The sequence below is a fragment of the Phaseolus vulgaris genome, chromosome 3, assembly GCF_000499845.2.
Source record: "Phaseolus vulgaris cultivar G19833 chromosome 3, P. vulgaris v2.0, whole genome shotgun sequence".
NCBI lineage: Eukaryota > Viridiplantae > Streptophyta > Magnoliopsida > Fabales > Fabaceae > Phaseolus > Phaseolus vulgaris.
Window position 1 is genome coordinate 2,408,434 of NC_023757.2, and position 60,948 is coordinate 2,469,381.

At 29.5% G+C, this 60,948-nt stretch overlaps 6 protein-coding genes and 1 pseudogene across 6 annotated transcripts in view; 3 read left to right on the top strand and 4 right to left on the bottom strand.

Annotated features, from left to right (window-relative positions):
- The window catches only part of LOC137806219 (phosphoenolpyruvate carboxylase 4), a 10,989-nt gene extending 10,704 nt beyond the window's left edge, over positions 1–285 (bottom strand). The window contains exon 1 of the mRNA XM_068606215.1: positions 1–285. This exon is cut by the window's left edge and continues 27 nt beyond it. Within this exon, the coding sequence (XP_068462316.1) occupies positions 1–129 (129 nt within the window). The 5' untranslated portion in view covers positions 130–285.
- Positions 286–2,181: 1,896 nt separating this feature from the next.
- LOC137806220 (nudix hydrolase 1) lies at positions 2,182–3,465 on the top strand. The gene is made up of 2 exons (XM_068606216.1): positions 2,182–2,372; positions 2,938–3,465. The coding sequence occupies exons 1-2, from the start codon at positions 2,219–2,221 to the stop codon at positions 3,237–3,239; spliced, it is 456 nt and encodes a 151-aa protein (XP_068462317.1). The 5' UTR covers positions 2,182–2,218; the 3' UTR covers positions 3,240–3,465.
- Positions 3,466–9,959: 6,494 nt separating this feature from the next.
- LOC137806221 (protein MIZU-KUSSEI 1) lies at positions 9,960–11,168 on the top strand. The gene has a single exon (XM_068606217.1). It carries the CDS (start codon positions 10,180–10,182, stop codon positions 10,975–10,977), a length of 798 nt encoding a protein of 265 aa, XP_068462318.1. The 5' UTR covers positions 9,960–10,179; the 3' UTR covers positions 10,978–11,168.
- An 18,398-nt stretch (positions 11,169–29,566) lies between these two features.
- Positions 29,567–31,655, top strand: LOC137806224 (large ribosomal subunit protein eL6-like). Its single transcript, XM_068606218.1, has 4 exons — positions 29,567–29,908; positions 30,536–30,642; positions 30,963–31,144; positions 31,233–31,655. Exons 1-4 carry the CDS (start codon positions 29,655–29,657, stop codon positions 31,386–31,388), a joined length of 699 nt encoding a protein of 232 aa, XP_068462319.1. The 5' UTR covers positions 29,567–29,654; the 3' UTR covers positions 31,389–31,655.
- A 310-nt stretch (positions 31,656–31,965) lies between these two features.
- Positions 31,966–34,571, bottom strand: LOC137806223 (FT-interacting protein 1-like; annotated as a pseudogene).
- A 5,753-nt stretch (positions 34,572–40,324) lies between these two features.
- Positions 40,325–42,951, bottom strand: LOC137806225 (piriformospora indica-insensitive protein 2). The gene is made up of 2 exons (XM_068606219.1): positions 42,171–42,951; positions 40,325–41,649 (listed from the first exon to the last, which is right to left on the bottom strand). Exons 1-2 carry the CDS (start codon positions 42,378–42,380, stop codon positions 40,441–40,443), a joined length of 1,419 nt encoding a protein of 472 aa, XP_068462320.1. The 5' UTR covers positions 42,381–42,951; the 3' UTR covers positions 40,325–40,440.
- Positions 42,952–48,017: 5,066 nt separating this feature from the next.
- Positions 48,018–57,204, bottom strand: LOC137806226 (nuclear matrix constituent protein 1). The gene is made up of 8 exons (XM_068606220.1): positions 56,703–57,204; positions 54,041–54,250; positions 53,193–53,446; positions 52,825–53,095; positions 52,628–52,711; positions 49,663–51,770; positions 48,578–48,791; positions 48,018–48,490 (listed from the first exon to the last, which is right to left on the bottom strand). The coding sequence occupies exons 1-8, from the start codon at positions 56,988–56,990 to the stop codon at positions 48,269–48,271; spliced, it is 3,651 nt and encodes a 1,216-aa protein (XP_068462321.1). The 5' UTR covers positions 56,991–57,204; the 3' UTR covers positions 48,018–48,268.
- Between the last annotated feature and the right edge of the window lie 3,744 nt (positions 57,205–60,948).

The window sequence follows — 60,948 nt, forward strand, 5'->3', positions numbered from 1 at the left end:
CTTGTCGACGAAGATTGGGCCAGCCTCTCTCTGCAAGATGTCGTTGAGAAGGCTTCCGAGCATATTGCAGTCATCGTCGAAGTCTTGGAAGGAGATTTCCTCCGCTATGTCGTCAGTGATGTCCGTCATTGGTGGCAGAGAAGCACCCAAACAGAGAAAAACGAAGAAGAAGAAGAAGAAAGTGTGTGAGAAGAGAGGGATGAGAGAGAAGAAATTGGCGCATAGTAATAAGGAGGCAAAGTGTAACAAACTGGCGTGAAGGAAGGAACGTTGTGAAGGAAGGGACGTTGTAAATTGTGACTCTTCTTCTCCCACTAATTGTAAGAACATTTTACGTGATCATTTCTTTTTTTCGTTTCTTTTCTCAGTCAAAAAAAACACTAACTAACTATTATTTTCTCCAATGTTTTCGGATACATTAAAGTAAATGAGACTCACACATTGTGATATGTATCAAACATAAAAATTTAGTATGATTTACGTAGGATATGTATTAGTGAACCCTTTAATTAAAAAAAATATTTATTAAATTTTTGAAAATTATAATATATTTCTAACACAATTTTAAAAAAATAAACACATTAACTTTCTAAAAATTTAAATTTATTATATAAAATTTTATTAGAATTATTATTTAAATTTATTATATAAAATTTTATTAGAATTATAAAAATAATAACAAATTTTTTTTAATTAGAGAAACATTTATCTGTCCTACTTAATGTATATCAATCTTTATTATCAATTTATATATAATTTATAATTATATAATATAATATCCTACACTTTAGATATTATACGTGTTATATAGTATTTTTTTTATACTATATAGATTAAGATTAATCATAATTTCCAAAAGACCAATAATTAAATAGGTTTATACTTTTTTATTTGAAAGGTGTTTGGATTTTTTTATTTTCAATAAAAATAATTTATCTTTGAAAAAAAAATGCATTTCATTTCAGTATGTGATAGAAAAATGTTAAAGAGTTAAGAGAGAAATTCAAAAAAGTTATCTTTAAGAAAAATATTTGATTAAATTATAATGGTAATCATTCGTTTTTAAGTAAAAAGCTTTTTTTTAGTCAGTTTACATATATAAATCGATGCCTTTTACGAAAATCAATACCCATTGGATAAGTCACTGTAATTAACTTTTTTTTATGTAATTACTAACATTCACCAAATAACATCAATAAATTCATTAATGATTTTAAAAAATAATTTAAAATAATTTTTAAATATTGTTTTGTTATTTATAATCATTATCACCATGATTTGTTCTATCAATGGATTCAAAAATGTACTGTTAAAACAAAAATAATGAAATAAGAATTTTTTTTCTCAAATTATAACCTTTCAAACAAAAATTACACAAACAGATAAGGGAACGTTATTCCCAAGAGTAGCACTTATTAAAAAAATACAGAGAATTTGGTTTTTCGAAAGTCGAATTTCCACTGTTATTATCATGTTTATAATCTCAACTTTCTCTCATCTTCATTAATAAATTATGTAATCTCATGATTAAAAACTATAATACAAAATTATTATTATGTTTCAGTAAGTATATTTATTATAAACAAAGCACAACTATATCATAAAATAACTTTTTTTGAGTATATGTTAGTGATTAATTACTTCCAAACATATAATACCATATTTAAATACAAAAAAAAGGATTTAGTTCATTTCTTGATTTTCAATATAGAATTTTTAGCATATTTCTGTAGAGAACAAAATAAATCCAAAATATCTTAAAAAATTTCGACTGTGATAATTTTTTTATATTATTTTTTAGATGGGTTAGTCTTTTGAAATCCTTACCTAGAAATGTTCATAGAAAAAATTGAAAAGAGAATACATATCTTTTGTTCAATTTCTTAGACAAAATTTATGACAGTTACTTTTTTTAATTTTTTTTTCTTACAATTTTTAAAAATAATAATAATCATAATAATAACAATAATAATAATAATAATAATAATAATAATAATAATATCAGAATATAGTAAGTCGGAATCAAATAGGCAAAAACCTTTTGAATTTTTGTATTAAAATAAAATGCTTGGAGACCAAGCAGGTCAGGTTCCGAGAAAAACCCAGTACGCCACGTGTCGTCTAACTATTGGAATAGTCCAGCAGAACTTGACGTTTCACTATATAGAGGAGCAACAGAGGAACACTGCAACACAGATTTCAATCAGAAGAGACCAAAATGGAAAACAACACCAACATTGGAGACCCGACGCCGGAGCCGCGGGTGGCGGTGGTCGTTTTTCTCTTGAAAGGCAGATCGGTCCTCCTCGGCCGCCGCCGCTCGGCGGTCGGAAACGCCACCTACGCCCTCCCCGGCGGCCACCTCGAATTCGGTCAGTCCCTTTCTCTCTTCTTTTTATTATTCTCTGTTTTTCCACTAAATATTTTAAAATAAAATATGAATGGAAAATGATAGTTTGAAATTTTTTTTAGTTTTATACAATCTTGTAGTAGATTTAAAATATATATATATATAATAAAAATAAATTTGTAATTAAATAATATAAAAAAATATTAAAATAATAAATTGTGAATTACAATATAGTTGTATAAAAAATTAGAATTATCAATATATAATTACCATATTACCTTTACCATGAATTATATTGAAGAGAACAGAGTATGTGAAAATGTTAAAGAATGTGTATTATTATGGTTTTAACTCAGAGTGTTGCTTTTGTTTTCTATAATATTGTTACTTTAAATATAGTTTTTAAAGTAGTTGTTATAAAATTAAAATCTAACCATCTACAATAAAATATAATTAAAACATACTAGGATTGGTCTTTTTGTCATTGTCATAAGTGAAAAATAATGGTTTATAACTAGAAGGAAGCATATAAAAAGTAGTGAGTTTGAATGTTATTCAACAAATGTGGGGCATTTGAAACTTTTCAGGGGAGAGTTTTGAAGAATGTGCAGCAAGAGAAGTGAAAGAGGAAACAGGATTGGAGATAGGGAAGAGTGAGTTTTTAACAGTAACAAACAATGTGATGTTGGAGCAACCAAAAAAGTGTCACTATGTGACCATTTTTATGAGATCAGTGATGGGTGTGGATGTGGAAGAAGAGCAAGTGCCACAGAATCTTGAGCCTAACAAGTGTGATGGTTGGGAGTGGTATGAGTGGGATCATTTGCCACACCCTTTGTTTGGGCCTCTTGAGAGAATGGTCAAAGGAGGTTTTAACCCATTTTCTTAATTGCTAATTATGTTTGTTAATCATTTTGTGTGAGGTTGCTTAGTTAACTATGTGTGTTGGGTTAGGTTTTATGTGTTTGTTGTTTTCATGGTTGGAGTGGATTTTGTAGTTCACTATGACATGCTTAGATTGGAGTAATTTTTGAAAAATATGATGTTTTGATAGATAAGTTTTGTAAGGACTTTCACTTTTATATAAAGAATGAGTATGTGATATCTATTAAAAAGTGTTTTTATTGGTTCCAAGTAAGTTTATTTTTTGTTCTCCTTTTCTAAATTTTCATTTTCTTCCTTTAAAATTGACATGCATGGTTAAAGTTTATGAGTTACGAAGGATATAAGCTCAGCGGAATTTGAGTTAAACTTTGCTACTAAAAATTGGCTTCATGAAGGCTTACACTGAATTCTTCTTGGTGTTGATCTTCCTCTCTTCAATCTTAACAAAGTTAGCTTTAGAGAGAGGTTAGCTTTAAAGAGGAAAGTTTAAATATAGCTTAGTCTATGAAGATATGTGTATGGCATTCTTTTTATCTTTGTTATGTTTTTGCTTCTTTTAAAAATATTGGACTTGAAAATGCTCATGCCTCCTTGTGAAATGTTTTCATGATGAAGATTGAAAATGAAAATGTTGTAGATGGGTTTAGGATGCTTTTACTTTCATTGTATAGTTGTTTGATTCCTTCAAGTAAAAGTAATTCATACAACCATCTTAAAATGAGTTTTGAAAAAAGTTTTAAGAACATTATTATCTATTATATTTTCGTTTATTCAATTACATTGTTTCTAATAGATTCAAAACAAGATAATCAATCATCTATTTCTGAATCGATTAAAGCAAAAAGTTGAAAAATCATGTCTTAGAGAATTGATTATCACACTTTTAACTCATTAAACCTGAGAATCTTTTTAACTAGTTTTCAAAATATATTTGATTAAAATTGAAAGATTCATTCATTTGGACACAAAAAAAACTCTTGAGAAGACTTATACAACTTTGAACTTTTCTTTCCAAGAAAGTAAAAATTCTAACTTTCTTTCTCAAAATTCTATAAAAAAAAAATCACTTTTGTTTTGTTTCACAACACAAAGCAATGACTAAAACAAATAGGAGAAAAATATCTTTTCAAAATAATGAGCCTTAATCTTACAAAAATAATAGAGAGCATTGTTTCTTCACATAGAAACTTTAGACACACTTTTCTTAGTTTTTTTTTAATAAATATTTTTTCTCCACTTATGTTTACTGCTTGTTGTAGATTGATATTTGACCATAAAAAAAATAATAAATCAACCAACAAATGTTGTTGTCCTTGAGTATCATTCAAATCTAAGGATAGATTATTCAAGAGGGAGGGTATGATGGAAATCATCTAGTAACAAATCATTGGCTAAAAGGATATAAGAAGATGAAACTTCAAGAAAGAAGGTTCTACATTTGAAGAGTATAATACTAGGATTTTCTTCTTTTTTCTTAGTATTGTACAAATTATACAAGTGTATTTTTCCTTGTATTTTTGTTTGATTTTGTAGAGGTACATGTGGACCGCCTAAGTAAGGCCTTGATTTGGGCTTGAAAAATTAGTCGAAGAACCTTGTGATATTTGGCCTAGTCATGGAGAGGCATGAATAAGAGAGCTTGGAAGCTTGAAGTCCCACATGTGAAAGATGCCACTTTTAGGCTTAATTGGGGCTCTCCATTCAGTCATGTATTGCGTCGAATATGCTTTGCTCTAGACTTGTTTGAGTTTCATTTTTAGTGCGTCAAATATGCTTTGCTCCTGACTTGTTTGAGTTTCATTTTTAGTCCTATATTCCTTGAGTCATGAAGTGCGAGGGGCTTATGCATCTATAAATAAGATTCACTGCCTTTTGTAGCACTCGCCTTTGAATGAAAATTGAATTATCATTTTTGCATTCTTCTTGTTCTTAAATTCATATAGGTGGGATGGTAATATTCTCCTAAGTTCTTTACCAATTATTCTTCCTTAGAGGAACAAAGTTTTGAGTTTCATTTGAAATTTGAAAAAAGTTTAAGAATTTTTTAAGTCTTCTACTATTCGGGAGAAGTTGTTTTCCATCATAAGTCTCATTAACAAAACCACACAACATCTACCATTACTCATTTATAAATTAACTTGAAATTTAGATAAGTTAACCTTTATTACCTTAAAATTTTACTACAAGAAAATCATTAAATAAAATCTAATTTTAGAAACAAAAAATAATTAATCACTATATTGATCAAATTATATATTATTTTATAAACTAGAAAAATATTGGTATATAAAGTAGTTTTTATTTAATTGGTAAATAATTGGTATCTAAAATCTTGGTAGTTAATTAGATATCAATTTAGAAGTTATTTATTAATAATACAAACTATTTTATATACCAATAATTTTTGTAGTCTCTAAAATAATATTTAATTTAGTTAATATAATGACTTTTTTTTTTTTGTCTCTACAATTGATTTCTTGTAGTGTTTGTGGTTCTTTAAAAAAATTATAAATTGAAAGAGTATGGCTGAAGAACGTAAATGAAAATCGCATATCACTTTAAAACATTAAACCCTATGAACTAAACATCCCAAAATAAGTTTAAATTCACAAAAAATTTCATTTCTCTACATCCCAACATACATGCATGGCTAGAAAGAAACAATAGAAAATGAAAAACTTAGCCAAAGTTACTTCTCACAATTGGTAATCTACTCTTGCTCAAGACTATCTTGTAAACAACAACTTTACAAAGGAGAAAAATAATTAAAAATTAAGAAAGGAAAGCAGACTAAATCTTGAAAGCATGTTAGAGAAGAACAAGAAAAAATATAAGGGATAAGAAGATGACGGTTTTTTTTAAGTAATACAAATTTAACTCTAATTTCTAAAAATAATCTCCCTCTATATTTTAATTTCACTTTCATTTATGTTCAAAATGGTTTTTCATTACACTTATATTCCTTGACTTTTATTCTCACTCCCTACCTCTTACTTAAAACAGCATTATACACATTTCATAACTAAATTAGATTTTAACAATAGTTTAAATTTAATGAACACAATTCCACTCACTTATTTTAATGCACCAAAATCACAAGTTCACACATAAAATAAACTTTTTTTTAATGGTAAAAATAGATTATACTAATAGGGTGATAATAATTTGAGGTGAAAAACATTATTCTTTGATGGAATATAGAGCATGACCATATATTTCCTTTCTCATGTGAGGTTCACTTAATTTCTCACTCAACCAAACATTCAAGATGAAGTAGGTTTCCATTAGAATAATGGGAAGTAAAGTAGAGACAGGTAAACGGTTTGCACTAAGCAACATATGAAACACTATTTCTAGTCCAAAACATGTTGGTTTTTTCTCAATACTAAATTATGTGTCTCACACATAGCACAAGGCATAGTAGTCCTAGGGTTGGTTTTGCATGAAGGTTAGGTGATCCGTGAGAATGGTGGGTCCCCACTCATGTGTTGCCACTTTTCCACACTGTCAACTGTGCTTTGACTTTTCACCACACTCTTTGATTTTCAACATTAGCACCATCCAACTTTAATAATAATAATATTTTCATCTTTCTTTTTGACAATGTTGGATGAAATCAAATGATTCACACTAACAAAATAATAATCGCCCAATATCCAAAACCCTATTCCCATTCATCTCTTCAAATATACCTTGCTTTATTGGCTCAATGCTTCTTTAGATATGATGATGGCATAAAGTTTCTGATTACATTGTTGCTTTTGGATTATAAGTAATAACATATTAGCTTTTATAACATTACCATAAAAATAATCTTTCAAAAAAGTATTATAACTAATTAGACAATGTGTTTTTGTGTTGAAATTTTGAAGATCTGTCTAACAATTTGTTAAGTCTTTAGACGGTATAATGAGACACTGTACAATTTATGTCAATATCTTTTATATAGTATACTATTTTATATAGTATATTTTTTTGAACATCTACAACTTTTATTTATGCTAGATTGTCTGATAAATTATTCATGATATATAAATAAATTGGACATCTAACATTTTTTTTATTAAAATAGTTATAATATATATATATATATATATATTAAAATTTAATATCCAAAAATGAAAAACAAAATTACATAATGACTATGTTCAACCATGCTTTTTTTTATATTTATGAACAAGTTTTAGTAGAATTTATTTTGTTAGTAACACGTCCATGTGTATTTCTCTTTTTTTTTTCAGGAATTTTCAAATTTAATTAGTAACAGGAAATCCAATACCTACGGATTTTGTCCTTTTCCTTTTGACTAGTTTTCCTAACATCTCGTATTAATTTCCCAACTTTTTCCACAGTGATAGTAGTAAAGTGCAGTGTAGAGAAAGAAAGAGAGCATAGTCAATAGAGCATTCCCAACAAAATTCAAACTTTTTAGACATTAACAAAAAGTTAATATTATTTTAATAATTTAATTATAGTACATATCTTGTACTTAAAGATAGTCAAATTTTAATAATTTTAATTATATTTAATATTATTAATAAATATATCCTAAAGTATTTTTAAAAAATATTTTTTTATCATATTAAAAGAACTTCAATAACTATTTTTAATTTGCGTAAGAATAGTTAGTTTTTTAAAATTTAAATAGAAGTAAATTAACTATTTCTACTCAGATTAAAATGGTATGTACCTTACAATAAAGATGTACTTTCTTTTAAACTGCTTTCCATTATATTTATTGATAATAATATTTAAGTTTTAAAAAGAATACTATTTTTTCTTTATTTTGGGTATCTTAGGAATCCAACAATGAATAGGTCTATATTACAATGAAAGAAAAATAATTTTTTATTGAAATATAGTATGAAGAGATAGATAAATTTTGAAAAGGGTTATGATATTTTGATATTTGCTCCGCACCTACAATAAATATTAATATTTATAATAAAAAAAATTAAAAAAAAATTCCTTAATAAAAATACAAACAAGATGTAAAATGTTTCAAAATTAAAAAATATATAAATTTTTATAAATAATTAAAATATTAATATTTATTGGGTGAAGCATGAGTATGAAATAAACATTTTTTTTTGAAAATTTGAAAATTGATGTTTTTAATAGTTGGTATAAGTAATATTTTAAAAAATATATAATATTAAATAGGGTTTAAGGAGGTAAAATTAATTTATATAATTGAGAGATTTATAACATATTTCATTTTCACATACGTGACAATCATATCATTTGAGATATTATTCATTTTAGAGATTGATGTTTCGTCGTAATTTTATTGTTTTATCTTTAAAAAATATCTCGATGAATTAAAAAAAAAATATATATATATATATATATAAACAGTTTTTAATCTCAATTTCATCATCACATACTATATTAAGTACTCTAAATAATAATATAGGAATGAAAACGTGTATAGAAAAAGAAGGAATAATTGGGTTATGAAAGATGTTTTGTTGGTTGGATGCAGCTGTGACAAAGTGTGAGGCTGATCCTAAAACTTAGGCAGTTTAGAGTGTGAAAGGGATGCACAGTAGACACAACACAGAACACAAAGGTGGCTGAAGGCATGCATATGGTGGTGGTCCTTGGTGGGTAGGGTAGGTGTCCCTTCACCTGCTCTTATCACTTTCCAATGCAAACTCACATTAAAATCTCTCTCAAACTCTCAACCCCACCCTATCTATCCTTTTTCAACCTTCTTTCACTACCCACCAAATTCAACTTTCTTTCAATTCACTTCCTATTTCAAAATCCTCTTTGTTTTTTTGGAACTTTTCTATTTTATGCATCATACTATAACAAAGAACAACCATATAATTTTATATTAGTTAAAGAAAAACATTTAAGAAGGTATATTCAAGGGTGCTTGTTGAAACTAACTTGTAATTATAGAAGACTTCTTTAATTTTATATAAATAAATCATAAGTTTCATATATAATTTTTTCTTCAATATGTAGTTGTATTTAGATGTTATGAACAAGTTATAATGGATGTTTTAGTTAAATGATTTGAAATTGTATGAACATAACGAACGATTGTATGTTTAAGATGTTTGAGTTATGATTAGGTTATGCAGTTTTTGTGTTTGTGATAATAATTTTGATCTAAACAATGCTGATAAAAAAAATTTGATCTAGACAAATGTTAGATGAGTTTTGAAGTATTTGTAGTGTTAAATATAGATTTAAACTTGTTTAAGATGTTAGATTTTTTTTTTTTATCAACAATAAAAAATAAATAAATAAAAATCATTTTAGGCATGGTTCAACCCTTATACATAAAGAGCTAGTGTCTTACCAATCTCCAACCAAGAAACACCTTCCAACTTAAATAAGGAACAATCAAATCAAACTTAAGAAAACATTAAACAACCAGTTTCATACAATCCACTAGGTTCAAAATCCTAAACACATAAAAGAATTACAACAGGAATTTGAAAAAAAATCCAAGAACAAACAAAATGTTACACTATAAAAATAATTGATAATTTTTTAACATTTTTATCTACTTTAGAAAGATTATATTGTTATTATTTAATCGAATAAATACGATGTTAATCTTAGTTAATTTTAATAAATTAATTCTTTTATAAAAATACAAAAATAATATTTTTATTAATAAATAATTGTTTTAAATTTGAAAAAAAAGTATAGTTATATATGGTTGTGTATTTGAAGTATGATAAATTTGTTATGATTTGGTCCCTCTTTGTTTGTCTCTGAAAATCTCCAAATTCCTTGTTCCCAACAAGAACAGGTAGGTTGGAGCTGCTTACCTTCCTTTTGTCAGATTCCTTTGTCTGTCCTTTGCTATCACAAATCCTGACAAAAACTTCACACAATCAAACAATAAATCACCCACACTCACATTTTCTTCAACCCAAATCTCTCTCTCTCTTTCTCATGCTTATGTGACTGTGTACCCAATGAAGACCATAATGGCAGCCAAATTCCCCCATGACACTTCCTTCTCCTTCTCAAGGAGATACTTCCATTGGAAGAAGAAAGCATTGGATGAAGATGATGATGAGGAAGAAATCCTCAACTTCTCAACTTCATCCTCACACTTCCTAGAAGACAAGCAAGAACATTTCAACCACCCACTCCAAATCCCATCCCAACATGCAACAACAACAATCACCACCGCCGCCAACCCTTTTGAACACAAGAGAAAACCCAACTTCTCAAAGTTCAAATCCGCCCTCACAGTGTTCACCAAGCGCAGCCACCACGCGCTCGGGACGCGCGTGGTGGGCACGCTCTTCGGGCACCGCCGCGGCCACGTGCACTTCGCCTTCCAGGAAGACCCGAAGGTGGGGCCCGCGTTCCTGATCCAGCTCGCGACGCCGACGAGCGTGCTGGTCCGGGAAATGGCGTCGGGGCTGGTGAGAATCGCGTTGGAGTGCGAGAAGAAGAAGAGCAAGAACAATGGTTTAAGGTTGTTGGAGGAAGGCGTGTGGAGGACCTACTGCAACGGGAGGAAGTGTGGGTACGCGAGCCGGCGCGAGTGTGGGCCTGAGGAGTGGAAGATACTGAAGGCCGTGGAGCCCATATCGATGGGAGCAGGGGTTTTGCCGGTGGAAGGGTGTGAAGAAGGAGAGGTTATGTACATGAGAGCCAGGTATGAGAGGGTGGTGGGGTCCAAAGACTCTGAAGCCTTCTACATGATGAACCCTGATGGTGTTGGTGGTCCAGAACTCAGCATTTACTTGATCAGAGTTTAGCATCATAACTTCATATACAATACTATAAATGCTTTATCTGGTTTTCATGATCATCACTGTGTTTCCCTTTCTTCTGTAAATAAGATGTTGAACTGCATCATTTGCTTTTCAAATTTTGGTTCCAACTTTATGATTATAAACTCTATGCTTTGGATTCCACAGTTTTCTTAAGAACAGGTGTTGATGATGCAGTATTTGCTGTTTTGTAGTAAGTGTTTGGTTTTCTTCCATAAGTGTTTAGTTCTTTGAAATTGTGGCTTGGAAGAACAGTTTTGATTGATAAACAATGTCTGTCTCCACTGTTGAAGCTGAAGCTACTATGCTGTAACAATGATTGTTGCTTCAACTGTAGTTTCTCTGATTTGAAAATAATGGTGGGGGCCATTGAATCTTGGGATTTGTTTGTTGCAGTTTTGTTAATAAATGCAAGGTTTTTGGTTAGTTCATAATAAATCACTTTCAGAAAACCAAATGCTACTGAGAGAGGTTTCTGTGTCTGCATCATTGTACCTCTTTAGATGAAATGTGTTTGGATAAAGTATGAAAAATGAATTATTTTAATTATTAATTATTGTTATAAATGTTTATAATCAAAGTTGGTTTTGTTTTGGTGAGCTTGTTTAAATGATTTTATGTGGATAATTAGTTTTGATGCAAAAAGATAAGTTTTTATCTAAGAAACAAGTGTTTTTTTTTCATCAGATTTTGTGGTGTTAATAGAACAGAAATAGAATAGTTTCTTTTGTATCAGAATTGCAAGAAATAAATGAAGATGCAGATATAGGTAGTTTATTCTGCAACACTTTTTATTTCTGAATATTGCTTTTCCTTATCCAATGCAGTACTTTTCTTCAAATCAAAATAATATAATATAATTATTTATATTGGTTCATTAGATTTTTTTAATTGGACTTTGATGTTTTATAAAAATAAAATTAGATGCATAGATAGAAGTAAAAATTAACTATTCAAACATAAATAATAGAAACATGTCTTTCTGTCCCAGGATTTTATTCAAATATTTAGAAAGATTAATATTACAATAAATAAGTAAAGAAAAATTTAACAAGAGAAAATTAAAAATTAGACAAATACACTATAAAATCATCAAAGAGGTCAGATAAAAAAATAAAATTACAATTTTTTTTATCATATTTTGTTCCTTTTCAAGTTCTTAAGTCATTCACCCTTTCCTTTATTTTAGTTCAGTTTAAATATTTCATTTTTTTTTATCTTTTTTATTTTGAGATTGTCAAATCGAAATTGCATGAAGTGATTATTGTCATTCTTTTAAAGCTTTAGTGACTATTAAACTAGAAGTAGTTCTAAAGAAATTATCATAGAAAATCATTTTTTAATTATTAAAGTATTATTATTATTACTATTGATAGGTTATTACTGTATATTAATTTATTTATTATCCAAACCAAAATGAACTACGTATTTTATATTTTAAATATATACATATATATAGATATATATATTTCAATTCCTTAAAATAAATAAATAAAATTACTGAATTTGAATTAAACGCCTCTATGCTAGTAAATTTGTTCTTTTGTTTATTTGTTGATTAAGTTTTTTTATGGAATTGAAATTTCATAACGTGCACTTGCGAAGCCAAAAAACTGGATGAAAGCAACACGAAGTTATAATTTCCTTTTGAATTTGTTTTCCAAATTTATAATTTGAAAATTATTTTTTAGATTAAAAAATAAATTATAAATTATATAATTTAAAATATAAAGTTAACTTTTGAATTCTATAATTTAAAAGTTTTTAAATTAAAAAATAATTTTTAAATGGTAGAATTCGAAATACTGACTTTCAAATTCTACAATTCAAAAGTTATTTGTAAATTCAGAAAATAACTTTTAAATTGTAAAATTCAGATTACCAATTATAGATTCAAAAATAGTTTCTACGAAAAATGATTTCTAAGCGTGTAATCCAGAAGATATGTTTAACATCAGAATTGCAAAATTTGAAAAGTTTGTGAATTATAAAATTAAAATAGAAATTTTGAATTTGAAGGATAAAACAGGAATTTTCATACTTATGGAGTACAGAAAGAAAGTTTGGTGTTGCAGGAAGAAATAAAATAAAATAAAAAAGGCTATTTTAGTAAGAATGGGCTCGTATGCACAAAGTCGATGCTTCATTTCTAATCTAACCTGAAAATTTCTTCCTGCATCTTCATAATTTCTTTCCTTTGGTGATAATTTATATTTATTCTTAATGAAATTAAAAATTAAGCCATCATTTTTATTTATTTATTTAAATTTGTTGTTTGTACTTTGACATTTATATTTGGGTTGTTGGTTTTGGTGATTTCCTTTTGAGTTTTTATTTTGTAAGTATATCTTATATTAGGTTCAAAATGGAACAAATTATTTTGGCCATACAAAATAATTAAAGTAGAAAAAAGGACAAAATTGAGGGTTGTTACCTATCGTAACACATATGGTAAAAAAAAATATCTGCAAGTCTTTTATCATTTATATATTGTTTAACTTATATATTTATATGCAAGAAGAAATTTTCACAAACACTTAAACTCCAAAAAAATAAAAATCATTCCCATATTTTTTTTTCCTATAAACTATTAAGAAAAAGAATATAACTTAAAAATTGCAAAGAAGACTTTAGTTTTGGTGAAAGGGAAAGTTTGATGAAGATGTTAAGAATGACAATGGTTATCGTTCGGAGGTGAGACCTAGAAAACTATTGAAACTCTTATTTGGTTCAGCGTGCACTTTAGTTACTCTCCCCACAAGTTCTTTCCTCTTCTCTACTAGTTTCATTCCTTGACCTTCTCGAAATTCAAACTCCTCAACTTTTGGTCTTCTTGTAAACACCGAAAAAACAACAATTAAAAAAGATAAGGATATATTGATTTTTCTAATTATTAAAAAATTCGTTATAGATATTGAGCAATTTTAATTAGATACATAAAAAAAATAGATTAATTTTTATACGTCTTACTTAGTTATGTTATAAAAACATATTATCATAAATTATAACACTTTAAAATCAATTTTAACCATAATAATTTTTAAAAAACAAATTTATTCAAAATTAATATTATCAGCATGTCTCTAGCCATCCAAAAGCAAAATTGGTCACATCAAGTATCAACCAAAACAAATTTTAATAGATTAGTGAGATTAATTATTTTATCATGTACAAATAACTCCTAGTCTAATAGATCATAGAGAAGACCATTGTAAATACTATTTTAAATAGTTCTTTTTAATATAAACTGATACTTTTTAAATTCATTTAGATTCATACCAAGTTGGATCACATCATTTTATTATATAGAAAATTTTATTTAGATTTGTATTGATAAAATAAATACTTTTTATAATCACAGGATAAGATTGTTTATTTTTATAATAATTAATTTAAGATTATTATAAGTTTTTGGTAGCTCAGCATATTTTACGCTAATACTATCAAAATTGAACTTATTTTATAACATTTATATTTTGCTTCTGTTGATACTCTTTTGTTTTGCATTTTTTATTCAAAATTTCCTTTCCTTAAGATGGAGTTAATAGTTTCTTTTTGCGTTGAATAAAATTTATGTACGCATATTAAATATAATCAGAGTTTTTTTTTTTATACATTTTAACCAATAAAATAATTGTTTAAAATTAACAATTTCTACGTAGAAGATAATCTATATTTTATAATAAAGTAAAATATTTGGACATGTCAATGTATCTAAATCAAAACTCTCATTTTATTACTTTATTAATATTAAACTGTAAAACATAGTTTTTTTTATAACGCTGTCTAAATCAAAAAAAAAATCATTTTTTTAATTCTATATCAATTAACTGATATATAATTTTAATTAAAATTAATTTTACAAAAAACCTAATCTATCAAAAAATAAGTAACACTGCGTCAAGATGGATTAGTTTATTTTGAATAAACGGTTTTAAAAAAATAAATTCCAGCCAATATCAAGTTCGATCAAGTGATTATCTTCTGTATATCTTCCAAATTATTAGAGTGAATTGGAGAAACAACACTAAAAAAAAAAGAAAACAAGAAATTAAAAGAATAAAGAAGAACAGAAGAAAAAAAAAACCCACAAATTTCCCATATATATATATATATATCATTTTTTTATCGTTAATAATAAATAAATAAATATGAACCCACTTTAGGATGATTCAATCCTTATACAAAATGACAACATTAATCACACCAGTAGACATACACCCAAGTATGGTTATACAAGACACTCCTAACTTAATCCAGAGAAAGACATTTGACATACTAAGTAAATATTTCATAAGATCATCCTAATACAAACCATCGGATCTAAACACCAATCAGAAAAGGAAAAAAGCGCAGACTGTGACTTGAATGAAACTCAAGACCAAGTCTTTAGTTGGACCAACGGGAAAACCTCCATACTCTCTCTTATTCCTATGCCTCCAGACCTCATTAACTACTGCAATCCAAATCCCTCTCCAAACCTCATCCACCGAAACCGGCACACTGCTCATCTTAAACTGGAAAAAATTTAACAATGTGACATTATGAAGCACACCCATGCATATCCAACCATACACAACAATGGTTTTACAATAACCAAACAAATATGCACTCGAAGAACAGGTAGAAACTAGTCTCCTATCATAAAATAATCATATATATTATCTCTAAAATATAATTCTTTAATTGACATTTTATTTTCAAATGACTCGTTTACTTTTCATATAACATTTTACAAAAAATATTTTTTTTTCTAAATTTGACGTAATTAAATTCTATTAATTGACGTTTATAATATTTTTCAGTATTTGAAATTAGAAGGAAGTTATTTGACATATTAGAGAATTGTCAAACCTACTTTTTCTGACTAAAATTTATAAAAAATGCATACTTTCATGGACTTCAATTATTTTTTAATATATTTTCTGTTTTATAAGTAAGATTTATTAAAATTTATTATATTCAATGAAACAGAGATTAGAAAGAAAATGTCACAATGTATCATTACCATTCTTCTTTCACATAATAAATAACTTTTAGGTACGGTTGTATTTGATACTATAAAGTGTACCTGTACGTAATTAATACGTACGTATACCTTATGATTTCTTATACTCGTGATAAAACAGAAAATAATAATTGTAGCAGATTTCAATAATAGTTAATTAAAAAAAGCTAAAAAAAAGGACATTATTTAAAATTTACAAAATCAAACAAAAAAAGATTCCTAATAACCAGTGGACTAATAATAAATGAAAGTCAAAATTCAAAGATTAGTTAGGAGGTAGCACATTGAAAAGCAAGATTTAACTTGTAATATTCCAATAGGGTGAGATTAATTTAAACTTTAATGTTGACAAAAAAAAGTGAATAATTATGTTGACTAATACACCAACCTCTGTTTCTCTGTTTTCTTTTATATATATTTTCTGGTGTGAATCACCAATCCTTTATTTTATTACTTATCTACCTATCAAATGTGATGAAATATGTATAAGCGTGACGTCTAGTGGTCCAAATATTTGCTCAATTTTAAACTTTTCCACATAGTAATTTCAATCTTTGTAAATCACAATGTCAGACTTTGCTGCTTATTTTTACATAATTGTTTTCGAATAGATTGAACATTTGGGCTGTATTTTGTTTTATTATTTAATAAGATGATTTTATTTCTATTTATTTTTAAGTAAAACATATACCGAAGTGAAAAAATAAAGTAGTTTATAAATTGATCTTACATAATTCTCAGATAGATTTTCAAGGGATTCACTCTTCAATTTCAGTTAGAAATAAGGTACCTGTAAAAGGTAATTTGATGTTCAAGTTAGAGTTTAGTATATGGTGGTTGAGTAGTGTGATAAATACTAACAAATACATATATTGACATGATCTTGATCAATCTTTTTATAGCGACGACATGAGTCTTTATGCTTGTGGACCTTAGATTAATACAATTTTCATGGTTAATTTTTATATTAGTCTGACATTGTGTACGACTTCCTCTTAATTTGTTCTTAAGGTGTCAAGATGTATTTGTTTAAATATTTAGTTACCTAGACCGAGTGAGTTTTGATACTGTGTAGTACATTTGCCTCCCAAGCTCGAAAGTTTATAATCTTGAAGATGTTTTTGCTATCAGCTTACTTGTGAAATGGTTTGGTGATGTGCTAAGAGCGGTCCAAAAGTGTGTCGATTTTTGGGTCTTGATGAGCCATATGGGGTGGATTCCAGAATGTTCCATGTGTCTGGTGGGAATTCGAGTTTGAATTTTCTTCAGGATTTGAGTGTTTGGAATTGTGATCATCATATATAATGTGATCTAACGACTATGAGATGTCGTGACACCTGGGGTCCTTGAGTTTCGCCACCTATAAATAAAGAACGTTTCTGGAGTGTAGAATTACTCATTTTCTTCGTATTCTGAATAGTGATTAGGTGTTGAGAATTCCCTCAACAGATTTGAACGTGGGATTTGACCGTAGGATTCTACATCCAAATCTTAGTTATTCAACCTTAGAATAGCTGAAATTCACTATATAATAAAAGCACTCAATACATGCAAAACATATACAAGATAGGAAACACAATCAAATCATCTCCTAAATAAAATAAAGGAGGATATGTAAAACTCTTGGAGCACACCAAAATAAAACAATAATTCAACTCCCTTTAAGGTTTTATTCTTAAAAGATACTTCAATAAATTAAGGAATAAATATATATATAAACTAACATTGACCTATACTTTTAAGCGATGATACTATTGGACGTACCAAAATAACAAAGAAATAAAAATTATTTATGTTTAAATTTGAATCAAATATTACACCTAAAAATTAAATACAAAAGTACTAACCTAAAATAGGTTCAATTCATATGGATAGGTGTTATGAATTTAGTCATTTTTAATTTATTAATTAATTTGTGAAGTATATTATAACATTTAAATTACTTTTTTATGAATTTAATATAAGTTATCTAATTAAATGAATCAAATATACTATAAATATAAGATCGAGATGAATTTTATAATTAGAAATTTGTGGTTTATTAAAGGATAATGGAAACTAATAGATTATAAAACCTAAGGCATGGTTATTATTCTTGTAGCATTAAATCAAGAAATAGCTTTTCCTCTTCCCATGTGAATAAAGAACAAATTTAAGTATTTTCTTTAAATATGTTTGAAATAGCCATTTGATATTTTATTAGATTAAATTAAAATATATGACCGTATAAACATTTGATGCGGGTAAAATTCAAGCCATTAATTAGAAAAGTCGAGTTCTAGCAAGAAATAAGAAATATAATTACAATTAAAATAGACCAAAAATAATTTATATAATATTAAATAGTAATAATAACATATCTATGGTGTGCCCAAGAACACGCCACTGACAAAAAGTATGGAAAAGACAAAAAATCAATTTTGCATGCTAAAATTTATTATGGTATGTTAACTCTAAAACTTTGTATATATACGTTTAAGTTCTTTGATATTTTAATGAAAATCCAGGATATCATGATAATAAAAAAATATTACTCTACGAAATAAATAAATAAAAATTTAAAAGTTTTATTTATAAATCATTAAATAAAAATCAATTAATTTTAAAAATAAAAAAATTATTAATTATTATATTAATTAAATCAGATAATAATTTAAAGACTAAAAATTATTAATATTTAAAATTAATTTTTATTATTGATAAATAATTTCTAAATTAATATTTAATTAATTATCAAGGATTTAACCATTAACTTTAAAATCTAAATAATTAATAAATTAAATCAGAAAAACTAATTTAAATAGTGAATTGAAAAAAAATAACATATAGAACATTTGAAAAGGATAAAATCATTTTCTTTCAAAATACAATAATTTCTTAGAAGTGATAACATTTTTTAAAAAATGGAATATAAATAAAAGATTAACTATTTTAAAACATTGCTGTGCAAGTCTTCTGTCGATTAGGAGAAAAATAAAGTAAATAGTGGTACTTCACCTAAATTAGAATAAAATAGTAATAAATCAACAAATAAATAATAAAAAAGCTATCCATGATTTTTTTTTTTTTGTATATTAAGCTATCCTTGATGTAAAAATTCAACCAATACTATTTTTTGGTAAAGTGAATTCCCTTCTCCAAGAAATTTATTAGGGAATCAATGCAAATATATTGAAGAAAACAATTATTTTTATTATTTTAATGGAACTTTCCCGTCAAAGTCTAAGCCAGCTATATATGTTCAATTGGAAGACTAAGAAAATATTTTTTTTAGTCCAAATTCTGACTTTTTTTTTCTGAATTTTCACCTAATGTCAATACTACACGTACGCACACATGTAACCTTCGTTTCAGACAGAACCTGATGTCTGCATGTGATACTGTTTTTTCTGATTTTCACGAAATTTATGAAACAGATAAAACAGAAAATTGGATGTAAGAAGATGGGAAGAGGAGATAATATCTGTGTTTTGTATTTATATTTTCATAAATAGATAATTTATACGGAAGATTTTTTTTATCTATAATTAAGTAAGGAATGCATTAATTAAATTATCTGTAATTAAGTTATTATTAAATTAATTGCATATAATTGAAATACAATATCTCATACAATAATTATATATAATTTGATAATTATTATTTTTTTAATAATTATTATTTTCTTAATAATTATTATTTTCTTAATAATTATTATTTTCTTAATAGTATTTTACATCAATTATAAATCAATTGGGCAACGATTGTTTTGTCATAATAATGGACAACAAGTAGAAAAATCTCATACTGGAAAATTAATATACATCGATCCATATATATATTCCTATCTATGTCACAACAGCAATGTTTTCTATACAGTGGAGTTCAGAATCAGAGCCAAAAATATTTCAGACCCTTTTAAGGATCTGATTTCTCGGGGCTTCAAATTTGATTTACAGGTAGAATCCTTGCAGCCCTCGAGTCAAATATAGAAAACCAAAAACTCCACAAGAAAAGGAATCCATCCAGAAGAAAACAGTGGAAGAATTGAAGAAAAATTGAAGAAAATGAAAGAACTGTTTGTATGTACTCAATTATTAGGTGTTGAATCCAGCACTGCGTTGTGCCTCTTTGAAGGACCTGAAGGTGGCACGAGTCCTTTGGGGAAGAAGTTGAAAACCATGGTGTGGTATGAAAGATCATCACCCTGTTGTTGGTTTCTGTGCTGTCTTCTTTGATTCAGCTTCATGGTTTGGCCTGCTCTTGTTGCATCAGAAGAACCAAGGAGTAGCAAGTAAACAAAGAGAAGAACAAGAGATAGGGTTCTGCATGGAAGATCCATGGAGGGAAAGGCCAAAGGGGTTTTTGATTGTGAAGATGATGTTGTTGTTGTGTTGTGTTTTTGGAGAGAAGTTCAATTTTTGAGTTGGGAGGAAGAGGGGTTTTTATATATGAGTGTGGTTGCATGGGGAACATGGAAAAAGTTAGGCAAATGGGGGGGTGAAGAGTGGGAAATTTGAACAAGAGAAGTGAGGTACACGCTAGAGATGTAGAATATAGAGACTATTGCAATTTTTATTTTTAATGTCAACGCAAAGTTCAGGATAAAATAATGGTTTTTGTGAGAGTATTTGGCGCCGGCTACGCTTGATCTTGGACTTGCAATACCAATTTTCTCACTTGGCTACACGTAAATTTCTTATGGTTTGGTCCACGAAAATTGTTTCCTAGAAAAACACTACGAAGCGTGTCATTGTGAAAAATTGAAAACTTGGCACATGTTTGATCTTTCATAACACCTCATAACGATGATCACACTTATCATAGGTGAAGTTTTTCCCTCTCCTTCAATCCATGAAAATTATGTGTATTTATGAAAGTTAATTAGAAGTTTGTTCGAGATCCCACATCAAATAACTACAAATCTTATTTTATAAGTCGATTTTATAAAATTGAATTAGGTTTAAAATTTCCTTTCTTATATATGGTATTAAGGTCATTTATAGTCTAGTATATCGAGACTTTGTTAGGTTTATCGGACTATTATCAAACCATCCATAAATATATAGTTTCACGTACAAGTTGAAAGTTTCAATATTAAAGATGTGTTGGAGATCCTACATATCATAAAGATAAGAATTAATAAAAATTTGTTGGATTTGTCAACCATTCATTATCGAGTCGGAATACTTATTCAGTTTATTCTTATCCAAGTTTCTAATGGTATGCCATGTTGAAGTTGTTTTTTTCTTTCTCTTCTTTCCTTTTGGTGTTGTGATGAAATCTTAAATCTAGTTTCACACGGAGGAAATTTTGGATTCTAGTACGGCAAGTATGGCTTTATAAAAGGTGATTTTTTTTTTTGAGATGGGGTATATAATTTGATGGCACTAGTGTGTGAAGAAAATGGATAAAATGGGTGTGATAATGGGACAAAGCCAAAACTGTTGAAGCCTATTTGCATTTGCAACTCAAGATCTCCACTTTTGGGAAGATGGAAGAGGCTTTTTCACTGGTGAATGGCATTAATTATTGGCATTTTTATTGTGGGCGAAAAGGAAAGAAAGAAAGAAAGAAAAAAGTGAGAAAAAAATGTAGTTATGGCTGTTCATGATTTGCCAATTTGTGACAATAGTTATGTCATGGCTTCATTATTGGAGCATTTCTTTGTTGCAGAAATTAAACAAATAAGCTTTTTAGGGTTTATTTGTTCAACATCACACCAATTATTTTTGTGGGTATCTTTGCGTGAGACGCTCTAATAAGAAAACACGCAATTTTTGGGCTCCACTCTTCTTCTACATTACTCTTATTCACACCCATAGATTTTTTGCTATCAAAATTATTGTTAATTTTAGAACTCCAAACTTTATAATGATTTGATTTTTCAAAAATATCTCATAATTAAAAAAAATATTTAAAGTGCTTTTAATTTCGACTTCATGGAACACAAATAAAAATTATTTAAAAAAAAAATTAAGTTATGACCAAGATGAGATAAATTAAATTACAAACAAATTATTATAGTGTTTAGGCTATTACGTTTTTAACTACTTTTAGCTGATAACGAATGTTGTTTGATCCAATCATTTTTTCCACCCAATATCACCTATTTTAAAGCAATGATACTTTATATCATTAACCTTTTTAAAAATCTAGGAAGTTAAATTCACTTTCTCAATAAAGATCTTCGAAATTATCTTTTACATATATTTTTCACACATTATTTTCTCAACTAGTTAAAGAAATAGAATTAAAGATACCCATTATCTTTAACTACCATTATTTCATTGTTATCTATGTATATAGATCTTCTTACTTATCTTCTTATTTTTACTTTACTTTATATTTAAATTGAATTAAACAATTAAAATTTTGATATCCCAATTTAAATTGTGCATTGCAAATTAAAAAATTATATATTTAAAACATTTATTTTATGCAACACACAATCTAAGGACTAGTTAAATTAAAAGCAAATATGGATTAAATATTAAATATTTGTCCTTAAAGACATTTATGGTATCCATGAAAAAATCACAATACCCAAGCTAACTCTTTTGTTTATCCAAAGAAGTTAATTTACTTTTGTGCTTTAATTAAGTATATCATTCAATGGTTCTTGCACACAAAAATCTTCAATGGTTGATAAATATTAATTAATAGGTAAGCAATCCCAATCTCAACAAATTAAACACTACATCATTTTGCGTATTATTTTCTTGAAATAGCAATAATTCTAACATTAAAATACACAATATTTGTATTCATAAGTACTTAGAATTAGGTAAGTGTCTACATTTGCGGGACCAGAAATTTTATTTTATTTTCTCTAAAATTTGGTCAAATAAAACATATTCATTAAACAAAAATCTTCAAAGTTTACAATGATTTTTCAACTATTTGTAGATGTGATCTCACTCACCACCAAATGAACTACTTTTTTTTTTCTCTTCAACGTTTTATTATTTAAGTACAAGTAGCCTAACTTCAATTTTAATTCCATACTCTAGTACGGATATCCATGTACAACTTTGACTATTAATTAGGGTTACTATTGTGCAATTTAGGCTTAATATTATTAAAATTTAAAAGTGTGTAAAGAATAAATTGAGTGTAAATTCATTTAGGAGAATATTATATTATAAAAGTAGATTTGAGTATAAAGAAAAGTATGAAAAATGGTCAACGTCATAGATGGCACATATTTTTAACCAAAGAGATGCGTGTGACGGCACTTTAATGGGTTGGTAAGCAATTTTTGAAAAAGAAAAAGAAAGAAAAAGAAAAAGATATTGTATGTGTCAAATCTCAACAATGCCTACGAGTTTCATGCAACTATCTATCCCAATCTTAATATTTATTTCATATTTTTAAGTGTTTAAATTAAACCTAATGATATTGAATTAATCTCGTCTTATTTCAAGAAATTTTTTATTGAATATTTTGAAGATCTCACGTCGATTAGAGACTAAAGTATTTTATTGTATATAAGTTGGTGTATTGCTCATCCCATGAGTTGATTTTATGGAGTTGAGCCGGTTTTATGAAGTTGAGTTAAACTTAAAGTTCATTTCGTAATATGGTATCAGAGTCATTTAAAACATATTTTAGCAAATATTTGTTGGACTTATCAGACCACCCACTATTGGTCCGCATGCTCGGAACGGTGTGTTGGAGATCTCACATTGACTAGAGATTATAGTAGTTCATTGTATATAAGTGGATGCAAACATTACTTTATGAGTTGATTTTATGGGTTGAATTAGGATTAAAGTTCACTTTCGTAATATAATATAAAATATTTTAAATTTTAATTTATTATTTTGTGTATTTTTATAAAAAATAAAGATTAAAAATATTACATGCATTAAAAAATATTTCTTGCCCTAACTCTCTTACCGAAATATTATATTTAAACCTTGACTCTATTCACTTTTTTTCTTTGATGATAAACTCGGATTTTTCTCTAGTTTTTTTATTTTATTTTTTTAAAGAAAAAAATCTTCATAAGACACTGTTCTTGTAGAATTTCAACCACAAACGTAAAGAAACATAAATTCGTAGCTAATGAACTGAATTTTGAATGTCCGTCATAAATGCCTTAACACTTTCTTAATTTTTTTATTTAATTTAAGACTTGATTATTTAACCAACACATGTGATGAATTCTGGTGCACATGAACATCTCTAAATATAATTCTTTAATCAGATAAATATGAACTAAATTAAAATAAAATATTTAATAAATATTTCAACCTTGTATAAAAACAAATAACTTGTGGTGACCTTTCATCCAAAATTAAAAGGTTTGCTTATAAATCATTCACCAAAACCAAAATCCGTTGATATAACTAAGTATTATAAAAATATTATTAAATAAAAATTAACTAATTTAAAAAATAAAAAATAATTAATTGTTACATTGACTAAATTAAATAATATTTTAGATACTAAAAAATTATTAGTTTCTAAATTAATTTATATTATTGATAATAATTTATAAATTAGTATCTAATTAGCTATAAATATTTTTGTTATCAAATTTAAAATCTAAATAAATGATAGTTAAACTTTGTACCTAATTAGATGTCAATTTAAAATCTATTTATTAATAAATATTTTTTTATTATTTATTATCTAATTTAGTTAATATAACAACTAATTATTTTTTTCTAAAATTAATTTTTATTTAATGTTTTTTTAGGAGTGAAGCTATTAACTCATATTAGTAAAAAAAATAAAAAAATTACATCTATTAATGAGAAAAACACATTAGTACCTCATTATTAACTTTGTATTGTTTTACACATTGCAAAGTTAAATCCCCAAATATTATACACTTAACCATAATTAAATAGGTAATTAGAGTGAGATTGAACTTAATTGTTTTAAGTAAAATGGTGATTGAAAATGATGAGTCAATGATTTTCACTGTTGGTGAGTCTTTGATATGTTCAAATCAATTCTTGATGTGAGCTTTCATTATAACTTGCAATAACTAACTCACTAAAAATAATATATTCTACAAGTCATTCTTAACATTTCATAGACATTTAATAAATTGTTATTACTAAAAAAAACAAACATATTGCATATATACATTTTTTAATAATGATTTTATCTAATTTTATTTCTTAAATCTACCTTTTATTCTTCTTGTTATTACACTACAAGAAAATCATGAAATAGAAACCAATTTTTAGATACCAAAATAATTAGTTACAATAGAAACTAAAATAGAAATCATTTTAGAAACTAAAAAAAAATTGGTTTTTAAATTAGTTTCTATTATTTTTTATTATTATTAAATAGTTTCTAAATTGGTATCTAATTAGCAACTAAGGTTACTATTGCAACTAATTATTTTGGTTTCTAGAAATTAGTTTCTATTTCATGATTTTTTTAGTGTTATTTTACTCTTTTGAAGCAGAATGATTCTTAATATTCTCTATAGTTTTTTTTTTCTTTAATAAAATGTGAAAGTAAATTGTACATACAGTATTTTTTTTTTAATTATAATTGCTACCTTGAAATTTAAAATCAAAATATCTTTTTTTATATACTGGCACTAATACTCTTGTATTTTTTTAATTTATATATAATTTTGACTTTCACGAACAATATTTTAAATTTTTAGTTAGATCTATTTATATCTCTCATTGAAAATATCACTAAAATAATAATTAATTAATATCAATGAATTTAAATTATATTTTATAATTAAAAAATTATTAATATAAAATAATTTTTATTATTAATAAAAATTTATAAAATAGTTTATAAATTGATATCTAATATTAGATAACAAAGTTTTAGTTACTAACTAATTTAGATTCTAAATTAATCTTTAATGACTAATTTAAAATTTAAAGTAATTAATAACTAAAATTTTAATAACAAATAATATTAGATACCAATTTAAATATTAATTTATAATTTTTTATTAATAATATAAATTATTTTAAATACTAATAAATAATAGTTAAAACCTTAGTAGTTAATGTTAGATAAGTTTAAATATTAATTTATAAATTTTTATTAATAATATAAATTATTTTAAATATTAATAATTATTTAGTTTATAAAATAATATTTAACTTAGTTAATTTAGTTAATATAGTAATTAATTATCATTAATTTTTCAATTTAATATTTTCTAGGTATATCATTGTATTAGGTTAAAGTCTACAAATCTTTTTGTTCTTTACTGTTATACCAATGTTTAATTGTAGTTTCTTTATGATTTTAGTCATGGTTAAAAAAAAAAAAACATACAATGAGTTATTACTATAAGTTGTTGAAATGTCTCAGTTATGTAAAATTTCATTTAATATAAATTTATAAATATAACATGTGAGAAAAACAAAAGTAACAAAAATGATAGTGATAGTTTTGAATGACATGAATGATTTATGCAACTACAAATATGTTTTATGATTAGAATTGTGAGAATGAATTAGTGATGTTTATGTGATATATATAGTTTGCATTTATTGGACTGTGCAAGCATATTGGGGTTAGATTTTTTGAAGAACTTTTGTTGAATAATTTAGAAGATACATTCGATGTGGTCAAGAAATGAAGAGAAACGTGGGATGATAGATGATCATCATGTCGTGCAATTTCCTCTCTACGAGGTTGGGTTGGGTGGGAAATAGTCACATACTAAGGGATTTTCAAACCATTTTCTAATGCAATAATTCACATGCTAAATCTCAAATATTTTGCTTCTATATCAACCTGACACATTTTTCTTAAATGGTGTGTAAATGAGTGTAAGATATTTGTATCGTACAACGACACTCGCATAACACTTGTATGATACGTATTCGTGAAGTGTCTAATTCAAAAAGTATTTGTTGGATTTTTGACAATTCTAGTACGGTTATAACATAATTTTATAAAGAAAAAATACATTGATTTTTTAAAAACTCAAACTTATTGTATAAATTTTTATTATGATTATAAAAATAAGAAACAAATCTTTTTAAACCAATCATAAAAAAACATCGTTTTGCTATAAAAAAAACAATTTGGAAGATACTTGTGTACATAAATCTTTGTTGTCAATTTATATAATTCATAATTATATAATATATAGATATGTGTCTCCGTGTCCTACATTTTAAAGATTATACGTATCTTTGTGTCCATGTCCGCATCGTATCAGCGTACATGTCAATGTATGTGCTACATATCTTCTACCTTTTTTTAGACTAGATTTTGACCTTCTACAATTATAATTTATTTTGTTTTATAATTTGTGCTTTTCATCTTCCTATATTTTTCTTCATTATTTTAGTTTTTATAATTATTAACCATTATTAGCTGTGAGAAGTATATAAATTTAGAAGGCATTATAGTAAAAAAAATCCTTAATGAAATGACATATTATTTTGTGTTTTGTAATTCATCTTATGTTCGTCTCAATCAAACAGTTATGAGATTTGAAAAAGTTGCATATCCTCATTGTAAAAATAATTTGGTATTATCACTTTGTTATGTATTTTTTTTTCTTTCATATAAATTCACATTTCATATAAATTCACATTAAAGATTCATGAAAAAAAAATAATATACAATTAACTTAAATATGTTAAATGTCTTTAATGTTAATTTTATTTTTAATATTTGATTTTGTTAGATATTTAGCGATTCATCTCTATTGAAGGAGGAAGTGTTACAAGAGTTTGGAATTAATGGGCATCATTATTTTTGTGATAGGGTGTTGCAGTGTGTGATTTGGTTCTTATAGTGTTTAAGAATAGTTTTTGTTCTTTTTACAAAAGAATTTTGTTGCTCTAGTGAATTTTATCTTGGTGTGAAGTGGGACTAGATATAGGTATGTTGTGAGTGAACAAGTGTAAATTTTTGGTTTTCTTTAAGCTTTCTTTATCAGTGCACTTTAATTTTTCTAGATAATTACCTGTATTGGTTTAATCAATCGATTGTTTTTAAAATCAATCATTTGTTTTTGTTATCTACAAATTTGTTTGTTTTTCTGAATTAAACAAATTTTGAATTACATAATTCGGAAGCCTTTTTTCAAATGCATGATTAGTTTCTGGATTACATAATTTGTAAGTCTTTTTTACCTTATGAATTACGTAATCTGGAAGTCTTTTTTCATATGCGTTTCCAGATTACATAATTCGGAAGCTACTCTAAAATCCATACTTTTGGATTATATAATTCAGAATACCCTTTTTTAAAAATATATTTTGAATTACGTAATCTGTAAGTTATTTCTGGATTCGAGATTAACTTCCGGATTATGTAATCCAGAATATGAAAGTGGCAGAAGAAGGATAAAAACGTATTTTCATGTTTTGTATAGGTGCCAAAAAAACAATTAGAAAGGACTCTGTTGGCTTATTCTTTTTATTAGTAATGACACTTCTTTTCCTAAAATCCAATAACACTTAACTCCTTTTACACACTTTTATAACTTATTCTACTTGTAAACTAATCAGTTAAAATAGGAGAATTATATTTTTATTTTTCACCTTTTTATTTAATTTTATTTAAATAATTATTGGATTTTATTTTTCACATTTAAATCAATATTTTATTTATTCTTTTGTGTTAATCGTTCAACAGTCTTGAACTTGTACTAAAGAAAAAATTAAAATTTCAAAAAGAGAATTAAACACATTATACTACTAATTCAAACAAAGTTCATTATAAATTTGATAATTATAATTCAAATACTTAATTCTATTAAGATTTTAGTGTGTTGCAAAAAATTAACTTATTACTCAACCAGAAACATAATTATGATTATTAAAGTATTTAGAGGTCAAATTTGGAGAAATTTAAAGTTTATACATAATTATAAGTTTGAAAAGATGAATAGCCAAAAATAATAAGACATATAAATCCAAGTTCACTTTTCTTTCTCCCACCACTTATACTTCAACAAATATTCATCATTTTCCAAATATCATATATTTTAAAGACAAATTGTTTGCATGGAAGAAAAACTTAACTTATTCATAGTTTTTTAATATTTTGATTTATCTTAGCTTTATTTTATGATTAATAATTGTGTTTATGTAAATGTTATTAGTCAATAATAGTATAGAAGGATAACAAAATTTAGAATCTGGGAAAGAGGAACATACTTATTGATATTACAAATTGTAAATATTTTTGTATTTAAATTTTATGATTTTTAAATTATGTGTCTCATTTTTTAAAAATTACGTGTTACACTAATGATGTTATTTTTATATAATTATATTTATTTTAAAATACGATTTTTTAATATGAATCAAAGTAGATACATCACCGTACATATTAAAAGTTTACCTAATTTTTTAAACTTAAAATAATTATATTAAATATTTTAAAAATATATGATTTTTTATTTGGATTTTTTTTATTGGAAAATTATTATTTACATATTTCTAAAATACTAATTAAATACAATATAAAAAGTAGATATTTTAAAGTTATAAAGATTATTAGAGAAGTAGTCACATAAGCTATTGGGTAAAAAAGAAAAAAGCCCAAAGCATTGTTGGGTTAAGTTTAGAAAGCCTGGCCCATTAAGAAGGAAACGCTGCGTTTTAGAAGGGGGTACATAAGAATTAGGGTTTTGCTTGACGAGGGTGAGCAGAAGCGCAGAAGAAGCAAAAGCGCAGAAGAAGCAGAAGGAAAAAGAGAAGCAATGGCGCCGAAGAAGCCAAGAAGCACGTCGAGGAACCCTGAACTCATCAGGGGTATTGGGAAGTACTCGAGGTCCCAGATGTACCACAAGAGGGGCATCTGGGCCATCAAGGCAAAAAATGGCGGCGCTTTCCCTCGCCACGCCCCCACGCCCAAACCCGACGCCCCGGCCCAGAAGCCTCCCAAGTTTTACCCCGCCGACGATGTCAAGAAGCCTCTCGTCAACAAGCATAAGCCCAAGCCCGCTAAACTCAGGTACTTTCCTCCTCCCTCTTATCTGTTTGATGCTTTGATTTGTTTGGTATGATGTATTTTTATGTTTCCCTAATTTATTGTTGTTAGAAAATGTGGAACAAAAGAAGGGTTTTTAGACTTTAGATGCAATGAGATTCAAATTGAACCTATTGTGCTTGTGTGTGTTTTAGTGTTTTGATTTGTTAACTATGATGAGTTTTAAATTCTTCTGTGGTTCTAAATGTTAAAAGTCAAATATATTTTTTGAGATTTAGTGGTCTCGTGTGTGGAATGTATGGAAAAATATTAATCTGTGTTTTTTTTTTGTCTAATGATGAAATCATCCGTTTTAATTATATAAAAGTTCTCATTATTATGGGTTTTAATTTTTGTTTATTGTTTTGCCAATTGATTGATGTGCTTTGATATTCTGGGCTTGTGTTTTTGTTTTTTCGTTGAATGATAAAATGAACTCTTTTCAAGTATATAAGATATCCCACTGTAAGATATCCCACAGTAAGAGTTTTAATGGTGCATTTTGTTTTGTTATTTGAGTCCTTATATAAAAGAAATCCCATTGTAATAGTTTTAATGGTGCATTTTTTGTTGTTATTATGAGTCTTTATATTTGGTGTTTTTCCTCCTCAGGGCTAGCGTTACTCCAGGAACAGTGTTGATCCTACTTGCTGGGAGGTTCAAGGGAAAGAGGGTTGTTTTTCTGAAGCAGCTTCCATCTGGTTTGCTTCTTGTAACAGGTGTGTGGTATTTGTGATGAGATTAATTTATGATAAACTAGTTCTTTACATGATAAGATTTGTTGGTAATCAATTTATCACTCTGTTGTGGTCATTGTACTCCAATGAGTTTATCTGGTTGCTATAGTTTCTCACTTCTGAAACGTAATTGAGTTACAAGGGTTCCTTCTATATGTTGTGGTCTGTTCTTCAACATGCTCAGTTCTGTTTTGTATTATATAATATTTTGGTTACAGTTATATGCTTCCCTTCAATTATTGGTTCTTGCATGTGATTTCTACCAATTGAAATGGGATATTTAATGTCTTTGCGTTTTTTAGGTCCCTTTAAGATCAACGGTGTTCCTCTAAGAAGGGTGAACCAATCATATGTCATTGGTACATCCACAAAAGTGGACATCTCTGGTGTTAATGTGGATAGATTTGATGACAAGTACTTTGCCAAGGATGCCAAGAAGAAGAAAACTAAGGGAGAAGGCGAGTTCTTTGAGGCAGAGAAGGAGGTTGGTCAATAATTAAATTTTAACTTGTCCCTTCTTATTTTGAGCTGCTTATGCGATGCTGATCTTTATTATAATTTATGCATTGTAGGAGAAAAATACTCTTCCCCAAGAGAAGAAAGATGACCAGAAAACCGTGGATTCTGCTTTGTTAAAGGCAATTGAGAGTGTTCAAGACCTGAAGTCTTACTTGGGTGCTAGGTTTTCTTTGAAGGCAGGAATGAAACCCCATGAACTAGTCTTCTAGACTACATAAATTATTAACCTCATTCTGTTTTGTTGAGCCTTTTCTTCCCAATAGTTGCACTGTCCTTTGTACTTTATTATTGTTGAAGTTTTTTCTATCAGTTTTGGTTCTAGTTGTTTTATACATTATCTTAGTATGCGTTTTTGTTTCTACCCATGGTGCTATCGTGCGTATCTAGTGGACATGCAAAGAGAATTTGTTATTCTGTTGCAGTGGATAAACTCACGTTATTTTATGTTAAAATGCGTTTAATCTTTGTTCTTTTTATCATAGTTTGTGTTAATCCTCGAACACTGAAATCGATGAATTACTTTACCATTTAAAATAAGTCATTTTTATGTTTAAATATAGCTGTAGGAAACGATTTTAACTAAAACAATTGTTGGAGGGTCTTGATTTAAAGAGCTAAACAGGTTGTGTTATAAATACAGCTAATCAGTGTGCATGTATTATAAATACAACTGATATTGTTATTACGTTATTTGTGTACGTATCATTGATATTGAGTTGGTAAGTTTACAGAAGTATTAGACTATACAGTTTGAGTTTTGTTTCATAAGTAAAATTCAGAGATGCTAATCTGAATCAGGGATCTAACTTTGTGAAATAAGAATAATGATCTTGAATAGCAGATATTCCGTAACTTAAAACATTAAAAATAAAATTCCACGAAATGAATAAAATGCAGACTGAACTCTTTGCTATGCATCACAACATGCTATCTGTTCTAGCTGGAAGCCTCTTGAAGAAGTTGATGGGTGCAGAAGGAAGTTTGCTACGAAACTTTGGATGCCTTAGATAGTACACAACTACTTTTGGTGGTGTTGCATACAGAACCACAGTTGAACACAAACTGAACACTACGAAGAGGCTGGTGGCTCTGGTGTCTCTCCAACTCAGTAGAGAATGAAACCTCTCCCTGCATTGCTATGTCTGCAACAACTGTTTGGATCCTTCCTGCAACAAATGTGTCAAACTCTTCATCAAGTTCATCAGGGTGAACTGTTTCTGCCCATGAGAGTTTTGTGTCCATATGGGGTGGGTTTCTTGGCCTAAACCTATAGTTCCACAGGCCAATCAAGAACATGTAGAGAAACAAAGTTGGAAGTATCAATTCAAGGTAGCAAATTAGTATTAGGAAGAGAATGTGAACTAGGACGCATGTGAAGGGGCTCTTCCAATTGCAAACTTGGCTAAACCACTTGCCCATTGTTATGATGCCACAGAAAAGTGACATGATGCGGAAGAAGTTGGCTTCCTCATGCTCCACGTATTGGAATCAACATCCAACATGAACTCCACCAACTCCTTCCTGAGGGGAGGTTCAGCTCTTTCAAGCCTCCCGGCCACAATGTTCATGGCTTGGTACCTCAAACTCTCTATTTGGTTAACTGTGAAAGGGCGCAACTAATGCATCTTTGGAAGCAAGGGTTGGCCATAAATGTAAATCATGTTAGCCAGTGAGAGGCTAGTGAACCTCACGGCTAGCTGAAGCTCACCCATTTTCTTAACACTGTGTGTGTGCAAAACAAGAAGTGGATAACTACGAGTGTATATCCTTTGAGCTTCAAGTGTTGAGAGTCTAATTCTTACCATTCCAATTCTTGAATCCCTGGCCACAGTGCTTGCAGTGGCTTTTTCACCCCCACCTAAATGGCAGTTGTCAAAAACACCAAGCGTTATTACACAGCAAGGATCATAAACCTCCTATGTGTATTGTTCATTCCATTTTGGACTATGAGTGTCAACAATTGTTCTGGTTCTGACCCATTTTTGACCGTACTTGGCAACACAGTATGCATCTGTGCTGCCATGGTCAACCCTCATCTTCATTGGGAGGAGTCCTTGTGCTCCTAAGATGCCTACTTCAAGTACCCCAATAGGCTGCTTCCATAGCTGTCTAGCTGTTGGTCTTTGGTCACTTGAGTACAAAGTGGACTCATCAAGGACGTGGTATCCACCTTCAAGGCAAATTCTTAGGTGAATCCGGCTTGAAAATTTAAGCTCATTTCTCCTATCAGCTTCCATCATTCCAAAACCAAACTTCTCAAGATTGAACCAGCGCGAATGAACTAGCCTGTGGTCTAGCCGCTTCTCAAAGAGGGTCAGTGGCAAGATCATCTTCCCAAGTACTTCATCTTTTTAAGGGTGAACACGATCCTCCACAGCGATTGTCAACTTTTCCTCAAATGGTTCAGCCGCCACAAAGACCAAATCTTCATTCCAAAGTGGTGTGGTTGTGCTAGTTGGACATATCTTGGTCTTCAGCACCTGGCTCCCTATCTGCACCTTGACAAAAACCTCTGGCAGCCGGTTTCTGTCACTTGGTATCACATCTTGTGCTTCAATGACATTCACCCTGAGATACCACAGTTTTGCTGACAAATAAACCTTTGATCTGGCATTGAAAACACCCTCTACATACACAGTGGCAGCATCAGAATGCCAAGCCTCTGAGAAGGCCTCATCGGCTTCTTGAGTTCCCATCCACTCAGCAAGCATGATGTCACCTCCTCGTCGATCCTCGAGTCTGTACCACTGAGGAGCCAGTGGACTTTTCTGGGGAACTCTGGTTGGAACCTCATTGAGATCAAATGCCACCCTTCCAATACAATCATCTCTTCCGAACATTTCTTTGTCTTTCACTATGACTTCCAAAACAGAAGATTGAATTCTGTCTTTGGAGAAAGCGTAGACTTGGTTCCATTATGGATTTGTTTTATTCTCTTGATTTGTTCTCCCTTTGTAGTTCCCCAGCTTCACTTCCACGTAAGAATCACAGCTTGAGGTAAGAGTGCTGCGATGAAGATCCTTGGCTTTCACTACCCTAACATACAGATAGAACATCTGCTCAACAAGGTCATGTGTGCTTGTGAATCTTTCACCACCAGTCATCCACCCTCTTCTGGCATTTGGCCACCGCTCCCCCCCAAGCTGTGGATCGGTCTCCCTCAGATTGTAGTCTTCATCTTGCCCACTAGGATGAACTTGAGGACCAACTGAGTGCATTGTGGCTGGACCACCTCTTTGTCTTCTCTTTATTGGAATCATTGGCGAATGCTGCTTGGTGTTTGTGTAGTTGTTGTGTTATCTGTAGGACAGGCTCTATGGTTTCTTTTAGATCTTGACCAGTATCAATGCCACTAGATTGCTGCTGAGTTTACTTTCTCTGCTCCTTTTGTGATTGATTTTGGGGTGTGCTCTTTGTGATCAACTTTTGATGTTATGTCAGCAAGGTCAATATTTTCTGTGATTGGGGATGGACAATCAGGAAGATTGGTAGTGTTGGATTTGCATTCTTGTACTTTTGGTGAAGTTGGAGATGACAGGTTTTCTAATTCTGAAGTAGGAAAGCTAGAAGGAGCATTGAGATTGGACTTCAATAGTTTGGTGATGGTAAGGTTTTGTTGCATCCAAATGGAATAACAGTTTCTGATTCCAAGTGGGGTTCAGGTTCTTTTGGACTATTCTGGTTCTTTTTAATTGGTTTTCAAACTCTACTTCAACAAATGTACTTGTGATCTCTCACTGTGTTTGGGTATAAGATCATGAGCATCAATGATCTCCACTGCCTCCTTCATATCCTATTCTTCCTTGTAGCTATGCCACAGCAAGCTAAAGCTTATATGGCTGTCCACAAGTAACCCAATATTCGATTCTGAAGCAACCAAATCCTACTTAAGAAGGCAAAAGATGGAAGAAAACACAGTGGTGGTGGTTGTCTCACTTTCCTACACAATAGAACTCCTCACACTACCTTGGTTTAAGAAAGGAATAATCTGATGAAGAAGTTGCATGAACTTTAGTAGTAGTAATCTAAATATGAAAAAAAAAACAGAAAATAATGGACAAAAAGCCTCTTGTTAACTCACATTACATATTTTCTGTATGGAGGTTGTAATTATTAGTTTTATCTTAGTGATTATAAAACATGAGAATTGTTACTTGGTATGAAACATGAAAGGCTAAATAGTAAATAGCAAATAGTTTAATTTGTTTTTACTAGGTTTGTGTGAAGGTGATGTAATAACTTAATTTGAAAGGATCAGTTCTTTCTTCAATGTGCAGCAATGTGAAAGAGGAGGAAAAGTGAGTAAAACAGGATGTGAAAGGCAGATTTGAAGCAACAAGAAAGCAAAGGTGGCTTTGCTCAAGTGCTTGTGCTGTGACATTGCTCAAAGATGTTTGCCTTGTGCTGTATTAACCCTTTAAGAATGTATATTATAATTTCTCTCTTCCATCTTCACATGCTTATGTTTTTAAATTTTCATATTTTACCTTGCCAACTCAATCCTTGTCAAAAGTTGTTCATAGGTGCTTTGGTGTTAACATTTTAGGATGGACAAAGACGAAGGGTGATGCAACAGTTAACAAAAAAGATGAATATGAAACTTCAAACATAGAAGAAACCAAAAACACACTCTAGAGTTTTACCAGTGTTTGAATCAATTCACGTAAACTTTTGGGTTTTTGACCATATGCACAAATCGTTCCAATTTGACATGACTTTGCCATGTCATACTGAAGTCGTGACAACTTGGCACGACTTCTGCCACGTCATATTTTTATTTTTTTAATTTTATTGTTTATATATTGGGTAGTAAGTTATGTAATGTTAAAAATTAATTTGATAAATAATTTTCTAAGAGTGTTAGTTTTAAGGAACAAAAAATTGGATAATCGGATCATGTCTGACGCCATTAAATATCAAAATATCAAAAAAATTGCATACATGAGACATTAAATATCAAAATATACTTTTTGGCCAGTGGGAAACCATGTCCGACGACAATGTCCTCAGGAATTAATCACTCAAAGTTTGAATAAGCTGATTATCCAAACATGATCCATATATGATTATCTAATGTTTTGTTCCTTAAAACTAACACTCTTAGACACTTATGTATCAAATTAATTTTTAACATTACATAACTTACTACCAAATATATAAACAATAAAATTTTTAAAAAAATAAAAATATGACATGGCAGAACATGGCAGAAGTTGTGTCTAATTGGGACAATTTGTGCATATGAAGTCGTGCCGAATTGACACGACTTGCCTAAGTTTGTAATTTTTTTTAAACGGACCCCATTTTAGTAAAAAAAAAAAAAAAACCCCTCATGATCAAAATCCCTAAACTTTTTGATAAGAAAACAAAGTTGATGCATTGGCAATGATATGATTTTTATAGTTCTGGCTAAGATACATAAGTCACTTTATGAAGTTGTTCGTTATTTGCTGAAATGAATATTTGCCTTGAGATTAGAAAGTTTTCCTAATTACGGAATTTATCACAAGTGCAAATGTGACTAGATTGAACTCTGTTCTTGGAAATCACTATTTAATTGGGATACACTAGTAAAGGTTTTAATATTATCATATAATAATAAATTGTTGTACAATGAAAATTGATAAATTTTGAAATAATTATAAAAAAAGGTGTTGTGTATTTCAAAATTAAAAGGGATGCAAAAAGAATTTACAATGAGGTAAATACAATTTTCCTTTTAATATTTTTTTTGGATTAATATTATGAAAATAAATAAATAGATAAAAAATTAATACAAATAGATTGAAAAATATGTATCTTTATACAATAAAAGAAAAAGAAAGAAGTACAAAACTTTATCTTCACTTTCTAATAAGATCAGTAGAAAAGATAATGAAATAAATAAATTATATAGAAAGTATTATATCAATTAAAAATAGTTATTACTCTATTTTTTAATAAGTGTCTTTTAAATTACATAATAAAGGCTTTTGGATTTTGTAATTTACAACATATTTTTTTATTGAAGGAAAAAAAATGTATTTTCACAAAATGTATGGTGCTGCCACAAAAATGCATGGAGGTGTAGGAAGAAATAACCTCTCTTTTTGCCAAATAACTTATGGGGTTCTTCAGAAAATATTTGTATTAAAGTGTTAGTTAATTTCTTATAGTATCACCCAAATTTAATGGGATTTGCTCACATCCCAGATTAGTATGAAGTTTCTATAATTATCTTAATTGACATTTATTTTAATTGTGCTTTTAATGTTGCTATAATTAATCAGTTTTAGTTTTAATCCAAATTGGTAACTTAATGTTACATGTTATCAAATTTATAATTTCATATAATTATTCATTACTATTATAAACTGCGCAATGATGATAATCCATTTTGTTTAAAAACTAATCTAATAAAATCATAATCTATTTTTTATTTAGTATATTTATAGACTATACCAAATAGAATTTTTTTTTAAGAATATATGTTAATGTAGATTCTACTTCTTTTATTATATATCTCCAAAGACTTTGGGTAGCATGTTAAAAATAATTGATATATGTATTTTTAATATTAACTGTAATTAACTTTTTAAGATAAATTATTAAAATTTTATAGTATATTTCATTTATGTATAGTTTTATTAAGAGAATTTAAGTTTTATAGTTAACTCCAACTATTTAGTTTTTGTTAAAATTTATTTAAATCCAACTCGGAAAATACCCTTGAATAAATTTGAAAATAATAATAATAAAAATGTTATTTTTTTTATTTTATATTCATAAAATTATACATTTAACAATCAATAAATGTAAAAATGAAAAATATTTATACTAAAATAAGTAAAAAAAATAGTAAAATAGTTACTATAAACTAACAAAATGTATAGTTAAGTTACATAAAAAATTGTTGGAACTTAACATTTTATATGAAAGTGCAACTAAAAAGTATTTCAATAACCCATAAAATTGACTTTTTACTACAAATATCTTTACTTAACCTTTTCATCATGACCAAGAACTATCCAATTCAATCATGTATATGTGGTAATAGTAAAACATTACTACAGAGAAAAATAAAATGATGACACCAAATTCAAAGGAGAAATTTTTTATTAGTTTAATATAATTTTATCTCTTAATTATTAAAATGAGTAAAACATGAATTTAGTTAAAATTTGATTTCATTAAAATCATACCATTTTAACATACTTCATTTTAAATACATTAATTCATGATATCTTGACACAATTTAAATAATTTTTTAAAATTTTATTTATTTTTAAAGTTAAAATATAAATAATTTTTAAAAGTTTATTCATTTTAATAATTAAAATGTAAAATTGTAACTAGAAAGAAATGTATCTGAGAAGATGATGAAAAATTGAGGTTATGTGGAAGTTGAAATCCAAAAAGGAGATGATGAGAAGCATTAAATTTTGCAGAGTTGAAGATTTTTGGATACCCTTTGAAGAAATGAAGAAACCAATGTTGAAGAAAGAGAAGAAGAGAGGCATGAGAACCTCCATTAAAGGCACTGTACCATTTCATCATCAACAACACAACAATCCCTACACCTATAGGATCATAGCTTCACCATCACATTTCACTTTCACCCTATTAAAGTCACAAATTAATTAATAAAAAAATGCCATTGCCTCGGAAATCGAAAGGTAGAAATGCCAAAGTCCCATTCTGGATTCTGTTTCCTAATTCTCCTAACATCACAGATGTAAATGTTCACCAAAATATGCATAATATACTACTGTACATGAGACATATCAGACAAGAACCCAGCAAAAGGACACAAAAAATTAATAACAACTGTAATATTGTAGCATGTGTAGTTAATTCTTCTTGTTAACTGTGCTCACTACAATTTTTCCCTTCAACTTCTAATACTATACTATATAGTTACAGTATATTTGGATGTATAAACATTTATTCAAGAAACAATTCTAAAAGATCTAATTATTTAGCAGGTGTTTAAACTGTTTATGAAATTTTCAAACATGTCTCTGAACTATTTGTTTTTTTAATTGAATTCCAAAACTAAAACAGTAAGTCTCTGAAATTATTTTTTAACCATTTAAAATTGTTATAAAGAAATAATCTGAGACGATTTTAAAAATTCTAAAAACCCAGTTAAAAAATTATTTAAAAAATCATGAAGAATTGTGTAAGCTACCAACTAATTAAACCTTTTCTGAAACTCAAAATCACTGGAGTGGAGTATGAACACATGAGAGGAAGTGAAGTCAGTTTCTCTTAAAGCAACCAAACTTTTTAGAGAGGACAACACATAATGCAATCCAACCTCTTTTGGTCTCATGTGTTGTTCTTCTGTCAAAAAGGAATTAAACAGGTTGAAATTCTTCACCCTTCATCTGAAAAAGGTGAATTTGTTTATCAACTTTTTTTAAGTATTGTGTTTGCAAATATTTGCATGATCGAAATATGTATATTCACATAAGAATTGAAGACTTTGTATCAAGTACAATATTTGTGCTGCTATTTTTCTTATATTATCTAAAAACCGTACTCATGAAAAAATGATTATCAATAGGATTAGGCAACAAGTTCAGGTAGTTAGTTACAAGTAACACTAGAGGTCTCTATTCTTTGCACCAAATACAAACAGTGAAATCCAATGATAACTTCAATTATTTGTACGATGAAAGTAAGTGTTACCAGCATACACTGTTAGGTTCTTAGCCTTTACCTGTGGAACTGTAAGGAGATGTGACATTGACATTACTGTTTTCTATTCCATTTGTAGAGTTTCTTAGTTTCTTGTTTGAACATTGGGAAAGCAAGTATTCAGGAACTACTACTAGTGGTTACAATTTATGAAAATCAAAGACTTGAGCTACCCTTAATGCAATTATAATCACAAATGAATTATAGGATAGTGGTGGGAACTAATTTGTACAAACATTCAAACAGTGAGTTGGAATCATGTTATGGATGATAAGAACTTCATAAATATCTCTCTACAAGTGTTTTTTGAGGATTGAAGTTTGTCTCAAGTCTTAGACCTATAAGATTCTCAAACTCAACTTATCTACACTTTTATTAAAAGAAAAAGATATTGTATGCAAAATCATTGAATAGAGAAATTAAATTAGATGGTGTATACGGTAAGATGAGGCCAAGAAGCAAATTGAAAAAACACTTTCAACTTGTGTCATAACAAAATACAGAAGAAGTACTACAATACAGGTTGCTGTAACTAATACCCCCTATAAAGTTAAAGCCAAAGTTGAAGTACTATCTTGATTAAAGACCTATATAAGAATTTAGGAAGAGAAGCATGATCAATGGAAAAGTCCAGCAGAAGTGATTAGGATCATGGCTCATAAATCCTGAAGAGGCTATGGAATGGAAAGTCTTGTTCACATTCCCAGCACTTGTATTAGATTCTACCAATTTGATCTCCTGCTGGCATGGTTTTACCCCAAATGGAACATGACTTGTTGGCAATACTTCAAGAGGGTAACAAAGGTTGGGGTTGTTCCAGGCCCCAAAACGTGTTCCCATTTTACCATAAAACTCCATAGAGAATTTAAGCTCTCCTGCAAGATTGTTACCACTAACATAGAGTGCATTGAGGCAAGGAAGAGTTGATAGTTTTGGTGAAAGGTTGCCTGTGAGGTTGTTGTCACTGAGGCCTAGAAATCTCAACCTCTTCAATTCTAATATAGACTCAGGAATTTCCCCTTTCAACCTCATGTTAGAGAGATCCAAACTGACCAAGTTATGAAGGTTTTCCCACTTTAGGGTCCTGATATCTCCACCTATTGCATTCTTGGACAAAACCATTTCCTCTAAAGAATACATCTCTTGAATACTCAATGTCAATCCACCAGAGAATCTGTTATCTCCAAGGTCCAAAAGGGTCAAATTCTTAAGATAAGCAAATTCTTTCAACAGATTCCCCTCCAAATGGTTATTGCTCACATCAAGCTTCAAAAGGGAAGTTAAGCATCCAAGTGTCAAAGGTAAAGACCCTGATAATGAATTTCTACTTAAATCAAGTATTAACATGTCACCCAGTGCACTGAAAATATCTGGAATATGTCCACTAAAATTGTTTTCTGCAAGAACAAGCCGCTTCAACTTGTTCAGGTTGCCAATATCTGGTGGAATTTCACCAGTTAAACTATTTTCTAATAGTACTAGGGACTGAAGCTTCTTGAGGACACCAAAACTCGAAGGAATTTTTCCAACAAGACCTGTGTTTGATCTAAACTCAAGTGATTCTAAGCTGCCAGCCAGATTTTCCCAGTTTGCATTGGGGATGGTAACCTGATGCCTGCGTTGTGATTTAAAGCATTTGAATAGGGATAGAGATTTAAGGTGCTTCAGCTCAAACAAATGTGGTCTGAATTCCAAATTTTTTGCACATCTTAGAGAATTTTCGTGGATTGGTCCAATGTTCAAGACAGTAACATACCAAAATCCATCAAACAGATCACAAGAAACCCCCTGCAGCAGAAAACAATACCAAATATAATTAAACAGTATTTTAAGATCATGTACTGTTTTGGAATATTTATAACTTCTTGTAAAGAAATTTGTAAAGAGAACATGGCTTAATAGAAAACAGATATAGTGAATACTTAATGCATGCAATATTTTACAAGGACCAGTTTCAACAATTGGAAGAAAAAAAAGACAAAAATAACTGATATTCGTACTTTGAAGCTATCATTTTGTAAAAAATAAATCTTTATTGAAGAATAATTTTGGACTGTGTATAATTGGAAAATTTGAGCCAAGTGATTTTCTTTTCTTTTCTTTTCCGATGGTTGCCTGCAGAATGCCAAGTTCACCTCAGAATTCATATGATAGTTTGAAATTCTTGAATGCAAGGATGGTCTCATAACTTTAACCAGAAATGATTAAAATGTCCTACACTTTTCCATAGCACAGTATAAAGGTAGTTGCTAGGAATTTTTTTCACTATGATGTGTAAGTTACTCAGATGGGTCAAAACGGAAAAGCACCTGAATAGGAGTCCAACCACAAGGATCTGGATAGAGATCTGAGCCATTCCACCAGTTACCAACAAAACCTTGAATAGTGGAGAATAGAGCATCCCTCTCAGCCTTCTCCATTGGAGCCGTGTCAAGTTCTACTTGTCCATGACACCTAGCACTCAGAGAGATGATGAAGAGAGAAATGATGGCATGACCAAAAGCCTTGAAGTTCCTCATGAGTTAATTGAGTGAAAGCAGCAGTATCATGAACAGGATAAACTCAAGGTGCTGAAGGAGCAAAATTGATGAAACAAAAGCAACCAAAAAAGGAGCTAATTTGGTTTGAACTCTAGCGCACAATTTGCATTGTGGTTTTCATAAGCAATTTACTTTTTCACATGGAAACAACATCCAACTAAATTACAAGAAAAAGGACAGACAAAGGAGGAGGAAGAGCAGGTCACTTACTCCCTCAACAGTAACCAAGCACATCAAGACAAAACAAATACCAATGGGTCCCTACTGAAAGCTAGGGATATTTTGAAGTATTTTGATAAAACAAATGGAGCAGATTCTAGCATCAGGAAAGGAAGAACAGGATCCTGAAATTGTGTTCAAATCTTAAGAGGAAAAGGAGAAAAACTATGGTAGAGGAAAAACAAAACCTGACTTCTTTTCTTCATTGTGTTTATGGAAAAGCTAAGGAAGTATATAGCAGATACAAGGGAACAACAACACAAGATGTTATGTTAGCACAGTTCTCGAAGCTCAAAGTCATAACATTAAGAACTCTAATATGGCCAGAGCCTGTATCAAGTGACTGAAGGCCTATATATAAGATGAAAGCGAAATCTGGTCTGAAAATGGCACACTCTTTCTGATTCAATTATTGAATGCCACATTATTAGTATTATTATCATGGTTATCAAGGCACTGGTTATGGAACCAATGAATAAAGAAAAATATTTAAGATTTATGTTGGTGTTCCATTACAAGTCATAAAAGAGTATGTTGTTTATACCAATACCTCAGATACTGGTTAGCATTTTTCAATCAATTAAAGTTCTATTTAGTGTATCAATGTAAAAATTTCCAACTAGTTACTTAAGAATAGATTATTTACATTGAGAACACATAAACTACTTCCTCATGTTTATAGTTATTATCTTGTTATAGTTATTATCTTTGAAGTGAGTAGATTCTTGAGTCTGATAACCTTGATATAAACATTGTTTAAGGGTGTTATGAAAAATTGGAAGTATGATTTAGGGAGATAGATGGAGAAAAGTGGTATTAGGAGGGGACCATGATGCATGGAAGAAATGAAAGGTGCATGTAAGTGCATGCAAGACAAAGTAGGCTTTTATCTGTTATTGCCTTGTTGTCTTGTTTGGTGGTGGTGGCCTGGGGGGTTTTAACAGCCCTCTGAAACTGCAGAGGGTAAAAAGGACAAGAGATCACAGAGGCTTTGAAAACTGAAGCTAACCATATTGCTTCATTGCATTGCATTGCGGTTGGATCATGAGGACCACATTATTTTGTACCAAAAAAACCACTTCACAAGACTCTTTGCTTATGCTCAAAATTTGTAGTCTGGGGTGTGAATGCAGTTCCTGTCTCAGCAAAAGAAGAACAAAATTGACACTAATAGTATTATGGATTTGTTGCTTCCCATGCTTTCTTCAACATTGTTACATGATTTCTTTAGTTTTTGGTAAACTGTTGCATGATTTATAAAATGTAAATAATCATTGAGTTTCTGTTTCTTTTGTATGTTTTTATGCTGAGGAAGAGTTTTTGCTTTTTTTTATTACATTTTCACATAAAAGGAAAATTTTCATGTTTTTATTTTCTACCTGGTGTTTTCATGTATAATGCTTGAAGTACAAAAATTACTTATACCAACTCAGATTAATTTAAAGCTCTGCAAATATTGGATATGGTTTTGTTCTTTTGTAACTTAATGATTTTGCAGTGACTTAATTGGCTACTTTTGAATTCGTGTCAATTGATAGATTTTATGCAAACTAGTTATGCAGCATTATATTGAGTTGCATGTTAGGTAATGAGTAATAACTATTCTTTTCTATATAACTATTTTGTAAAATATTATAAATTATTTCAAATTATATGTCAGAAAATTTTAGTTATTATTAAAAAAAAGTTGTTCTAGAAAAAAAATAACAAATAATTGAATTAAACACATTATTTCATAATCGGTTTTTTCCATTTTTTTTGGTAGATAGTGTAGTTTCATTTGATATTTGGTAAAAAAAAAACTATTTTAAAATTATGAATACATTGAAATTTGTTGATTTTAATTTTTATATTACATATTGTATTTTATATGTACGATTTCTGTTACCAATTTTGGAATAATTTTTCTTTTTACCTATTTCAGAAAATATCAAATAAAATTACATATGTGAAAAAAACCTCCACAATATCTTATGAGTATATACTTCTTTTTCACTCTGTAGTCACCTAGTACATAATACTGGTGGGTATATTAATTACCTTTAATAATGAATACATTTATACTTCTACTTTTATTTACTAAATGCTGTGTATTATTATTTTTATTATTATTTATTAATTGAAAAATATGTATATATATGAGTTTTTTTAGGTTTAATAGTTTTTTCATATTATTATTAAAATAAGAAAGTTGTGGAATTGGAGAGAAAGAAAAAGACAAAAAGAAGAGGAGAAAAGGGTAAAGAATCCTATCTAAGGGCCAAGTTGCAATAAGTTAAGGCCTAACCCTAAAAATTAGGTTGAAAGGTCCTTTTCTTCCCTATACCCTCTCGTGAGTAATTTAGAGCCAGAAAAAAATAAATCATAATAACTATGTAATTTAATCATTTTTTTTTCTTTTACTTTAAACCCAATAACAATGTTATTTAAATTAAAGTTTAATCACTTTATTTGCTTAGGTTTTATAAACTTAAATTAAGTCGAAACAAGCAAACTAAATAAAACTTATATTATATTACGTTACAATTTACGGTTGTTTAATAAGTATTCCAGTTAAGGTTATGTAAATTATTTTTTTATGAAATTTATTTTATAAAATAGGTTTTGAAGTAAGAATATTTATGTTCGATTGCGTTTTTATTCTATTTTTTTAGTGTTTTATCTAACGCAAAAGTTATTTAATTTAGAAAAGAAAGTGAACCAAACAAAAATAAACAAATGGAAAAAAGGAATGATGTTTATGTTTTTCAGTGGGGCAACAAAGTAAAGAAAAAACTTATTTTTTTTCTCTCTGGTTTAATTATATAGAGTGAAAGGGAAACAATGTATTTATATACAATGGTATAATTATTCCTAATAAAAGTAAGTTGTGTAAATATGATTTAGTACTTTTATTAAAAAAAATAGTACTTTATGTAAAAATGAATAGCTTCTAGAGGCACACATATATGTTTTTTATATTTATTTCCTTTCTTTTAAGTAGAAAATAGAGGAACGTTATTTAAATTGTTTTCTTTGCTTTTTTTATTCTTTCCTATATTTTTCTATCTACCTTATGAAAAGCGTTGAAACATTAGAAAATTTCCATCATATCATTCAAAACTACCCTTAATTATTATTTGTATACACATGAAAGAATAATAATATATTTAAAATAGAAATAGAAATACCATATATAAAAAAGTAATAAAATTATAAATAATAATAATAATAATAATAATAATAACTAAAATAATAATAATAAAAATAAATATAAATATGAATTACATATTTAATATTAATTAAAATAAATTTATTAAATAATAATATTAACAATAATAAAAATTAATTTTTTTTATTTGACTTGATTTTATGAAAATATTTTTTACATATATTTATAAAAATTTAATTAACTAAAATTTATACAAAAATATCTCATAATTTATTATTTAAATATTTTGTAAGAAAAAGGTAAATTTGTAAACTTACATTTTACACATTTACAAATAAATAAAAATCTCCTTACAACCATCATATCACTCACAAACTTAACAAATTTACTCTAATATACCATAATCTAAACAATCTCACTATCTTTATACTTTCCTCTCAAATCACTACTCCAAATCCACTTCCTCAAATCCTCTTCCTAATCCAAACACAACCATAATAATTTTTTCAGTAAAACCAAATATATAGAATGCACTTAATTAATATTTTCATATTTTTGAATAACTTAAATATATTTCTAACAAAACATTTAAAATTATTTTTAAACTTTAACATTTTGAACCTCAAACTTAATTATCATTGGTTCTTATATGAGATACTATAAAACAGAAAAAAGAAAAATACAAAAACATGGTATCAAACCAAATCTATATTAAAAAAAAATCAAACATCTCAATAAGAAAATACAACCAACCTAACAGACCCTGAAATTAGAAGATTAAGCATATTTCTAAAAATATATAATGTCTTATAAGAGAAGACAATTTATTAAAAAAAAAAACTAAGTGTATTTTTCATCCTATAATATTGGCCAACGAATCAAGATATTTATTTTCATCACAAAAAATATGAAAAACCTTAAATTTCATAAATTATAAATTTGGATATGTGAAGGTCTTTACTAGTCTAAGGAATAATGTGCACGTTTTGGAAAGCTTGACAAACAACTCAACAAAAAGCGTATTCCTAATACCGAGATAAGCTAAACCCACCAATGCATTCATCTTTAATATCTTTCAAAATTTCATGGAATTTCTTTACAAACCATTACATTAATAACAAATTTTATTCTTAATTAGCTTACAAAATCAATATTACGAAAACAAAACTTATTCGCACTTAAATTATTGTGTTTTCTTCCTCCTCTCAAAGTAAATAAAATTTAATATCAACATTTTTAATTAATTATTTTAAATTATGTTTTTCTATAATAAATTTCCACTTCTTATCCTTTTATTTTTTTACTTTTTTTAATTTTTCTCCCCGTTATCTAAAAATGTAAAAAAAAATAAAAAATGCCGGTATTTGGCTCCTGAGAATCAAAGTCCTGACGGTTTTTCGTCGCTGGTTGCCACAAAATTCGGCTTTTCAGGAACTGAGTTCTTAACATCTATAGTAAATAGGTTAAAATTGGTTAATTTGATAAAATCGAGAAATCAAATATGCAAATAAAATTCTAAAAGGAAACAATTAAACATACTAATTGAACAAAGCTGCATAAATTGTCTTGGCACAAATATTTATGCAAATAGAAATAAGATTTTTCATGATATTTTACAGAACCTCGAAAAGCCCACAAGTAGTAACTACAGAGAGTAATACCGGACCCATCACCATCAATAATTAGGATGACGAAAATGCTTTCTTCAGAACCAGCGGCAAACTGCAATTGAAAACTCTGTTAGGTTCTCAGGTATGAACTTAACGTTGGGTCGCTGAATATGCTCTAAATAATATTCTGAAATTGGTCAATGTATTACCAGACGACAAAGCCGACTAAAAGATAAGATGCAAAGCTAAACACGTAATTAGATATAAATAAGCAAACTTAGGTAATAAACACGGTTAAGACACAATTGGACCTTCGTTTGGACCTTAAAGCAGGTCCATAGCAGCCATAGCCCATCTAGAGCAGTATAAATAACAGAAGAGACACAACACCTAAGGTAACTATTCACTCCTCACTCTTCTGGTACTTAGCTCTCGGTCTAACTTGATCGTCGGAGTGTCTTCGCAGGTACTCCCCCCATCGTATCTAGACCAAAGGAGATCCGGCTGAAAGAAGACTAACCGAAAGGCCGAAAAAACGAGAAGATCATCACAAGAGGAAGTGTTCTGCAGGGCTTAGATCTTGTAGGAAACAGTCAATTTTATGAATAATGAAAACGTTGGTATTACACAGTTGAGTACGTAGTAAAGATGGATTCACACCTTTAGTTAATTTCTGGAAAGCATAATACTTTCTTAGTAGCAAATCTATTTTTGCAAGAGAACAGTTATTGAGAACACAGGCAGCAGAACAATGCTTCTCATCTGCCAGTAATAAATGCCAAACAAACATGGAAGCTACCTTAATGTAATATTACAAGCCTAATCTCCTAAATAAGGAATCATCACATTTGTATATCTATTGTGACATAAATGAAATATAACTTCCATCACGTCGTAAAAAATCTGAAGATCTTCTTTCCGATGGACACCTCACCCGGATGTTCCTCATCTCCATCCTCCTCCTCATCATCATCATCATCTTCATCTTCAAAATCATGGATTGTGCTTCCATTTTCGTTTTGATGTTCTGGTGTACCATTTTCCTCCGCGGGATTCAGAGAGTCAGTTGCAGCACCATTGTCATCAACAATATCTCTTGGCACTTCAAACTGAAAAAGGAAAGGAATGTGTAAAAATAAAATAGAACGTATGTATAAAAAGTTTAGAGAAATCAATCATCACAGCAAGGTTGTTACCCTAACAACAACTCTTTCGTCTGAGACTTCCACAGTTTTTGTTGTTGAGTCCTGCACCATGCTTTTGTCTTGTGCATTGTCATCAGCTGCTGCTAATGAAGTTTCAACAACTTCAGGGCTCATCTCCCCCTTCAGTTTATTACCACCCGCAGCCTCTTTCACCACACTCTTAGTTGCATTTGGTAAGTCCCGTGTTGATGAATCTTTGCCCGCACTGCTCAAGAAAAGAGGTGATATCAGAACAATGGAGAAAGATATGACCACAACACCAAATATTAACATACATGATGCACGATGGTTTTGCTGCTAAATATACTCAACAGCCACAAGCAAGACACTTGCAATAACAACCCCTTGACATCCTCTCACATAAATCTGAATGGCATTAAAACTCAATCAAGCAATTCACTTTCCTACTACTATACATACGTAAATACAATTTACTAAAAAGGAAAATATCCTCCACACTACAGCTGGACAGCCAAGTAAATTAGTGCTGTCTAAACCCAAAATTGTTTTGAATAAGGATATTTTTCATTTCAGTAAAAAACATTTCTGAATAATCAACAACAGAGCTTTATCTCACTATGTAAGGTCAGCTACATGGATTTCAATGCGCCATTGGATTCCGTTAAAAACCAAATTCTTAAAGATATTATTCAGCATGGGGCCATATCAACAAATAAAAGTCTCTGGCCTTTCATTACTAGTAAAACCAGTTTTATTTTAATAAACATAACAAAAACTGCCATATAATATTCAATAATCTCACCACCTGAATTACGACAAAATATAACTTCCCAACTACAATTTAACGATGAGAATATAATAAATACTATACTTGCTATTACAGAAAACTACCGAACACATTAGGAAATATCAATTGGCCTTCAGAAATCAACCATGAATTTATTTCAAACATATCATTCCTTTAGAATTAATATAAATCTAAATATTAACCGTATATTCAGTTCACACCTCACATCCAAGAGTATCCCTCCAGTAAATACACAATCAGCAAAAGATATAATGTAACCCTGCTACTGGTCCTAATGAGGTCTGATGAGACCTGAGAATAAACTTACATCTTATGCTGCCTGAGATTGTATCGCTTTTCACTAGTAACTTGAGCTGGTGGAGCAAGTGCTTGCCTCTTCTTCCTGCGCCCACCAGCTGTAATACTCTCTGATTGTCCTTCACTATCACCGGCATTCTGTTCACTTTCTGTAACCCTAGAAGTTTGTGCCCGTTGCCGCTTCCTTCCAGTGTTGCCAACAGCTTTCTCAACATGACTGGAGTCCTCTCGACTGTCTTCTTTGATATGATCAGTAGTCAGAGACTGCAAGCTTGCATTTTCATTTTTTTTTGGGGTTTTGCCTAGGAACTCTCTGGCCTCTTCAACAACAGCCTTCACTGAGCGAGTTCTAGCAATTCCAGATTTGCTTTTCTTCCCAGGTCTGCCCCGACGAAGCTTTGGAACAGACTGATGAGAATCATCTCGATCTCCATCAACCAAACTATCTACCCGGCTGTGATCACCTACGGATTGGGAGTATTCATCATCAAGCTCTTTGTCAATGTTTTCAGATTGGAGGAGCGGTGTATCTAAAGAGTGATATGCCCTCCCACTTGCTGGTTGACGTTCATCTAGAATAACTCTAGCTCCTTCTATATTAGGAAGAGATGCAGGCTCATCTGCTTTTTCTACACTAACATTCACATCTGAGGGTAGTGATGTCCCAGCCGTATCTAGAGCACTAACAGCTTCAGCCCTTTTATTTGGGGACAGTTTGAAAATCTTGGATGTGCATTTACGGATCCAAGACACAGGTCTTACAGATCCAGAGTTGTTAATGTCAGAACTAGCTACAATGTCCTGGGAGTTCTTAGGAGACTTATAATTCAGAACAGGGGAAATTGGTGAGGGAATGGCCATACTTTCCTTGAAGTCAGGTAATTCAATATCAGATATGACAAAGTCCCCAACAACTTCCCCACAGACCCTGCAACTCTTCAGATTCTCAACAAGTTCAAGAAAATGTTTTCTTTCAGCCACAAGGCGTTGACGTTCTTTCTTAACCTTCTGACTGAGATTCATAAGCATTTCAGAATCTTCATGCATCTCCTGTTGGCCTGACTTAAGTTGCTGCTTGTTCAATTCAAGTTCCTTCCTCTCATTTTCTAATCTAATCCCCTCAGCCTTTGCTTCTTCCCATTCCTTCTCAGTAACATCCTTCAATATATTAATATTGTCAAGTTCTTTGCGCATTTCCTCCTGAAAATTTCTCTCTCTTTCCTGCAAATCTTTCTCTATTTCTTCCTGTCTTTTCTGGATTTCATTCTCAAGATTCCTTGTCTTCGATTCAAAATCTTGAAGCATTTTATCTTGTTCATTTTTCACCTTTTCAGACAACAGATGTTTCTCTTGATTCATTGAATCTCTAAATGATTCCTTCTCCAATTCAAGCTTCTCCAGCTCTTTCTTTATATGTTCTTGCATATTTTGTTTCTTGCTTCTCAACCTTTCTTCTTCACTGTTCTGAAGCTTTCTTAAACTTTCTTTCTCCTCATCAATATCATGCTGCTTCCTAGTAATTTCTTCTCTCCTTTCATCCAGTACTTCCCACTCTTTCTCAAACCTCTGTCTCTCCTCCCTTAAGCTTTCAGCTTCCTTCACAAGAGAGTCCTTCTGCAATCGGGTATTCTCTATCTCCTGTTTTAGTTCCAATTGCAAACGAGAATTCTCTAACCTATCATCCTCAGTAAGCTTCAAATTCTTAGTCTCTTCGCATATTTGCAGCTCCTGCAGAGAAATCTCAGCTTTTATCTTCTGAAGTTCAGCATTTAAATTCTCCAGGCTCTCCCGATCAGCAAGCAACTGTTGATTGTCCTTCTCCAACTCTTTCTCTTTGATTTTCATTGTCTTTTCTTTCTCCTTTAAAGATTTCAACTTTGCTTCAATCTCCTTACTTTGTTCTTTTAGTCTCTCAGCCTTCTTACTCAAAGCCTGCTCTTCTTTTTCAACCTTTTTTTCCCTATGGTTGACTTCAACCTCCCTCTGCTCCAAGGCTTCCTCCTTACTGCTAAACTCCTCAACAAGGGATTTCCGCTTGTGTTCCATTTCAAATTCAACCTGCTGCAACTGCAAATCCAGTGTAGCCTTTTGTTCACCAAGGAGCTTCTGGATCCCCTCCTGTAAGAACCACAGGTTCAACAGTCAGAATGCCATAAAATCATGCAAGTTACTAATGTCATACATGTACACTTTGGCTCACAATTTTTTATGACTATGGGTTTATATGGTGAATTCCCACTTTCAATTTGTTTCCCAAAGTAAACCCTTAAAAAGGTTTATTACCATGATAACTCAGTTAAGCAAAATAAATCTTTAAACTATCATCTGCTAATGTATAAAGCTAAAGCATAGCTTCAGTATTTGGTCTCTCCCTATGATGCAATCTTTATACTTAAAACAAGTAGTAAGTTCTTGTCAGTGGAAAAGAGTTTCCATTTTTACTGTCCTGTAAAAGAATTAAAAGAAAAAAAATGAACAGCCAATATGAATATAGAAGTTATTCAAAATCATAAATTCTTCAATTTTATTATGAAATACACAAATGAAAGGCAGATGTCAAGATGATAATATAAAAGCAAAGCATTTATAATATTGCACTCATAGTTTTCAATTGTGAACTAATATCTGCCTGGGACATTGTACAGATGCAGAAACTAAAAGAATCCTTAGCCCTAAGAAAATTCATTCATTCACAAAGAAATTTACTGTGTGCTCTTAGAAATTTGTAAGGATCAAGTCATCTCATTTTACACCAAAAAAATACCACTCTTGCATCTCAGCATGTGTGAAAGCATATGTGTCTTGTTAAGCATCTTCAGAATCTATACATTTCAAGATGAATGTCTATCTCAATGATATCATTTCAAGGTCATCTGTACTAAGCAGTTATACATTGATGTATCATGCAGTTTTTTTCCTTGAACTTTTCCACATCATTTTATTGCATTGAATAGCATGCAGATTCCTGGACTCACTCTTTCTCTAGAACTAAGTTTTGATTCCAATGCAAACAATTCTTTCTCTTTCTTCTCCAGCATGCTCTTCAAAGAATCCACTTTCTGTAACCATAATAACAACATACAAAGAATGAAAAATATCAGCAAATTAATGTCTGCATACAAAAAAACAGAACACAATCATCCAGACACAATGAAAAAATCATCAAACACACCTTCTCTTCCATATTTAAATCTGCTGTTCTTCTAATAATCTCAGCTTCCTTTTCTTTCAATATAGAATTAGATGAATTGATTTTCTTCTCCAACACTTCCAGGTCTCTTTCTTTCTGTTTAAGGTTCTTCTCAGTTTTAACTATATTTTCTTCTTTCTCACCAATATTTTGCCTACCATTACATAGCATATTTTCTCTTTGTTGTAGCTTCCTTTCCCACTCCTTCAAATCTTCCCTTTCTTTATAGAATGTCGCGTCAAACAATTCTCGACTGTAACGTACAATACCAACTTAAAGTTAAATTACAATGCATAAGAGCCCAAAAAATATAACAAGAAAATTCATAAATTGTAGAGAATAGAGCATACTCAGTAACTAAAGACAAACGCTCCTTTTGAAGCAAACTTTCACGCGCCTCAACCTCTTGCAATTTCATACCCAGCTCTGCATTTTTCCTGTTTACCTCAGCAAGCTTAGCCTCTGCATCAAGCAGTTTCTTGTCAACCACTGAAGACTTCTCTTCAATTCCATCAACCAATGCACTAGCTTCAGCTAGCTTTGTATGGGATTTAGACTGGATTTGGGCATGCTCTTCTTGCATTGCACGCAGAGCTCTCTCAAGCTGCAATTGAACGATTTAGCAACATCAACATAGAATAAAGGAACATCTAAACAACATCTCAAGCTCCAACCCTAAATGAGAAACTCCAGAAATATCCTACAAATCTGATCATAAAATTGGTAAAGTATTGAACAATCTGAAGAGTCTTATAAAGGAAAGAGAACATGTATCCATGGTAAGCGTAAGGCCAGAGGTTTAAGACGATGATTGATATTTTCACTATTCCTATTTTCTGTTGTTTTCACCATTTCCAATACAAATCTTTGAAAACAGGAAAGCTAGTTAAAATAAGGTGACCTTATTGTAATAATTAGAAAGGCAGGACCAAAACAGATAAAACTGAAGTTTTCATTGAACTATTATTTTATCCTATATCAATTGTGTTAGGGAAAGGTAATGGCTAAATACTCCAAAATGATGTCATGGAAAGGGGTGAAAAGGAAGACAGGAAAAATTGAAGCCCAACCTATCATCAGCTTTTCTTCCAAACTTAACCAAAGTAAAAAGGATAACAACAAAACAGATGAAAGTAGAAATGCAAGCAAGTAGACAAATATAACAACCATATAATTGAAGATAAAAACAAAAACATACATCAGCCCCACATTGCCTCTCTGTGCTCAATGCTTTCCTCAAATTCTCCTCTCGCTTCTCAACTTCAAACAACGCAATTAAATGTGCTGATTGTTCTCGTTTTAGAATCTCCTCAGTTTCAGCTAGTTCTTGCCTCAGCTGGTCAAACTTCGAATTCCATTCTTTCTTCTCAATCAATAGCAGGCCCATGTTGTACTGGTAGTCAAAAAGCTATAAAAAATGAAAGAAACAAAATCAGGGAGATGACAAATGATATCCACAAAAACATGCTTTGTAATGTAACATCAAGGAACACAATATAGAGAAACACAGCAACCATAAAATATTTCAGAAATTATAATACTAGAGGCTACCCAAGAATTTGCTTGGTTACACACGTAGATATGTTCTTGTACTTTTATTTATATTTAGTATACAATACCAGTTCAGATTTCATTTTGATATCATAACAACATTGCATAGAAAGTAGCTTTTAATGAGTTAGAAACTTTGAATCAGCAAGTTTAAAGGAAAGTAATTAAACCAAGAGTCAGAATCACAGCCTATAAGCCTGGCACAGAAAGACATGAATTACCTTATTCCTACTGCAGTATGTTTCTCAACCTTAAATTTATCATTTGACTGTCAGCTCCAATCTTCAAAATACTCCCTTAGATCCTTAATACAAGGGGGAAAAATGGTAGTACTTTTTATAAGGCATTTCATAGTTTCTATGAAACACAAAAAAAAAACTTTGTTTTCCCCTGTTAATATTATGAATGTGTGCCTTTTATCAATAAATAACGATAAAAAAAATTCAAATTCATTAAAAATGCAGGTAAATTTGGTACATGGTAACATTGTTTTAAAAACTCAACAAAAACAACTTAATTAATTGATTTTATTGGTATGTGTGATTACATTCATAGTGAGCTATACTACGGACCAGCAAGAGTATTCCAGAGCAATTTAGGTTACTGTTTTGTTTTAGTTTTCACCTTCACATTGATATGTTTTTACTAATAATTACAATAAATTGCACTTAATTTTAATTATTTTCTACTGAAAATTATTTCACTAAATTACAAAAGAATTATCATTATTCAATTCATAAAATATTCTTATAATTCACAGTTAAGCATATAAACAAAAAAAATATACAAAAAAAGTCACGTATGTATATGTTTTCATTTACTTTCTAAACAGTCCTGCCAAAATATTGAAGTAATATTAATACTGGATCAGAATTGCAAAAAGAAAAAAGTAAAAAACACAAACATGGTACGCATCTTCTGTCCTGACCAGTGCTATTGAAAAACATTTATGGCATATTTTCTGTCAGTGTAAAATGGTGGTTATGGCAAAAATCACGACCAGTGTAACCCGACCCAAGACATGTCATTTCTTCTATATTGTCTTCTATTTCAAGGTTATACACCCAGTTGCCAATCCACTAATTCTATTGTAAAGGGTTGGATCATACAACCCAAACCCAAACAAAATTTAAACTTAACCTAAGTCACACCCCACCACAGCTGCACCTCTGTCAAACAAGTGTAAACAAATGCAGAACTCTAAGAAATGTAAAACAAATACAAGAGTAACCAAGCATTTTGATGAAGAGGCCTAGTTCCCTGCCACCAATTCCCTTCTTTCTTACGCTTTCACCCTCCCTCTCATCCTTCCTTATCAACCATAACAGAACAAATACTTGCACTTGCTTTAAGTGTCAATATCAGGGGCATATCCATACCAATACTCATACATACCTCAGCAATACATACATATTAAGTACTAAGTTTTAGAAACCACTAACAATGTTAAATTCTTAATTTTAATTAAAGTGGATCACATTATTTTCTTTTCTCAGTGTTTCGCTACCAGTGGGTGATAGGCAGCTGATAAGCACATAGACATCCTATACTACTCGATATTGTATTCAGGCATCCCATAATACCCAAGACCTATCATACTTACACCCCTGTAAAATTCCTTTTACATACAACAAATAATTTTTTTAAAAGTACATGGAAAAAGCTACTGACAACGATTTCAAAATTCATCTATTAAGGAAACGTTTAAATGGTTCTTTTCTACCGACAGTTGGTCCATCCAAAGTCAAAACCATGTAATAATTTCAAGCCCTTCGGTATCAATCATTTATATCAAATAGCATAAAATGGTTTGCCTTCATTACTCTACCAAGTACAACGTTTAGGATTGCAATCTGCACTTCAACTGCAACTGCAATATCACAGTTTTTGAAGTCTCTAGAACTGCATTGCACCTAAAATCACAGCCACATTTTCCAGTGATTTCTGCAACACATCAAGGGCTTCTTTTAGGGGGAATCGGGGGATCTAAACAAATTTACTTGCTCTCAAGCTGCTACTAGAATCAATGAAAAGAGTTCCTTGCTCTAAACTACACAAGCACCAATAGCGATATCAATATCAATATTCAAAACATCATAGACCATAGATTCAAATTGATCAATCATAAATATCACGCGCTAAACGCCAATCAATCATAAATTTAAACAAATGTCATCTTTAAAAGCTAAACAAAAATCATAAACAGATAAAGTTTCGCTCAAACGCGTCGAAATCGAAAACGCAAAACCCTAGAAAGGCGCCTCAGATCAATATCGATAAAAAATTGCAAAACCTTCACCGAGACTAACCTCTCTTTCGAGCCTCAAGACCTTCTCCATGAGCGCTTCGTGGTCCTTCCTCTGCATCACACTCTCATCCAGCAACCCTAACTCCGTGAACCGCTTCCAGTCCTCGGCATTCCCCGTGTCAAACCCCACTGCTACTGTGGTTTCAGTCAGAGACCCTAACGGCGGAGGCGGTGGACCGTCGGCGACGGCCTTTCCCTTCGCAGAGGCGGAAACTGTCGCAGCACCGCCTCGGTGCGGTGTGAAAGGCACAGCGGCATTCGGCCACGCCTTTTGCTGCGGCGTGAACATTGCACCGTAACTGAAAATGGCAGGTAAAAACGCTGTGCGGTCGAAGAAAACGAAACGACGGTGACGGTTTCGCCGGAAAAGAAAAAGGAAGGGACCGTGCGTTTAGGGAAGTGAGAAATTTTGGAAACGGAAAAGGGTTTAAAGGTTTTGCGGAAGACAACGCTGTCCTTTAACAGTGCTTTGTACCACCAATTTGGGTTGCAATGTTGTGAATTGGTGACCAATGAGATATTTATCTAATATACGAAAATTAAACGGTAATATTTGCAAAAATATTGGTGATAATAAAATACAAAAAAAATGTGAAACAAAATAAATCGTTTTAATTAAAGTTTTCATTTTAGTGTTTAAGTTGATAAAATTATAAAAATAAAAAAAATTATTATATTACAATATTTTCATTTTAGATAACTTAGGGATAACAAATAAATTAATATTTTAATTATATTTAACTTATTTTTTAATTAAAAATATTATTATATTGTTATAATAATTTGTTAAGTATATGTATTTTACTTTTCAGATGTTAAAAAATCTTTTTGTATAAAGAATTATTTCATATAATTTGTATTCTAAATCTATTTAATAAATGTAAATGGTAACAAAGATACATTGAAACTTTTTCACGGGAAAATATTTCTTTCACACTATAAACAGTAAAAATATATATTTAAAATTAAAAATAAAATAAATATAATTAAAATATTATTTTATTAGTTTGTAAAGTGAATGTTTTTTATTAGGCAGTTTCTCTTGTATTCCTACATTTTTTTTCCTACACCCCCACAAAGGCTGTGCAAAGACAAAACTCTCCCTATATAAAACTGTATTTTTTTTTTATTTCGGATTATGAAATACGGTAAATTGGTAAAAATTCGGATTGGCGCGTTCGGTAATCTCCCGAATTGGTGCTTTTGGAAGAAAATTGAAAATAACATCCATAATTGAAAAAACTATTCCAGATCCGCCAATCCATAATTCAAAATATACATTCCAGATTCAAAAATTCATAATTGAAAAAATCATTCAAAATCCACCAACCCATAATAGAAATTAGGCTTCTGGATTCAGCAATCCGAAAATCAACAATTTATGCAAACTTTGCTTTTGGAACATCCGGTCATCCAGAAAACAACATAATTCACTTCTAGATTGATGAATCTGTAACACACTCCCAGATCTCGAATTCAAATAACAGGTGAAGGTCAGTTTCAGAATTTACAAAATTGTGGAGGTGCAGGAAGAAAAATATAGGGTGCAGGAAGAAACTGCCTTTTTATTATTTGTGGTGTTAAGATATCACCACCTTCTATATCCATATGCATAAAATGAATTTTTAATTAAAAGTGGGTTTAGTGACTGGGTTGTGAAGGCAGTTTCTTCCTGCACCCCTATATTTTTCTTCCTGCACCCCATAATGTTATGCAAAGACCAAATTGTCCTAATTATTTTTTAAAAACCCTAAAATGCACTTGATATGTATTTATTTTTTTGCATTATGGAATCTGGAAAAATTTTGGATTGGCACTTCCCGTAAAATTTCGGATCTATCAATCCGTAATTCAAAAATATGCATTTCACATTCAAAAATTCATCATTCAAAAAAAAGCATTCTGAATCCACCAATCCGTAACAGAAATATGCATTCCAAATTCAAAAATCCATAATTAAAAAAAAAAAGCATTTCAGATCCACAAATCCATAACAGAACTAGACTTCCAGATTCAGCAATCCAAAAATCAATAATTTATACAAAAATTGCTTCCAGAACACCCCCTCATCTGGAAAAAAAAAATTAGTTCTGGATTAAAGAATCCGTAGCAAACTCTCAGATTTCTATTTCCGGTAACTACGGTGTCCTTTTTCAAATGAAAGATTAAGGCCAGTTTCGAAATTTAGAAAATTATGAGAGTGCAGGAAGAAAAATGTAGGAGTGCAGGAAGAAGAAGCCGGTTGTGAATAGCTCCTGGAAGTCCACAAAGTAAAACTCATTTGAAGTGATAATATGTGGGCTATGTATAAAGTTAGTACTTCTACACGTGTAACGCACGGATTTTTTTAAAAAATATAAAATTGTGTAGTTCAAAAGCATAGTTATCGATACAAAGTAATGGTTATAATGCATACTAACAATATAAATAAAGATAAAATAAGTATAAATATATCTAATTTTCATCAAAGAGAAGTGCATATCCAAAAATGACCGGATGAAAATTGATTTTTTTAAATAAAAAATTTTGTTAGATAACTTCACACTACTTCAAGTAACACTAATTATTTATCATCACATAAAAAAAAATATTAAAAAATACAAAAATATGAGAAGATTAAACCAAAACTCATGTTAATAAAAACGATACATAGGTAAACTATACTTATTCATAAATAATTTTAAAAATATACTAGATGATAACTTATTATACAAATGAAAATATTCTCTATGAATAAATTTTAAATTAGCCAACTTATCAACCCACGCATTTTTTTTATGAAAAATATGAGTAATTCCAAATCTAATTTTCCTAAGACAATTGGAAAAAATAATGAATTGTAAAATTTAGAAAAGAACAACCCCTCTCGTGTTCTTATTGAATTGGTCGTTATACCTTAAAGAAAAGTTTGTCCTCTTTTTTAATAATGTTAAATTAACAAAAATCTTTTCACCCATTTTTAATTTTAGTGGATTTCTTCAAGCCTTGTTGTATGAAGATTTTGCAAGTGGTATCCTTGTCATGTCTATGAAAGTTTACTTATTTGAATTTGTTTTTGGGAATATAACTTTTAAGGGTAAAAGGCAAAATCCTAAAAAAAATGTGTAGCAATGAGTCAAAACTAAATATAAGACTTTAATGTTAACAAAGTTAAAATAGTATTAAAGTAAAATATAAAAAGTATTTAAAAAAACATAAAATTATCACAAGATGACTAGTTTGATATTGATAATAGGTTAAAGGGACCGAAAAGTAAATCAAAATCAACAGAATATATGTGATATATTTTTTTTCTTCCTTTATATTCAAATTTTTTTTTTTTTACCAAATTCAATTTTCAGTTTAAATTTATCATATTTTAAAATTATAAAAAATATGTAAAAAAATATATTTTATATAGTTAGAGAGATTAATAATAATAATATTATTATTATTATAACTAGTGAAAACACATGTGTAGAACATCTGTATTGATGTTTTTATTAGATTAAAAAATATATAATTTTATTATTTTTATAGTTTTATTATTTTAAGAATAACTAATTAAAAAATTATATAATTTTATAAAAACTATATATACTAGTAAATAAAATATTCAATTATTTATTTTATTTAAGAAATATTTTTTTATTTATTAAAAGATAAAATTGTCTAATTAAAAATAAATTTAAAGATAAACGACAAGAGAATTTTTTTTAATGTTATAGATAATAACGATATTAATAATAAATATAGTTATAATAATAAAAATAATAATAGTTCTAGTAATAATAATAATAATAATCTATACCTATATATAAAGGGAATTTCCCTCTTGACTGCTCTTAATTTTTTTTCCTATTTTATCCTTATATTAATATTTAATTCTATTATTGTATTATGGTTTTTGTGTCATTTCTTATTCTCCTCTTAACTGCTCTTAATTTTTTTTCCTATTTTATTATTATATTAATATTTAATTTTATTATTGTATTATGGTCATTGTGTCATTTCTTATTCTCCTTTTAACTGCTCTTAATTTGTTTTTTCATTTTATCTTTACTTAATAATTTATTGTATTAATTTATTTTGTTTGTTATTATTTAACTGGAGAGTGGGGAGTGGAGAGAGTGGAGAAATTGATTAGTTACTTTTCTGTTTTAAAGATCTTCTTCTCTATGGAGGGTGGAGATGATTTAAACTGATATTCTCCACTACACATAACTCACGTGTCCTACTTCCCACTTTCTCTTTCCTATATAGGTACC

Bases quoted from the DNA above. Each gene is read 5' to 3' on its own strand.
- LOC137806224 (XM_068606218.1), top strand. From the start codon at position 29,655: ATGGCGCCGAAGAAGCCAAGAAGCACGTCGAGGAACCCTGAACTCATC. The intron at 29,909-30,535 runs GTACTTTCCTCC...TTTCCTCCTCAG, and splicing joins CCCAAGCCCGCTAAACTCAG to GGCTAGCGTTACTCCAGGAA. The intron at 30,643-30,962 runs GTGTGTGGTATT...TGCGTTTTTTAG, and splicing joins TGGTTTGCTTCTTGTAACAG to GTCCCTTTAAGATCAACGGT.
- LOC137806221 (XM_068606217.1), top strand. From the start codon at position 10,180: ATGAAGACCATAATGGCAGCCAAATTCCCCCATGACACTTCCTTCTCC.
- LOC137806220 (XM_068606216.1), top strand. From the start codon at position 2,219: ATGGAAAACAACACCAACATTGGAGACCCGACGCCGGAGCCGCGGGTG. The intron at 2,373-2,937 runs GTCAGTCCCTTT...GAAACTTTTCAG, and splicing joins CGGCGGCCACCTCGAATTCG to GGGAGAGTTTTGAAGAATGT.
- LOC137806226 (XM_068606220.1), bottom strand. From the start codon at position 56,990: ATGTTCACGCCGCAGCAAAAGGCGTGGCCGAATGCCGCTGTGCCTTTC. The intron at 54,251-56,702 runs GTTAGTCTCGGT...CATTTTTTATAG, and splicing joins TCTTGAGGCTCGAAAGAGAG to CTTTTTGACTACCAGTACAA. The intron at 51,771-52,627 runs GTGAGTCCAGGA...TGGTTCTTACAG, and splicing joins AACTTAGTTCTAGAGAAAGA to GAGGGGATCCAGAAGCTCCT.
- LOC137806225 (XM_068606219.1), bottom strand. From the start codon at position 42,380: ATGAGGAACTTCAAGGCTTTTGGTCATGCCATCATTTCTCTCTTCATC. The intron at 41,650-42,170 runs GTGCTTTTCCGT...TTTCTGCTGCAG, and splicing joins GTGGTTGGACTCCTATTCAG to GGGGTTTCTTGTGATCTGTT.